At 37.2% G+C, this 70,772-nt stretch overlaps 3 protein-coding genes and 1 pseudogene across 4 annotated transcripts; 2 read left to right on the top strand and 2 right to left on the bottom strand.

Moving 5' to 3' along the window:
• Window positions 1–1,976: 1,976 nt before the first annotated feature.
• Window positions 1,977–4,164, bottom strand: LOC141846795 (transcription factor GTE3, chloroplastic-like; annotated as a pseudogene).
• Window positions 4,165–15,419: 11,255 nt separating this feature from the next.
• Window positions 15,420–17,047, bottom strand: LOC141845774 (uncharacterized). The gene is made up of 2 exons (XM_074733777.1): window positions 16,838–17,047; window positions 15,420–16,172 (listed from the first exon to the last, which is right to left on the bottom strand). Exons 1-2 carry the CDS (start codon window positions 16,865–16,867, stop codon window positions 15,420–15,422), a joined length of 783 nt encoding a protein of 260 aa, XP_074589878.1. The 5' UTR covers window positions 16,868–17,047.
• A 5,849-nt stretch (window positions 17,048–22,896) lies between these two features.
• Window positions 22,897–42,663, top strand: LOC141846742 (uncharacterized). The gene is made up of 6 exons (XM_074734782.1): window positions 22,897–23,050; window positions 23,170–23,220; window positions 23,314–23,365; window positions 23,960–24,018; window positions 24,949–24,994; window positions 42,416–42,663. Exons 1-6 carry the CDS (start codon window positions 22,985–22,987, stop codon window positions 42,541–42,543), a joined length of 402 nt encoding a protein of 133 aa, XP_074590883.1. The 5' UTR covers window positions 22,897–22,984; the 3' UTR covers window positions 42,544–42,663.
• Window positions 42,664–46,480: 3,817 nt separating this feature from the next.
• Window positions 46,481–66,232, top strand: LOC141846781 (uncharacterized). 2 transcript variants are annotated; one of them, XM_074734830.1, is made up of 3 exons: window positions 46,481–47,041; window positions 53,584–53,676; window positions 65,851–66,232. In XM_074734830.1, the coding sequence occupies exons 1-3, from the start codon at window positions 46,575–46,577 to the stop codon at window positions 66,008–66,010; spliced, it is 720 nt and encodes a 239-aa protein (XP_074590931.1). In that variant the 5' UTR covers window positions 46,481–46,574; the 3' UTR covers window positions 66,011–66,232. The 2 variants fall into 2 exon arrangements, with proteins under 2 accessions (XP_074590931.1, XP_074590932.1); XM_074734831.1 differs by lacking the exon at window positions 53,584–53,676.
• The last annotated feature ends 4,540 nt before the right edge of the window (window positions 66,233–70,772 follow it).

Raw genomic sequence — 70,772 nt, 5'->3', positions numbered from 1 at the left:
TGACCAACCTGGTAACATTGACCTGAGGTTGATTGCACCAACATGAAGGATCGATGCAATTAATAATTCAGGCATATCTTTTGCCTTCTGCTGAAATATTTTGATAAAGTTTGTCGATATCTGACTATGTGAACATCCAACATATATGTGTGAATCGCAAAGTCAAAACTATCATCCATCTAATACATTTATTCGAAATGTGACAATTCATACTAGAAAAAACTATCCGAGTCTTATGACTATATCAAAAGTTTCAGTAAGGCAAAGTGGAAGTGCAAGAATACCAACACAGCTTCTTCAAAAGTGATTTTCACCATGGTCGACTAGAAGCTGCAACAAAAAATGAAATGATTAAATAAAATATTTAAACTAAATAAAAAGAATTCAATAAAAGAACAAATATTAATCTTCATAATAATACCAAAGATAGAGGCCAAGCGACTGAAGCACCAGTAGCATCTCCCATGATCTTGAATGATCCATAAGACCTTATTAGTCGTTCTTCCCAGACTATAGGAACCTGAACATTTACTTCACACCAATTTGAACCTAATTCTTCGTCTCCAACTTCAGTTGATGGATCCACACTACATACTTTTCCCAACGCAACTTTTTGAGAAGGATTTGTTATACTCAGAATAGTACATTCATACCAACCTGAAATAAAAGCTTATTACAAAACAATAGGGCTTAATACATCACTTTGAATAGTGCATTTCCTAGTTCTAGTGCATAACCTGTGTGAAATTTGGATATCAGTTGGAATACCATCTGTGCAAAAATGTACCTAACTACAAATAACAACACTCTTTCAAGATAAATCATCTAACATCGAAGTTAGCATCAGAAGACCTTATAATCTATTTGGTGTTATATTATAGTTGTTCTACATAGTTTTCCTTCTATTCTATTCCACATTCTCAACTTTTCCATTTTGGTGCATGAAATTTGCATCAACTCTACAGAAACTACGCTCACTGTGGGAAATGATAATGATATGCACTTCAAAAGATGATTTAGTTAACACCTTAACGATGGGGGCATCTCTTTAATGACAACAAAAAAAATGGCTTCAAGTAATAGCTCCTTTATTTATTTTATTGTCCTTAAAATAAGAACCTTAGTATTATAAAATAACTCTGATCTAATACTGCCTAGTTTATTTATGACAATATTGATGTTTATACTAACCAATTATAAGAGACATAAGAATGTAAAGAAAATAACAATCAAAAGACAGCATTACATTTTAAAGAATATATGAAAAGATCTGTTCAAATTACTTGTCCAGAACATATTGTAATAACCACCAAAACCTATTACTAAATCCACCCAGAAAGCACAAAGCAAAGCAAAGCATCCTTATATGCAATGTCAATTTAAATTAATAACACAAAGGTAAAAAAAATTTATTTACAGGAAGTTTTCTTAGCAAGGCCTGAAGTGCTTATCCAATGAGATCAGGAGAAACTTCTCTTTAGGTCATTCAGTAACCCTTTTTTTTTTGAATTACAATTATTTTATTTTAATGACCTTAACATAAATAAGTGAATGAGTTAGTTTGAGAATGAAATTTTCATCAAATCTAAAAGTTTTCAGAAGCCAATGCCAACATGCCATAATAGAAAAGGGAAACAAATTAGCATTCCAACTAAAGAATTTAACTTCTGATTACTTGTTCTTCCATAACAGAATAGTGCATCAGCTAATCAAGAAGAGCATTGCTAGTGATCCCATAATTGCATCTAACAGGTTGACAACACAATGCATGTCCTAGAAAACTGCTAAATGTGAGCCAAAAATAAAGAATCTCTCCTTAGCAGGAAATGTTAATTGATATTTGTGGGTTCTTAGCTTGGAAACCATGAACCTACCAGCACTCAACAGGATTTGCACTATTCAACCTGAAATGTACTACTTCTCAAAAAGTAGTACACTTGTAATAGAGTTTCAAATGACTTACTTCAATAGGGCTTTGAGTTACTGATGTAGTAGCTTGAACGTGATTGTTCGGCGATAATGCAATTGAAGAATCTGATGGATTCCCTTGCATTCGATTCTCACTTACAATAGACCTTAATTCGTTCAATTCCTTCTGTAGTTGTTAATTTCTCGCTTGTAACTCTAAGGCAGCGCGATGACTTGCTTTGCGACTAGGAACTGTTCCATTAACGTCAGCAGCTTTAACACCTAAACCATATAAGTTAACACGTCCAGATTTTCCATTCCCCATGACTTTATAGTAAGCCGTTGCCATTATCACTTGAAGCCCCTGATTGTAACATTTTCATTTGCTCCTACACATTGTAATCGATTTAATATTCATAACAATTTGACATTTCAAAAGTATAAAATAAGTGAACTCACAATTTTCTCTCCCACCAATGCATTGGCAGGAGTACCGTCCTTCTTGGAATAACAAGTCATGAACATGTGCGAGAGCGAAGGTTCATGACCAAGTTTTTCATGCTACAACATTAAAGTAGTGTCTGTTATCTGTAATAGTATATCGATTAAAAACTTCAAGTCAGATATCTAAGTTGAGAAACATTACCTCCATCTCATGAATAATGGAAAACCCTCTTTGACTTGTGTGATGCGTATATAATTGATGACTTCGACTTTCTTTATTTTTCTCACTAGCCTCCTGCAACATATATAACCATGCGTAAGCTTCAAACTTTATCAGAATCATAACTGATAGGAGAAAACAACATACTATCCCTTCTTTAGATAGCCATTGCTTCACAAGGGCATTCCAATGTGATTCATTTACTCTATCTGGAAGAAGTAGGGAGGCTTGGCCGGTTGCTGGAGGTGGGATCAACACCTTTGCGATTGCTTCATGACGCCTCATCTTGTTGACCATCTTCTTGAAGTTGCACAAGTACCCATCGAGCTCCCAGAGCGTGTCCGCGTCCATCATATCAAAGTCAAGCTTGATCTCGTCGCCGTTCTGCGATGCGGCGTCATTTCGCTTGGTGACGATGTCGAGGACTTGGGGCGTCTTATCAGTGGCAGGCTCTGCAACCCTTCGCTCAGCTTCTTCTTCCTTTGCCTTGGGTTTCAGAAGCTTCACCGGCGCCCTCGCGAGCTGTTGAGGTGGCGCCGACACCGGCACCGGCGACGGGCTCAAAGGAGGAGGTGGGCTCAGTGCTTGCACTGGCGACGCTTGTGGCAATGCCGGAGGTGGTGGAGGATTATTTCTAACAACCATCTCCATGGCGGGGGCTTCCTGCTCCAGAGCAATCCGCTGATTCTCATACTTGTCGAAGACCGGTGCAAACAGCCCCTCAAATTGCAGGAGGTATTGTTGGGCGAACTTGTGCACCACATGGCCTGGCGGACTGTACAGCAAGGCATTGTTAAACGTCAATTGAATCTCTGCTGCAAACTCCGCCGGGGAAGGGTAGAGCCCCTTGTTGAGCTTCTTCTTCACTGTCCCCAAGTCCATCGGCGTCTTGATGATCTGGAAGTAGCCATGTAGGCCCATTCCGACGACGTCAACCGGCGAGTTGAACCATCCGCTCTGTTTGTTCTTCATCAGCTTTGACAAGATCTGGCCGCATTTCTTTCTTCATCGTGGAGGAGAGGAGCTTATCTACTTCCGCCGATCGCGCCTGAAGCCTCAGATCTGGGTGGGTATTGATGAAGAGATCCGAAAGTCTCGAAATCATGGGATCGCGGAATGGAGCGGAGGAGGTGACCTCCCGGCCACCGCAATAGATCCTGACGCGCTGAATCCAGCGGGTAGGACGGCGGACTGGATCTCCCTCGACTCAATCCGGCACATCAAGCTCCGCACTTGGTCGAGCTCCGACATCAGCCGGCGCTTCAGCTCCCTGTGCTCCCCCTTGGAGAACGTCGAGATGTGGAAAGACAGGTATCTGCTGCCTCCATCGGCGGCGAGATTCCTGCGTTTTAGATCCCCGCCAGCTTCCGATCGAAGGAAGAAGAGTCTTCCAACCCAGCAGCACTACAATTCGGAATCGCCTCGTCGCCCTCCGTGGCGTGGAATCGAGCCGCCGCAGCATGATCGCTGGCGTAGAGATTAGGCTCAGTCCTAGGGTTTTGGTTAGAATTGGGAATAGGATTCTTCCTCACAAAATCATTCGGTTCTCGCCAGTGCTGCTCATTACTGCTCGCCAGAATCGCCGACGCCATCAACCGGCAATTATGGGCCTCAGATCGGGTGGGATCCGACAAGCTCTCTTCCCTCCGTCGCCGAGAGAGGATATACGGTCATCAGGAATGGGAAAAGGGGGCAAAGCAGGACTCGTCGGCGATACGCCGACGCCGGCCGGAGAGAGACGTCGGAGGAAGAAGAGAAAGGGAGAAGCAAAACGGCAAGGTTTTCGGGACGCGAAACGAGGTGAAGACAGCTCGTCGAGGAAAGGGAGACTCGGCTAAGGGCAACCGACTAAAAGTTGAGTTTAATAAGAGAACCTGAAGGGGTGCAGGTGCGGAGCGAATAGGTGCAAGTGCGGAGCGAATAGGTGCGATGCACCACGATCAAACTCACAGCGATCGGTGTTGTGAGTTCTCAAGATTTTATTACAAAAATGTCACTCAAATTTTAAATGTCTTAAAAATTATATTTTGATGCATTTTAACTAAAATGCCTCATTAGATAGTGTCTTCTAAAATCATTTTTCTTGTAGTGGACTCAACGTGGAGATATAAAAGGGCATTAGAGATCTAGGTCAAAGGGGATCAATCCAACAAGAGTCCACCATCATCTCACCTCGGTTGGGAAGGATTAACTCATGAAGGAATCATCGTTTGAAGAGGAGAAGAGGGTATGGAACTCTTACCCTCTTAGCTTCCAAGAGTCCATCTGAAATTTGTTGTCTCCGGTAGCTCCGGGAGTACGCAAATTGATACGGATCGTCGAGGCTAGTGTTCAACACTATCTCCGTAAACGATATTGCTCCGCTACGGTGCTAACGGATAGCAGCAATTCGTTCCCAAGATACAACGACGAATGTCTCGGAATAGTAGCACTCCAAATTCCAAGACCAGCGAACTTTCTCGTAGGCTTTTTGGACTCCTAATGCACTAGATGAGATGAATGCACAAGGAAGAGAAGAATCGATGAATTGATCGATGAAATTTCCAATCTGGAGGGATCTATTTATACCAAATGAAGAGGTTGAATGCCCTTTGGGTGAGAGGATGTGTTCTTTGGGCTGGATCGATCTGGATCGTCCAATCTGAAGGGTTGTAACCCTTCACATAGCCCACTTTAATCTCATCCATCAGATCTGAAGGGTTGTGACCCTCAGATCTCTCCTCTTGTCATCAGCCATCGGATCTGGATCTAATGATCCATTCGATCTGACGCTTCAGATCAAGTCTCATCCCAAGCGGTCAGATCGTGACTCTTCGCGATCCAACGCTCCAGATCGCATCACAAGCGATCCATCACACCTCTTTGATCAACGGTTGTCATCCGTTCGCCCAATCAACAGTCCAGTCATCTCTTCTTGCCCACGTGGATGCCACATAGGCATTGCCACGTCAGATACGAGCCTGACACGTCACCCGAGTGCCACGTAGGCACTGCAATGTCATCTGGAGCATAAATTTAAGCTCCTCAATGCTCCTCGCGACGACGCGTACGTACAAAGTGCAAAGTGCGCCTACAAAGCGCCCATTGCGCATTGCGCACGTGGCGGGTGGCGGGCTCACAGGTGCGAGCACCTGCTCGCCCCTGAGAAGAGAACACCTGGTCTTTTTGTGTTAACTCCATTAACACAGCATCATTAATAAGGAAAGAAAACACATCAAAAATTTTCGATGTGGGACTATTCTCCCATGCATTTCCTTATATATAACATTAATGAATAATTAATGTTATTCGGGCCGACTTTAAACAATTAATTTCTCATTCACCCTTAATCGATTTTGAGCAAATTAATAGTCTAAATCTATCTACGCGAAACGTAGATTTCGATTTTGAAGTCAATTACGACTTTCATCAATTGATGACATTCCGATTTTTTCACAAAATCGTATTGGTCCATTAAGGCCCTAATATCCAACAAACATAATCATAGATAACAAACATAAATAAATTATATTTTTTTATGATATGAAGCGGAAATGACATCAACTAGCAACGTTGAAAAAGGTTGCTACTCGTATCCACTCCGAGATCCCCTTGAGATGACTTCCTTAAGTCACGTGTCGTGTCTCTATTTTGATATTAGTCGAAAGAAGAAGATAAATAATCTGAGAAAGGACCAATGGTCCGATTCGGTATCCAACGTCTCAAAACAATCTGGCGATACGAATGGGATTGAATAGAAATGATCACACCATCGTTCGAAGGTTGAATGGTTCCCTATCAACAAGGAGCAATGAAACTAATGGTGTGGGAGTTCCGGCAACAATAATTGCCTGCCGGAACAACAGCCAAAGAGGAAGGAAGAATGATACCTAGCTCACGGCGAAGAAACAATCATTACTTCTCTTCTTGTTCCTTGTTTCCACTGCCAGTTGCAGTTCCCCTTTGGCTCGAGGAAAGGCTAACCTAGGGTGATTATCACGTCCTAGGAGACGATTGTTCAAAAATTTCAACAGCATCTCCCTCGTAACAATCCAACTTTTCCTAATACATGATAATATAGAAAAGCCCACAATGTTGATCAACAACACAATACATGATCTTTAGCTACAACACAATAATAAATGTGACCCACACAGCCACTCACACATGTACAACATATACATCACATATAACAACCACCACAACCTCAAATCCATAATCAACAACGAAAATACCAAAACATCGCGATAGGCATCATAATCCAAAACAACCAACAAACCCACAAATAACGACACTAGAAATTCCGCAACAGAATATAACAAAATCCAAATCCACACAACTATGAACGTAAATCCAAACCACGGATACTCACAAAACTCTACGAGTCCACATACCAAATACAACAGAATCCCTATGAATAATCCACAATACAAATCTCCTGCTGTGAGATGGAAGTAGCCCGGTAGAATTTCAAGCGTTAATTGTCATCCTTACCTGTTACCTAGGGAGAAAACAAAGAGACCCCCAGGGTCTAGGTAGTAAGTATACAATACTTAGTGGGTATAATCAAGAAAGTGCACAACAAAGTAATATATATAATAGATCAGCATGATAGCATACTAGAACAATAAACTACGTATAACAACAATTATCATGTAATTCAATCACAATCATATATCAGCAAGTCTAATAGTCATGGTTATGTAACAACAAGTGCAATGATCATGAATGCAGCAGACAACACCAACAATGTATGCACATGTGAAATGCATGGTCACTGTCTGCACTCGTCACCCCTAGATACTCATCCAGTGTAGTGAACTGAGGCGCACGACAGAAAAACCGCACTCGCTCCAACAACAAACCACTTCTAATAAGTGGGGAGCGGGCGAGATCAGGAGGACTATATAGTCAGTCCTGGTTGCACCCAACTTAGCGCAACAATTGCTCTCACTCTTGTGCCACTATCATACATCGATAAGTGAGGCCAACTACAACAATAATGAATGACACATCTACTACTATCATGTATATGTCATGATGCTCAGTGCAACAATTAAGCCTATATCTAATCAGGCATAATCAACAGATCATACTATGGTATTGAGCAACAAATAAGGTACTAAACAGTATATAGATCAACATCTAGAATACATAATAAGGTATCATGTCAGGATCATACAACTGAGATAGCAAAATCATCAACAATGTAATTAACAACATAAATAATTAAGGGGGCGCTTGGTATACATTTGGTAATGGGAATGAGTATTATTTCCATTGAGGGGTTAATGGCAATGAGAATTATTACCGAATTTTTGGTGCTTGGTATAGATACTAGAATGAAGAATGAGAATCAGTCTAACGAGTTTGTCGTCGATGCTGTTGTACTTGAAGTCGTCGAGCACGGTGACGCGGCAATCGTGGGAGGAGAGGAGGCGGAGGTGGAGGGGATGGGCGAGGAGAAGCAGGTCGCCCCATCCCTTTTTCTCCCACCTATACTCCACAGAGAAGGGTCGGGTGAAGGAGGCTTCGCCGGAGATCGGATAGCAGGCACTGAACGGATCAAGGGCTGGCTCATAGGCAGGATCAGGGAGAGCTGTGAGGTGCACGACGCCGACGAAGCCCGGGGCGAAGAGCAGCGAGTTGCCCTGCTACGCGAGGAGTAGCAGAGGAAGGCCTGACGCTGTTGAAGCAGAGAGTGTGCTTGGTGAAGGAGGCGTTGCGGAGACGTCGATGAAGGCGTTGACGGAGGAGATGGAGATCGCGGTGGCGGCGGTAGTGGTGGAGTAGGTGACAAAAGGGCTTCCGCGGACGAGAAAAAAGCGAAGCGAAGGGGGAAAAAGCTGCGCAGATGGGAATGAGTTTGATAACCAGGGGAGGGGTAGGTTATGAAATCAGGGATATCAAATCCTTATTTTGATTTCCATTCCCGTCTACCAATCATTAAAAATGGGAATGAAATAGATTTCATTCCCATTCCCCTCTCCTAAACCCGCCTACCAAGCACCTCCTAAGTACTTACGAACAATCTTGTGTTAACCAAGCACAGGAGTACCCACCTGATGTACGGATGTCGATTGAAAGAAACTCAGCAAATATCCCCTCGAATATAACAGGATCACAAATCACGATCAATGCTGGCTAAATACAATTCAAGTCTCTGGAGATTTTTATGAATCACTTCTGTAGTATCCCTAATCTCAGTATTTGTCCATTAAATCTTTTATTCTTCCGTATAAGGTATCTTCTCAAATTGAAGTGAAAAAGAGCTATTTTACTAGAGGATGTTGATAAGTCATTGCCTTTAAAGAAAGGTTATTAATCGTCTACAATAATAAAAGCAATGACTTGTCAACATCCTCTAGTAAAATTCCTCCATACTTATTAACTTCCAAATAAATCAGTGTGAAGTCTACTTAACATTCCATAAGTGCCATCGATGAAGGTCAAAGCTCCTCTTTTAAAAATCATGAAATAAATCTTCTGAGCATTGGTTCCTCAGCTCTGGTTATCCTCTACTAGCTTGATAGTAGTTGGAGAAGACTGGGCAGCGTAGGAAAGCAGCGGGAGGGGAGACTTGGCCTGCGCCTGCGTTGGCGTCAAGTGGGCAACAATCGCTGGTAGAGGTCGGAGATCACAGCAAGGAGGGGCAGATCAAGAGAAGGGAGGCAGTCCTGCTATCAACCAATGAGGGAACCGGAGCCTCCAGCAGAGACAATGGAAGTAGATGGAGTAACGGAGGAAGGGCTCTCGGCTAGTGACGAGGAAGCCATCAAGAATTGATTCTCTCTCGTTGGCGGCTCGGTTCGGCTGCGACGACAGAGGATCGCGACAAGGAACACCCACCAACTGCGAGCTTGGGCAGAGGAGAAAGGTCGCGGCCGAACACCAACGGAGGGAGGTTGGACAGAGCGCACGAGGGTTGGAAGGGCGACGGCCTAGGGTTCCTTCTTCGCTTAAATCAGCCCCCTTCGTGTCACCAACGCGATGGAGTCGCGATCGACGCAGGCGTGGCAGAGAAGAAATCGTGAGCCCTATCCACGTCGGATTCCAAAGGATTTCGGATTTGAAATCCATACCCGTTAACCCTATCTTAATTGGGCTTCTAGAGCTTCTAGATTTGGGTTTTAAGGTTGGCCCGATTGCCTTAAATTGTCATATCTTACAGTGATAGCAGACCTATGGAGGGAACCTTGCCCGGATCTGAGCTTGGAGAAGCCTCTTTTGGTCGGTGGCAATAACTCCACCCAGAGTGGGCGACGATAATGGTGAGGAAGAGAGGTGGGTGGCAATGAGAGAAGAGGAGGTGGTTGATTTTAAACCTAGCTTTTATGTTTTTAATATGCTAAATAACTCTTCTTTAGAGATGTATTTATAGATCTCCAATAAATTTGGTCTGCGAACCAAAAACACACATTTGTCAATCCAAACTCTAAATCGATAGCCTTAAGTTTGGTTTGAAACTAAATTGCCTTTTAATTAATACCAAACCATTTTAATTTATAATTAAATAAAAGAGGGTCTACTTTATCTTCAAAAGACGTGGTCCATCTGCACTTCTATTTAAATGAAATATCTTTCATATTTATCTTTCGTCTAGTCCAACCAGACTCAATCTCTCTCGATCTAAGAATCCAATTCTCAAAGTCAATTTATGTCTTTTGGAGAATCTTGTAGTGTGTGTGATATTATAGATTCCTGATTTATGTTGGTCGTTCATAATTAATCTTTAATTATAAATCGATCATGAGTGACACATAGTAGTACATCATGATCCCTAATTCATTAAAAAATCACAGTTGATTCTAAACTCATTTCTGAACCCTTTAGCAGTTATAGTTGTTCGTGTGTCTGTTCCTTTCACGCATCTTATACTCGTTTAGTTCAAGACATGGTCTATGTGTCAACACCACTAGACTGACTATGTCACACCTTGCCCAAGTAGTTGTTCCTTGTCCTACATATTCAAATTACTCAAAACATCTATCCAAGAGGACCATCCTCTTGACATGTTTCTACTTTGGCAAAAGACTTATGAGTAACAATCATGACAAATGATTATAGGGTATATGTCTTCTAATAAAAGGACTAGTGAAATCTTTATTGGCTACTCAATCACCTTCGGGCACTTCGACTTATACCCAACCATCCCGGGTCCACACCTCTGTAGAGATGTTTGCTTAAGATGTCAAAGTATAAGTCTCCATGACCAAGATGACTTGAATACCTCAAGTCGAAGAAAACTTGCACTCAAGCTATAATGAGATCTTTATAAATATATATAGAATCACATGAAGTCTTATGGTATATCACTTCTGATGAATTAGTTATCCTTAATCAGTATTTATATGTTACCTCTTAATATCTTAATGGTTCCAACCAGTTAAATAGGCTGCTTAGTAAAACCAAACAGTCTAACATATGCTAGTCTTATAGAATCAATGATGTCTAGTCTCATTAATTCATCGACTAGGGAATATTTTAATACATACATAATTACATATGTAACGATACCCACTAATTGTGATCCAATCATAATTTCTCTCATGTTATGCATTGTATTATGGGCATCAATAATTGAGTTTAATATCAAATTAAATACATAGAAAATATACACTTAAATTATAATTTTATTTATCCAATAAATAATATATTATCTAAGAAGGAGAGGGGAAGTGGGTGGCAGCAAGAAGAGGAGAGGGAAGAATAAAACCTAACCTTTAGGTTTTCTAATTCTGTTAAATCTTTCTTCTATAGAAATCTATTTATAGATCTCTAATGGGTTTGATTCGCGAATTAAAAACCCGTATCCATTAGTCCAAAACCCAAAGTCTTAAGTTTGGTTTAAGACTAAATCATGTTGGTTCAAAATCAAACCATCTTTTAATTAAAACCAAACTAATTTGATTTATAATTAAACGAAAGAGGGTTCACTTTGTCTTTAAAAGACTTGGTCCATTCGCACTTCCGTTGCAATAAAATATCTTCTATTATATATATATATATATATATATATATATGATATCCTGCGCGAGTGATTTGCGCGACTCCGTGCGCGACATCTGACGTGGCGAGGAGTTTCACTGTGCATCGTCCACCGTGGCCGCCGAAACGAAGGAAAACCCTACAAAATCCCGCCTCTCCCAAATCGCGCGGCCAAACCTCAAAATCGCGCCGCTTCCCTCACCCTCGTCTGCTCTCCACGGCGATTCTGAGATCCCTAAATCGGCCTTTCTGCTCCGCGCCTTTCTGGGGTGCGGAATTTGTTTCCCGTCACCGTCGGGCCTCCTGCACGCCGCCCGTCCCTCAAACCCTAGCAGGCGTCTCGAGCGACGACGGCGACCGACGATCCTGTCTCCATCGCTGCCGGCGTCGACCCTCCTTTGGCAACTCCGCGGCCGCGCCCGGCGTCGCATCTCCATCGCGGGCGCAGCCGGCTCGGCCCTTCGGTGTCCCTCAAACCCTAGCAGCCGTCTCGAGCGACGACGCTGACCGACGAGGCCGACCGAGGATACTCTCTCCATCGCGGTCGGCGTCGACCCTCCTTTGCCAACTCCGCCTCCGCGGCCGGCGTCGCAGGTCCATCGCGGCCGCAGGCGACTAGGCCCTCCAGTGATCCTCTCTGCATTGCGCGAGGAAAGCGCGACTGAGGGTCGAGATCCTGCGTCGACTTGTGGATTAATGAAGGTCTTCTCCTCACTTACATCATTAGGGTTTAGGGTTTAGGGTTTACTTGTTGCTGGTTGGACTTTGAGGAAGATACAGTGGACTACTTGTTGAAGACAACAAATCGCCATGATATATTCTGAAGACGAAGATTTTCTATCATCTATATGGTCAACGAAGGTTCAATTGTTGGATATCTCATAGTACATTCTGGTTTTATGCATCTATATTTAGTCAGTTGCTAATTAATTAACATTTGGTAGTGAAATTTGTGTAAATATGAGACTAGTGTATACCAACAAAGCATTTACCTTCTTCATTTGCCTTATGAAATGATTTGTTCTTATAGGGTTCACATTCAAGTCGGACATATATCTCTAGACAAAAGATCTCCAAGGATCTAGATGAAGATATTCAGTTCTCTGGAATCAAAGTGTCCGAAGATGAGTTCATTGATGCTGAAGTATCAATCCATCCTAGGCATCTGAAGCTAATGGTTCAGCTTTATCCTTATTTGACTTCACCAGAAACAAGTGGTTCAATTATACTCTGCTATGAAGGATCACCAGGTAATCCTATGAATTTGATCAGCAAATAATCTACCTCCCAAAATGTTAATTTCTATTCAGAAATAACTGTTTTGTTTGTAGGAGTTCTACCATCGTCATTTAGAAAGCTAATGGTTCAGCTTTATCCTTATTTGACTTCACCAGAAACAAGTGGTTCAATTATACTCTGCTATGAAGGATCACCAGGTAATCCTATGAATTTGATCAGCAAATAATCCACCTCCCAAAATGTTAATTTCTATTCAGAATTAACTGTTTTGTTTGTAGGAGAGGAGTTCTACCATCGTCATTTAGAAAGTTCATCCTGTGAGCTTCCTAGAATATTTGCCATGGGCTCAGTCACTTGTGTATTCCAATGGTAGGCTATGCTGGTTGACCTGGAGCAGCTAGGATTCTAACATTAACATCTATTATTGACTGTTATGTTTTCTATAGGTTCAAATTCACATGATGTTTATAGACGTCAGACTTAGGAACTTGAGAATCTTATGAATTCCAAGGTAGGTAATAAGAATTCGTCTTACAAATACAATCAGAAAACTATATATAACAAGATTATACAATTTCAGATCAATATTCTTTTTTGACAATGTAGTTGTCCTTTGAAATAATATTTATTTATTTAAGAAAGCTGACCTTGTGCAATCATTGTATTGTAGGTGTAAACTGTTGATAGTGAATCAATATTTGAAAAAAAAACATGATGGTAGGCCCGTTTGGCTACAATGATGGAAAACTCAGAATGCATTGCGATGAAGATTCTTAAAAGAACAACGGTACATATCTCCAATCTTTTCAGATGGGTGTACCCTATCTTTGCATCATTTATAAATGTGGTTACTAATCAGTTATACTTTGTTGGATATCTCTAATGTTACGATATCTTCCCTTGATAGAGAATCTTCTAAACCAAACAGGTGTTAAAAGATGAACCAAGTAACAATTGTGATGTTGCAATGGATGTTTCAAATGAAATGATTTTCATGGCCTAAAATATCACTTATATAAAAGCACAGACCTGCAAATTTGTTTTGTGCCTGGGCCAAAAATGTCCAACGGTTAGCATATCAAACCTGGATTCGAAAATCTTGATGATGACCAAGGCAAGTTTGATATGCTAACCGTTTGGCATTTTTGGCCCAGGCACAAAACAAATTTGCAGGCTGTGCTTTTATATAAGTGATAATTGAGGCCATGAAAATCATTTCATTTGAAACATCCATTCCAGCAGCACAATTGTTACTTGGATCATCCTTTAACGGTGTAGAAGATTCTCTAATATATGAACAGCCTCTTCGGGAACTTGGTGTGGCTGCTGTTGGAAGGGTGTTGGCTGACTTCTATACCATCAAGTGGAAAATAAATTTCCTAGGCAACTTCAAGTTCAAGGCCAAGGAGAAACGTTTCAAAGTTTGGAAAAAAAATAAACTGCGTTGAAAGCTGAATTAGATGAGATAAAGCAACATATGTAATATCTAAAAGTGAGTGGTGATGAGTAGAAATGTTCTTTCAAGTTGGTATTTATATCTAAGATGTTGTAAGTATTTTATGTTGTTCAAACAAGAAGTTAATGTAAGATGTTATATGTAAGTAGTTTTGGCACCTTTGAGTGCTTGTACATGTATGAAAATATTTAAATTGAATGATAAGTGTTAAATTTGTCACATTTGAATTACATGTATGCAAAGTGTATAAAGTGAAAGCAAAGTGAATGTTTATTGCGATATAACACAATTTCTGATATATGTTTATTGTTTGATTGTGTGTATCTGTTTTCTTGCTTGGTATGGTTGTGCTAAGTGTGTCCGGGTGCATTGTTTGCTTGGTTTGTGTTTTCGTGCTGGGTTACGTACACATTATAGAATGCAAGAGGAGGAAAAAATGGTTTTGGATCATGCGCATTCTAGGTCTTTAAGTCCATCAGCCGGTTTTGTCCAAAACCGGCTGATGGCTAATATTATAATTAAAAATTAAAATTTTTATATCTACATGTGTAAGAGAGTCCAAGGAACTCAATGGTGTGTGTGGAGACGGGTTAGCATCTATGTAGATTTGAAAATATAAATCCCACGCCACTTCACATGCCGGACACGAGTGGATAAAATCGTTGCTTCCAACACGAGGCATCCAAATACATTCTGAGTTGATGTACACATTATAGAGTGCTAGAGGAGCAAAAATGATGTTTTGATCATGTTCATTAGAGGTCAATAAGTCCATCAGCCGGTTTTGATCAAAACCGGCTGATGGCTAATTTGATAGCAAAAAAATTAAAATATAATATATCCATGACTGAGGGAGTCCAAACAACTCATTGGTGTCTTTGTACAATGGTTATCATGTATGTAAATTTGAAAATAAAATTCCCACCCCACTTCACATGTCGTTTACGAACGGGAAAAATCGTTGCTTCCAACACGATGTATCGTAATACATTCTGAGTTGATGTACACACGGATAAAGTAATATTATCTATCTTATATTAGCTAGGATCTTTCAAATTTCTCAGTCATCAAAATTTGCACACTTCTTTTGGATGACATTAGCTCACAAGCATAATTATGAGAAAGAGAAAATGTTAGTTTTTAAACTTTGTATTATAAATTAAAAGCATGCGAAGAATTAGTAGCTCAAGGCGATAGCTCCTGAACTGGACTCAGGCTCGGCTGCCAGCCTCCCAACAGTCCTATCCTCGACCTTAACTTCTTTAACCGAGGAATGAAATTAGGCTTCTCCATCTCCTGCATCTCCTTTGCTTTTTCCAGCTTCTTCCTGAAGCATTCGACCCAATTCTCCTGGCTAACATAGAAATCTCTAGCAGAACATATGGAAAAATCATCATCATCCCGGCAATCATCCCCCTTGTGAAGATTAAGCCAATATTCCTCCTGTTTGTCTTCGTTTTGTCTTAGCTTGATGAGGGTGGATCTGGGAACGAGGTAATCATCATCGCCCTTGTGAAGATTAAGCCTGTATTCCTCCTGTTTGTCTTCCCTGGACACGTTTTGTCTGAGCTTAATGAGTGTGGATTTGGGAACGAGGTAGAACTTCTGTCCCGGGAGCAGCCACTCCCTGTGGCTCACCACCGATTCATGCGGTCTCTGGAACACCTCGGGCTTGGCGACGAGTAATCCCGGGTACTTCTCCATCAGCAACCGCGCTGACACAGCGCCGCCATACAGCTCCACCATGCCACCTGCGAGAACGATCCTTACCACTGAGTTTTTTTGCTGCTGATCCACCGCAGACAGCGACACGGTCTCCACAGACACCACCTCCTCCTCTCTGCACCCGCTTCCTGCCTTCCTCTCCGTCTCGCCTGATCCGCTGCAGTAGCGAGAGAAGTAGCCGGCCGGCGTTAGTGCCCTCATGTTGCAGAAATGCTGCCAATTACGAGGATGAGATCAGGTGGAGAATGAGGACATGGGGCAGATAAAATAGAGTTCTGGTCTGTGGGTGGGTCTCGTGAAAGATGGCATTAACGCCGGCAACTAGCGATGGTTTCTAGACTTGATTTCTTGCGACCTTCTCCGGATAAGCAGAAGGCCAAAACAGTGACCAGAAACGAACAAAACTTGATGAGTTTGTTTGGAAGAACTATATATGTTATCGAATACCTTGTGCTGTGCATGCAGATGATAGGGTTGAGATGACCTAATGATAACACAACTAATTAAGCTTTGAAAAATAACTTTGTTCCAAAGTAATTATTTTATACCAAAGTTTTTGTCGTGCTATATGTATATATATAATTCAACTCGAACTAGATTTGCTGAGGTTGAAATAGCTCCAGCTAGCTCGTGAGACCGTCTATGAAACATTTCATCAACAAGCTAGTTCAACATCTAATTCAAAGTTTCAATTGTTGAGATCGGACCAGTACGTTACGCATATTTATGCATTTCAAAAATATATACAACAGAAGAAAAATAAATAATAATCTAAATTATTACAACACTCGCAATTATGCATGCAAGATACAACACATAATTTATGGAATAGCTGAGAAAATAAAATTTTCAGAATAACAAATTTATTCTACGTATACCTGACGTATGACGCTCAGTGGAAATGACATGAACTGAATAGCTTCCTCGAAGTCTGCCTCTATCGGTGATCCACATCAAGTTTTGTCGGGACAGCTTTTCAAGCACGAGTCATGTTGTTGGTCACGGTACTAGCCGTCAATCAGCAATGGTCGATACAAAAGAATACCCTAATATCAAAAACGTGCAACAACACACGTTGCGTTCATTTTCGAGGTTTTCTAACGATCATCCGGTAATCTGATTTTCGGTGATCTTACAAAGGCACGATTACCGAAACCTTTCCGGTGATGATGGAGACTCCCAGAACTTCAGGCTCTAGCAGTAAGGAACAAGTTCTGGTCATCGACAACTCCAAGATCTGGTGAACTCCTTTGGCCGGCGGCAGCTAGCAACAAGAAGACCCAGTCAGCGAGGAACAAGGACCACAAGAGGAAGCTCCGGCTGAGGTGCTTTTCCGGTGGCCAGAAAAAAGAAGAAACTGGACAGATTCCTCTTCTCGCGTGAACGGGCAAAAGCAGGGCAAGGAGGTGACAAGCAAAGGAGAGGAGTTGCATTTAGAGTTTTTCATCACCATCAAGCTAGCCGGCAAGCTCCTCCTTTAAAGGACCTTAACCCAAAAATCACCGGATTCCTTTCCTTCTTTGCACGCCCGACGATAGAGGAAGAAGATCCAATCTCCTTCCCTAATTGCTTGCATGAGACAGCCGGATGGAAAGGACACGATGATTCCTTCCTATTTTGCTCCGACGCGTGGAGGAGAAGATTCCCTTCCTTCTTTGCGCGAGAAGGAAAATTTCCTTCCTTTTGTGTGTCGGCGACGGCTGGAGGAGAAGCGCGTGATCGCGCGAGGAAGAACAAGGGGCGGACTGGCCAGGAGCTTGAACCGGGTTTAGGGTTTTCCTTGAACCCGGTTCAATGCCCCGGTTTGGTTCAACTCGAACCGGGTCTAGTTTGGTTCAACTTGGTTCATAACCAAAACTGTTTAATTCAGAACCAAACGAACTCCGATTTGACCCAAACAAATTTCGTTTGTTTCGTCTTCTCAAGACGAAGCCCATCATAGCATTCATTTTGCCAAAATATCTTCCATCATGAACCAAACCAAGTTGTTTCAATCTTTGGTTCAAAATCGATTTATCTAGTTCGATAACTAGAACATTTTCGATTTTTATTTATTCCGTCTTCATAAGATGAAACCCATCATTTTGCCTTTGTCCGGTCTAACCGGATTTCTCTTGTTCTGAGAATCCAATTCTCACATTTATTTTAAGTCCTTCCAAGAAACTTGTATTGCGTGTGACCCAATAGGTTTTCGATTATGTTGGTCGTCCATAATTAACCCTTAATTTCTGATCGATCATGAGTGACACCTAGTAGTACATCATGATCCCTAATTGATTGGAAAATCAACAACTGATTTCAGAATAATTTCTAAACCCTTCAACAGTTATAATGAAACGTGCCTCGTTCCTTTCACCGTCTTATACCCGCTTGGTTCAGGACATGGTCTGTGTGTGTCAGTCCCCGCTAGGCTGACTACGTCACATCTAGCCCAAGCTTGCTTCCTTGTTCTGTGGATTTGAGTTACTCGTACACGTGTCCAAGAATACCACGTTCTTGACATGTGTTGCTTTGGCCAAAAACTTTCAGTAACAATCCAAACAAGCGGTCGTAGGGTATACGTCTCTTTTACAAAGAGCGGTGAATCCTCTGTGGGCTATTCAAACACCTTCGGACACTTCGACTTATACCCAATCATCTCGGGTCCATACCTCCTTAGAGATGCTTGCTTAAAATGTCAAAGTATAAGCTTTCACGACCAAGGTGACTTGAATACCGCAAGTCTAAGGAAACTCACACTTAAGCTGCACTGAGATCTTCATTGACATACAGAAAAAACCATATAAAGTCTCACGGCAGGTCACTCCAATGAACTAATTACCTTTAACTAGTATCCATATTTAACTCTTAACATCCAATGTCTCCAGCTAGTGAGAATGACTGCTTGGTAAACCAAGGAGTATAAACGTGTTAATCTCAACAGAATTGATGACGTCCGTGTTCATCAATTCATCGACTAGGGATAGTTTCAATACTTTCATAATTACACATGTAGAGAAACTCACAAGTTGTGATCCAATCACAAATTCTCTCATGTTATGAAATGTATTGTGGACATTCAGTGAACAAGTTTAAGATCCAATCAAACATATAAAATATGTACTTAAAAAGTGAATTTCTATTTATTCAATAAATAATACAATCATAAGGCGATTGCGTTAGGACACCTCCCAAATATAACATCAATAAGATGAAATCATTTGAGAAGAGCTTGCGTATGGTTACCAATAGGCTTAGTATGTATTAAATGTTGTAGATCTGCTACCTCAACAACTCCTCTAGAATCGATCCTATGGATATGGATAAAGATTGAATTCATGCAAGTTATACAGACGTTAGGCGCATGGCGGGAACTGTAACTTGGTCATCACCTCCTGAAATTGACCCCTAACCATTACAACAACAATACCATGCATCTATCTTCTGTGCTATATTATGGGAGCGACTTACTAATGTACTAAATATTGTACATATGTTGTAGCAAAGACTTTGATTGAATTATGCAAAAGATGACATTAGAAAATTATTATTGCTTGCACACTAAACCCCAAGTGATAAATAGAATTGTCATAAACCTAGCAATAGGGAGTTTGTATTTGAACCTCTTTTAATTACTTTTCTGATTTCGCAACAATTTATTTGTATAACCACTATTGTCTAGGGTTTGCTACTTTTGTGCCATCATGCAATATTTTTTTTGTCATTTTACTTGTCAAGATGACTATCTATGATGGTTTTATCTTCAATTGTCATTGTAAATATATATATTTTTAAAAAATTTTAAAAACTATTATAGCTAACAATTTTGTTAGTGCAATATATTATCTTAAGTAGAAGAATTTGACCAAGTGATTGATATTTAAGCGATTAAGTTATTGGGTAGACTATTGATACAAATCATACACAAGAGGTAAAGATTGACTAAGAGGTTTTGATATTTGATCAAAGGTTTATGTTTGGACTAAAGGTTTATGTTAGATTAATTTAATTTGACAAGTAGCTAGGATAAGGTTGATTAAGTACTTGACCATTAGAAATGTTTCAAGAAATAAAGGTTGACCAAATGCTTGAGAAGTGGATGTCTCTGCAAGTCAAGTTGGGATTGTGAGACGTGATTAGGAGGTGAATAAACATGCTTGTTCAAATCATGCTGGTGTCTACAAATGGTTAGTATGAAGTTGAAAAATAAAAAACAACAAACTCAAAAATTCAAACAAATACAATAAGACACATGATATACGTGGTTTGGCATCCTAGCTCCTACTCATAACTTATGATTCATTGGTGGATTATTTCAAGAATCCCTTTATCTTTCTTTTTCTCAAATATCTTTCAAAGGTGGAGAAAGCTCTTACAACACTTGTTGCTTACTACAATTACAAGATATTAGTACTGGAAGTATAACATTGAACCTATATTTTAATATATGTTTAAGTGTAAAATTATATTTATTTGTGATATAATAAGATTGACTAATTTATAGGTGCAAGTAACTTGAAAGGATGTGAAGACCTGGTTAGGAACTAGACAATGTGTAAGATATAGTGGGACAAGATAGTGTAAGTCCTAGTGGGGCTAGACAGTGGAAGTTTTAGTGGGACTAGGTAGCAGTGGAAGGACCTAATTAGAAACCAGACAGTGAAAGTCCAAGAAGGTTAGTTGAGAACTGAAGTCTTGGCAATGGAAGATTAGATGGGTCAATTGAGAGCTGAACATCTAACAAAGGTTAAAGTCCTAAAAATACAAGCAAATGTAAGCTTAGTTTCGAGCAACAAGTGTTGTTCAAAATTTAGTATTTGCATTACAACTCTTTTGCACTAACTCTATATCGCAAGAATTAATTTGGCAGTTCCAAGAGGTCGAATGGAATCTAGGTGACTAGCTGGGCATAAGTTCTGATTGATGGAGTCTAGAACTTCCAAGCAATTGGAATAAGGTGTGGGTGATCATGGTCTTTGGGCGACTGGAGCAACTTCCAAGCGACCCACATAGGCGTGATCTAGCGACCTAGATGAGATGGTCAAGAGAGGAGTTTTACTAGCTTTTAACACCCAGAGGGAGTCCAGGCGATCAGAGACTGCTAAATCATTATCGATGTGGATAAAGTTTGCAATTATGTCAGCACGCTCTAAGCAACCGAATGGGTTCCAATTAATCAGAAGAATGCTAAATCAACATTCGATTGGGCTCTATAAAAGGATGCTCAAGGAACTAGTTCATAACAATTCCATTATGTGAATACTCTTATAAGTGCTCCTGTTCTTCTTATGTTGACGCGTTGCACACATGCTCTACAACGATCAACAATAACCTAGGCTTCTAACTTCTTATTCTCTTTACGTTGTTGTACATTCTTTTATCATTATTGTGCTTAACTTCCTGATTCTTATTAAAAGGTTTCTCTACCTCTAGAAACTTTCTAGAACGGAGATGTTTAATAAGAATGCATTTCTATTTAACCTAAGTCTTGTTATTAGGTCAAGCATTGCATACTAGGTCTAAGTGTTACATTCATTTAATCTTGTCTTGCCATATTAGATCTAAGTGTTACATGTTGGTATAAGGAGCACCATAATCGAACCTAAATTTTGATGTTGGAAAAGATTTAAAGTTAAGTGATCTTGTGTGCTGATAAACTTTGTTGGTGTGTAGAACTTAACAGGAAAGCCCTAATAGGTTAGGTAGACTAGATACTAGACGAGGAAGTCTTAACAGATCAAGACATATCAAGCAAAGAAGTTATGATGGATCAAGAGGGCTAAACACTAAGCAGGAAGTCCAAATGGGACAGCTGGACCTAACATCTAGTAGAATGGACTCGATCGATCAACGAGGCAGACATCAAGTCAAAGGAAGACTTGATGGGTCGAGATTTGACATCAAGAAGATAAAGCTTAAATAGGTAAGCAGGGCATGATGTTTGCCACAAGGTAAGCTAAGATAAGCTTTTGGAGTCAAGAGGTTCTTCTAAAAAGAAAAACAAGGATGAGTCCTCATTACGGGGATAACCTTAGGCGATAATGACTATGTTGGTGCAGAGAGCACCAGATCATCAAATCTGTATTTTGATTATGACAAAGGGTTCAAGTTAAGAATATATTATTGACTGATAAGCTAATCTAAGTGTGTAGCTAGCACAGAAAAATTCTAGTTGGAATCTAGATAAGATAAAATTTTAACTGAAGACTAGGTAAGACAAGTCTAGTTGAAGTATAGACAAGACAAACCCTAATTAAATTTTTTATAAAGCTTGAGGGTTTTTACTTTTAAATTGTATCTCTCAAATGCTCTGCTCCTGCTTAGTCTATAACTCCTGCTTAGCCATGCTCCTAGTCTTGTGACCATTTAAATGCATCTTTCTTCTTCAATCTAATCTCATGGACCTTGAATCATTAAACCATCATCATCCTTGACCCATGTTAAGTGAACTTATAAGTACTTAGTACATATTGTATAACTCAATGCACATATTAGATAAATATAAATCTAACTTAAATGTTTTGTCAGAGAGGATGAGCATTTTATCATATAAAAAAAAGATAAATCCCGATTAATTCCATTGACTATATCTAGGATGATCGATTCGATCTCATTCAGAAGTTTCCTCATTGGCCATCAAGGTAAATCGGGAAGTGCACGTAGCGGCTAACCCAGACGCTCAACATCCTTTTGATTGCGCTTCCCTATTTGAAAGAAAATTTCTATAAATATACCGTAGCTGGAGATCGAATCGTAAATATCTGGATAACAATCTGGATGTCCTACCCGACATCATGGCCCCGGAGACAGCATTTTATCATTAAACACCATAATACGTGATGTCCTTTTGATGATATTTAAAAAGGGTGCCTTTAAAAATAACGATAAGAAGGGTCTCTTTTTGACTTTTTAAATCCAAACCATGGAGGCGGATTATTAAAAATCGTGGAAATTTCAGTGCGCGCAAGGGTTTTAGTGAGGTTGCTAGAAGCGTGCGGCTTTGAGAGCGTTTCTTGAAGCCGAAGAATTTGGAGGTCGATTTGGCGATGGGAGATCACGATCCTTCGAATCGGCGATGCCGTCTTTGCTCAGGGCCTCTCTCCAAGGATATGGTCAGTGTTAATCTCGTTCTTTTCAATATTTTTTTATTCTTTTAAATCTTTAGATCCATTTTGTGCGAGTCTTTGGAAAAAAATTCTCGATGATGATTCTTTGATGTATTTGATGGAAGGAAACGAGCCGTTGGACTGTGGCCCCGTTGATACGAGATAGCTTTTCGATGGTGATTCCTCAAAACTGCCGCTCCTTCCATAAATTGGTGTACTTTTTGTTGCAGAGAAATTAATCATTGTTTTCTTTTATTTGTTACGGTTAGATTGGTACTGCTGTTGGTGGAATTGCAAGTGCATTTTATGGCTTTAACCATGGTACCATTGCAAGCTCCTCAAGCCACTTATTTTCCCCTCTTCTTATTTTATTTTTAATATTTTTGTAAGTTTGTTTGATGAAGTTTCTTGTGCCTAAGCGTCCGTGTCGTTTCCTGTTTTATTTGTCTATTTCAGCATATTAGGGTTCTGCTCCTTTTCTTTTCAAAGCCTGCAGTAGTTAATACTTGACAAATATTGAACTTAGTGAACTTAAGATAGCATATAATATTACCTGTGGAAGTTCCCATGGTACGCATGTTTTACTACTGCATATTAACATCTGTTTCTTTTTAATGAAACACCCATGAGTATGCTGTTTTGTAACAAGCCCTTAATTTTCTTTTTGAAATTTTACAATCTCAATCAACCTCTGTATTCTATAAAACATCATGGTTTTAAGTTTGACCTTTATTACTACTAAATCATTATTCTTATATTACAGAGTTTAACCATATTTGAAAATTACTGTCACACAGTATCTTTTTTCTTATCATTATCTTTAAATTCTTTTGGTCTGCAAATAATAATTTTTTCTTCATAATTATTTAACATTATCTTTTCATTCTTATAATGCACTTTCCTTCAACTTTTCAGCCATGCCTATTGTTAGGAGGATGGTCACTGGGCCTATGTGGGTACACTTTTTTATTGGTGTAAGTAATTCTATGTGTCCTATTTTAATATATGTTTTTAATTCTTCCCTTTTGACTTGAGAACGATTGATTATACCTTTGTGTTTTCTGTTTTTTTTTTTTATGTTAGCGAAATCAGAATTGTGAATTGTTATTTTAGTCAGTCACTATTTGCAACAATTTAGCTACTGTCTTGCCTTGTGTGTTTTAACCAACAACTGAATCTTCCTGCTGAAAGTCAAATAAACACCTTGAGCCCAAATGAATCACCTGATTGTGAATGCATAAGAAGCAAATGAGACAATTCTTACAGCCTCAAGGATTGAGACTCAAACCAATAGCATCAATACCATGCCTAAACAAGAATGCAAAGTACAACATGATAAAGGAGGGGCCCAGAACAAATATGTAGGCAGAACTAAATCAGATCTGTCCAGTTGAAGTTAATAAGGGTCCTGAAAGATTGTGTTATGCTTACGGAAAGTCTTTCAAAATCTTGTATGGTATTCAGTTGCCCCTTAGGCTAAAAGAATAAGTTCATGAGAGTGTTGTACGCATGCTATACTTTATGGATTTGAGTCTTTGATAGTTAGCAATCTGTAAAAGAAGTTAATATAATAGAGATTACTTCTAAGATGGACACATGGGGTGACGAGAAAGATCAAAAGAATTGCTACTATTCTTGAGCGATTAAGTGTAGCTCCAATAAGTATAGACTGGACATGTTGAAAATAATTATAGATTTTACAATTACATAAGCTGAATTGAATGAACTTGAGGTGCAAGGCATCCTTTTTAATGTTAAATGTTAAAACATCCCGACATTGTAGCTGTTTTAGAGAGTTAATTTGGTTACTAAATGCGCTGAAATAACTTAAAAGTCATGGTTTTTGTTGATCATCCATTTATTTAATGTCTCATTTGCTGTTGATGTCATCTTTTCCCTTTCAGGCTCCACCTGTCATTGTTTTTTCATCGGCTTGTGCTGGATTGGCAGGTTAGATTATCTTTCTTTAAAACTTCTACTCTTCCATCCTTCTTTCAAGTTGTGTGATTGTTTCTCTCAGTCACCATGGCATGTATATGGACTATATGTCACGGTAGATACAGACATACTGTTATACCAATTCTTTGCTTACTAGATTGTGTGGTGAACTTATATTCTCCTAATTTTAAGCGCAACAACCACTAATAGCCACAACAGTTAGGATGCATATAGTAAGTCCAAAGTATGATATATATGTGTTTATGAATTTTGTATAGATGAGCTTTTGTCTTGCATAATCTATTCCAAATAGATTGTCATTGACCTTGCAACCTATGTATCCAACATGGATCTTTTGGAGTGTTGATTTAAATTGTCCATGGCCATCTATGAGGAATTTTTCTGATTAGGCTACACTTGAAACTATGTGTCCTTTTAGAGTTTATATGCACATCAGTACATGTATCTGTATTTTCTTGGTTCTTTGAAACTTAACCTGTACATGATTTTAGAATTGACTCTGTATTCCCTACCATTTATATAAAAGGGTGGTCGCTTTGAAGAAACCTCATGTTCATTAGTTGCCTGCTTCACTTTGCTTCAATGCATTTTCAATCATCAATCAAACTACTATTTGTTTGTTCGTACTCTGTACATCCATATAACTAACTGAAACCAACTGTGGTTCGACCTAGGCATTCAGATTGTTTTGATCATTCGAGATAAATACAAAGTTTGAGGAAGAAAAATTTGCGACATAAGTTACTATGACATGTGGCAATGTGAACTTTTGGATTTCCTTGTACAACAAGAGTTTGATGCTGTATTGAACTAAAAACTTGAATTGATGTCTGAGAAAGACTCCTATTCATTGACAAGCTTATGGAATTATTGAGCTTTGTCTCGTACAGGACCAGAAATATTCTGTTATGATGGAGAGTTGATCATGGAGTTGTTAAAGCAATTGTTGGGGGGTTTTGGGGGGGGGGGGGGGGGGGGGGGACAAGTTCATGATCAAGAGCATTACAAATCAATTTTGTTGTAGAGACTCTTTAGCTTTTCATACAAGTCCAACTAATTCTGTGATAACATATTTGAATGTTCATAAGATTCTTATTCATCCACAAAATATAGACCTAAAAGTTAATGAAAATTTTTATGGTGAGTTTTTTTTTTCCTGAAGTGTATTATTATCTCACTATTGCCTCATTGTATGGAAAGATGATTAAGTTTGACAATGATCATTAGATTTTGGGTTGAAGAGGTTCTTTAGCTTTTCATACTAGTCCAACTATTTGTGTGATAACATATTTGAATGTTCATAAGATTCTTATTCATCCACAAAGTATAGACCCAAAATTTAATGAAGATAATCGTCACCGTGAGTTTTTTTTACGGTGAGTTTTTTTTCCTGAAGTGTATTATTATCTCACTATTGCCTCTTTGTATGGAAAGATGATTAAATTTGACAATGATCATCAGATTTGGGTTAATAGTTAGTTTTAATAGAAAGGCAAGCAAGTTCATTGGGACTTGAATGTGGAACCTGTATTGAAAGAAGAAGACAGCAATAAAACTTCTGCAAGAGAGACAAGTCTTATTACAAGAAGAGGGATATGTCTACAAATTGAAAGGCTTTTGCAAAGGATCAATGCGCCTATTGTTCCAATAATGGCATCGGAAGATTGTCCAAAGCCAATGAATAATAAAAAGAATAATGCAAATGTTGAAGATGGTAAAAGAAAATCATATTTCTTGCTAACTTTAGTGGCAAGTAACCTTGATGAATTTGGTGGTTTCTTTTACACATGTTCCCACTAAAGATGGGTTGACGTGGACAAAGACAAGTAGTAATATTTCATGAGACACAAGAGTAATCAGAGAAACTTGCATGAAGATGCATGAATCGTTTAAGCATGAAGGACCATGAGACGCTTCATGCTTAATAGATGCGCATAACTCATGCTTTATCGAACATGATTGTTGTATAATGTCTACTTTGGATTTGAGTAAATATTATTGTGCAATGGTGCTCAACTAGGCAAGCCATCTTATTAGTATAATACCCTTGGTTGTACGTGGAGGCATACCAATGGAGGTATGGTTGTTGAACTTGTAGGATTGTAGATGGTTCGGCTAGAGGGGAGGGGTGAACAACCTTGTAGTTGTTACAACAACCCTGTCTTGCCTTGTATTCTCATGTTTTTGATCTACAAGACAAGTTAATCATAGTGAAACCTAAAGATAACACAAAGAGATAAGAAAGCAAACCACAACACTATGATTTAATGTGGTTCACATTTCCCTATAAGCTGCTACATCCACGACCTAGGTCCTCGAATGACCATTAAACTTTTCTCCTTCTTGTTAAGGTTTTGGAGGTGGAGAAACCTCTTACAAGCACACTTCTTATAACGGATGAAAGTTGAGTACACAAGAAGGTGAGAGCACATGAAGAAAACTCTCAAGCAAAGCTCTAACTCAAGTACCCAAATATTCATGGTAGTTAGTTTCATGTCTTCTCTAAATTGCCATTGCCTATATTTATAGCCTTTAGTTTCCATCTTTGATTCTACCCTCAAAAACCATCTCTTTTTCCACACTTGTCGACAGATGCTGACTATCAGTTGAGTACTTGATTTGACATCAGTCATGTCAAATCAATCTTTTAACACTAAACTTAATATTGCCATTGGGATTATTAGTTGTCTGTTTGATTGCTTGTGGGCTAGTTGACTGATACTTTGACTGCAACCGAGGTTCGTCTTACATTTGAGCTTATCCTTGCTCATGTGTACATGTTCTCTCACACTGGTCTCACATGGAGTATTTCCAAGTTTCCTTGGTATATCATTGCTCTGATGCTCCTCGTTCGCAGTGCCTTATTGAGTTGATTAAACTGGTCTTGATTAGAGATATGAAGTATGACACTATACTATTGAAGACAAACAAGGTGGAACTATCTTAGTAGGAGAACAATCTAGAGAAGGTCACTAATCAAATCTAATAACGTTTGAGGGATCAAACTCATCATGTTAGACAATTTATAAATTAAAGAAGACGAATCAAACAATGAAAAAGCTGCTGTAACTGTAAGAGTGTTTTTTGTGAAGTGACTAAGGAGTGTCATTTGAATGTTTGCAGGGTATTTTGATATCTTTTCTTATGTTCCTATTGTTAATAAGAAGCTTTAGAAATTTAGTGCATAATTGTCCATCTTGGCCATCTTTATACAAATCTATCAAGTTCGTTCAAGATTGGCAGGAGCTGATCTGTTCTTGGTTGATGCCTTAGTCATATCCTCAAGAGTTGTCTGAATATAACCAAAAACCATTGAGACTCAAAAACTGGATAAATCATGCCAAAAAATTAAAGGAGTTGACAATTTGTTCCTTTGGAAGGAAGTAGAAGTGAAAAACATGGTTTGCTTCCATCGTTAGGAGGGACTGGTGCTTGAAGCTCATGGTGCTAGTTTGCATTATCGAAAATAAGAAGCAAAAACAAGAAGAGGAGAGAGTGTTGGAAACTTATGTTAGGGAGTCGTGAGGAGATTGGATGCTATCAAATGGGGTACGTGTTGCCGAAGAGGATAAATATAGTCATGGTTTTATTGAGCTGATGATTAGTCACCGAAGAGAAGAGGGTATTGATGAAGGTACTAGGGAAGGGTTAGGGGAGCTGGAAATTGAAGAGTTAATGGTTTCAATTAATTAAAATTTTATTTTAATATGTTAAATTATTGATTACTTTTATCATTCTAATAATACTAATATGGATTTGGTTGGATAGATGGGTAGGGAACTACAGGTGCAACTTCTAATAATTAAGTTTTATACTATAATTATAAGTTAAAAGTATGTTGGTAGGAATTCAATAAATTAGAGTTGTTTATAATTAAGTCTATTATCAGTTAAAATTTTTTAGACAACTAATTGAAAAATATTAGAAAAAGAAGCAACATTTACACATGATATTCATCTACCTAGAAAAACTTATGATAGAGTCCTAAGGGAAATTTTATGGAGCATTTTAGAAAAGAAAGGTGTTAACATAATGTATATTGAAATAATTAAGGATATATATCAGGATGTAATGAAAAGAGTGAAGTCTCTAGGTGTATTAACAGAAACATTTTGTATAAAGATAGGGTTATAATAAACATTATCTCTGAGCCCCTATCTTTTTATATTTATCATGGATGAATTCACTAGGCACATCCAAGACAAGTTATCATAGTGCATGTTGTTTGTAGATGATATTATTTTGATAGGTGCAACATGTGAAGGAGCAAATGCTAAGTTCAAATCTTGGTCGGAAACATTAGAAGTAAAATGTTTTAGGCTTAGCCAAGACTGAATATATGAAATTTATGTTTAATAATATTAGACGTAGTAGGACAATTGTTAAGATAAGAGATGACGAGTTATTTGTAATTGAGAGTTTTAAAGATTTAGGATCTTTTTTACGAATAAATGGAGGGTTTAAGAGATGTCTGATGTAGAATATAATGGATGGTTGAAATGGAGTAGAACGTTAGGTGCTATTTGTGATCGTAAAGTGCCTTTAAAAGTTAAAGAAAAGTTTTATAAAATGATGGTTAGATTTGCTATCTTACATGAAGTTAAATATTGGGCTATGACTTGAGCATACGGGTAAAAGATGAGAGTTGTAGAGATGAGGATGTTAAGGTGGATGTACAATCATACGAGAATGGACCAATAAGAAATGAAAAAAATAGAAAGTCGAGGTTACACACATTAAACGAGGAAGAAGAAGACTAAAAAAGACTTGGTTAGCAACGATAAAATAGGATAAAATTTATTTAAATATACACGATGATATAGTGGGGGATAAAGCTCAATAGCATAAGAAGATCTATATAACCAACCCCACCTAAAAGTTTATTTAAATATAAATTTGGTTGTTGTTGTTGTTGTATTAGTTAAATTTTTTCTTAATTTTAAACTAATAAGATGGTACCTGAGAGGGATTTATACGTTCAAACAGTAATAACTTCTATAATTGCTATTTTTAACATAATGGGATTTTAGTTTTTCTATTAATAACTATGATATATAATTTAATTTTAAATTAGCAATACAAATTGCCTTATTCTTTTTTAAAACTTTTTACTTTTTGATTTCATTTTTCTTAATGATTCTTATCCCAATTCTATAGATCCAAATTAGTACCCAAGCTTTTAGAATAGATGTTATCGACATCGAAAGCAATTTTGACAACAGTCTAGAAAAGTGTAATATCGTTATTGATGAGGAGATTCAATCTCTATAGAAGGAATGTCTTAGGTCAACTTCTAAAATTATAGAAAAAATTGTGTAAATGGATATATGCTAAAAGAAAAGTAGATTCAAGACTAGACTTATTGACATAGGGATTTATATAGAAAGAAGGTGTTGACAGTCATGTACCAATTGGTCGAGCCAGATCATATTATTTTGATGAGGTTGACAAAATCTTAAAGTTAGATTTATATTGGATTAACATTTTAGATCTAGAGAGACACCAAAAGGGGTGAATAATATAATCAAAACTATTTTGAAAATTTATGAGTTATCTAAATGCAGTGGAAATGAAATATTACAAGTTCTTTGAAAAATACAGTGGAGATAAAGAAAAATACAACCAAAATAACATGTTTTGTAATATTCTTTAAAAAAATACAAATATATGTTTGAGGAAAATATAATGGAAATATTGAAATAAATATATTTTTGTAAATAATGAAAATTTAATAAGAAAAGAAAGATAAATATAGCTATTTATATTATTCAGAACTCTAGTTCCTACTCCACGACCTATGGACTTGTAAGGTAAGTTGCCCCGCGAAAATTGACTATTTTTTTCTTTTTTGAAAATCTTCTGAAAGTGGAGAAATTTTTTACAAAAATTGCATATACGAAAAATAGAAGATGAAAACTTTATGCTCAAAACCAAAATAAGAAAATCAACTATAATTAGTAAAAATAGATAACTGTGAAAGTTGAAAGAAGTTAAATGAAGAGCATCACCTTGCTGTAGATGGAGCATTTGTTGCTATTTCTTGAATGTATATAATTGTGGATGTTTTGGTCAAGTTGCCTTTGTTGCTCGTTATTTATAGAATGAGATTGATCACCATCATAACTTTATCTACAACGGTTAATCCATTGATGTCAAAACTTTATCCATGGTGATTGCTGCCTGATTGATTTTGCCTATAACCAACTGTTCTCTCTTTCACCGAATGATTGTTATAATTTTAGTCGACTTAATTAGATTAGACTACGACAAGTCTAGTTCACTTTGGTTTGGGCTGATTCTTCTACTAACTCTCGACTCTTCTGTTGTAGTAGTTAATTGAACTAGATAGATTCATGATTGACTCCTTATCGCGATTGTGTCATTTTCTAATTATGCCATCTACTAAATGTGTCTTTTAATGAACTCTTCATTTATCATCAGTCGACTGAACTAGATTTAAATAAGGTTAATTTCTTGAATGACAATTGTGTCATCTACTAACTTTGGCTTATGTAGTCAATTAGTCTTTATCTTTAGTCGATTGAACCAAACCATTTCCTTGTATTTAATCACCAGTTTCTAGTTAACTATTTGATTGAATTTTAGTTTCAGTTGATTGGTCTTAGAATAAAAATCAATGTGTCAAAAAACTCTTGGTTAGCCATATGAATTAGTTGACCATAAATTATCATTAGTCGACCCTAAATTATCATCAGTTAATTCGCCTATGGCTTTGACTCTGAAATGCTTATTTCTTGGTCAAATCTTTGCTTAAATAAGAAAACTACTCATGCCTAAAATATTCTAAGAAAGTTACCCACGGCTAAAATATTCAAAGAAATCTACCCACGCCCAAAATATTCTCACATCTCTTAATGCCAAAAGATTACCTTGTAGACATTTTCATTATAGGTATTTGGTTTAGGGTTTAGGGTTTAGGATAGATTTCATTTGCTAACACTTGTTGAACTTCCAACTCTATTGCCTGCAAACTTCTTTCACCTACTTGGACTTTTGGCAATACATGTTGAACTTTTTTATTTGCATTTGCAACGTTGATATCAAGAAAACTTATACTGGCTTACTTGATACACACGTTAGTCCAATGTAAATCTAACTTTAAACCTTTGCCAACCACATAAAATAATATGATCGGGCTCGACCATTTGGTGTCACCAATGATCTTTCCTCTGTGATATTTGGTAGCCCATTTAACATTACGAAAAATTGATTAGAAAAAAAGTAGGAAGAATTCAAACTTAGATTCTTCTCCCTAGAAATCTCCTATTTCTCCTTTGAAAGAAACTTAATCTCATCCCCCTTTTGTTACCATTTTTAGTGTATCTTAATGTTGGATCTTAATTTTCTTCCCTTTTCTTTTCTTTTTAGAAAATAAAAATGTTATAACTTTAAGACTTCTTATCTCTCCCCCTTTGTTGCACATAAAAAAATAAATAAGAATAATATCAAAAACCTCTTAGCTCCCCCTCAATAATATCTACTGGGTGCTATTCCCCTATAGGTTACCCCTGCAAAAATTAATAGGAACAATTTAATTATAAAGGAATTTATGTAGGTAAGCAACTAGTTAAATTTAGTTGTTGACTTTCTCCATTAACAATCAATTGAGGTTTCTACTAAGGTTTCTAATTTAGTGAAAAATATGAAACTTTAGTAGATGTATGGCATCGATATCTCAACATCATTCATTCTTCTACTAATACATAGCAAAAACATAAGTCTAGTAGACATTTGGATTTGTCAATCATGCATGATATCTTGTTAGATCAATAATTTATAAAATTCATCAGGTGATATCACGTAAAGTACGAGCGAATGATCATGATATATATATATATAAATTTGATCACCTGCGCTCCGTTATCCTGCGCTCCCCGTGCGCGACGCAATCAACACCGTCCGTTTCTCCGATCGACGCACAGTGTTTCTCCTCGGACGTTTGCTCCTTCACCGCAGCTGTTCACCGGCGTCCGGCCATCTCCGGCCACCGGACCGGCACCGATGGATGCGCAACTCACCGGCGCCGGGTCCGGTGGTCGGATTCCGGCCAAATTCGGCCTGAATCCGGCCGAATTTCGGCCGGAATCGGCCAACAGCTACTGTTGACCGATTCCGGCCGAAATCGGCCGGATTCCGACCGAATCACGGCCAGAGACCGGCCGTGATTCGGCCGGAATCCGGCCGATTTCCGTTGAAATCGGCCAACAGCCGTTCTGTCGCGTTTCTGGCCGGATTCCGGCCGGATTCCGGCCACAATCCGGCCGGAATCCGGCCCCGGCCGGAGCGCCAGCGAGATGGCTTTCCAACGCATCCGGTCCGGCGGCCGTCGGTGACCGGACGGCGGCGCGATGGCGGTGGAAACGGCGGTGGGTCGGAGCGGTGCGCAGGTGTCGCGTACGGTGGTTCGCGCAGTCAAATCAATATATCTGGAATCAAGTCATAACATGAGTCAAATTTTAACATGTACAGTTGCTACATTAGGATCCCTCTAATCTAATTTTGTGATGGGGGTTGTTGTTCTAGGTTCCACCCTCTCAACGTTTCATACATAAAAATTGCGCATTTTGGAGAAGATCTATCCTTTTGGAAATCTAGCCTTTCCTAGCTAATCTGGATAAGATACCGAGTGGTCATGGTGGTGGCATTTGTGTTGCCTCCTCAACCTCCTTGTCATCGTCATTGGTTGATTGTTTTTCAGGCTTCTTCCTGGCTTCCATACAACGACCCCATCTTTGCAGTCATCCTAACAAAGGAAAGCTTCTGAGCTCCAATTTGGTCATAATTTGGGGACAAGGGCTCTGGATCCCTTGGGGTGACATCTATATCTCGGTGTAATGAATGTAGTGATGATAATTGCTATAAGGCAGGTAGGCTTTTCTTGTGTTGTGGCATGCATAGTGGATGATGAATCTAAAAATATGTAATGCAACATTGATTAAAGCATACATCATAAGGAGATGTGGAAGCCTAAACTTGGCTTGTCTCCTTGTAGTGATGGGTAGAAGATATCCAACAACGCTTTTATATAATACCTTGCTCCACTGGAGCAGGAAAATATGTAGGTGGATGGGGGCATATACTATGTAAGTACTGAGTGTATAATGAGTCTATAGTAATGCTATCAAATGACTCAAGTAATGACTTGTCAAAAGTGGGGAAATATACAAATGGACTATCTAACTATCAATACTCTTAAACTCTCTAAAAATGAAAGGAAAAAAAACTGATCCTACTATGACTCTCACTGAATAGGTCTCATTAGTGTCAGTCAACTACAAGTTGTTGCAAAATTCTTTACACAACTCAACACTATGGTTTGGGTTGGTGCCGATTTTGTGCAATCTATAATGTTATATGATTTCAATCACATTAGTACAAAACTTGTTTAAAAATTGGATGTTTAGGTTATTACATGCACTAATTAACTTGTACACTCGATCATTGTATTTCTTTCAATGGTCCTTAGAAGGAAAATTAGGGTCTTCACATGCTTGTGTACTAGTCTAACTCAATGTTTTTGACACTATAATTTGATGATGATGATGATGATGTATAAATGTAATGAAAGCACATGACTATAAACTAAAAAATAATTTATGCTAGACAAAATTACACAAATGTGACTAACAAATCAAGCTTTTGAGGTGAGAAGGCCATTACCTACCTTCCATAGGGCTTATATTTGAGTCTTGGCTGGAGCTCCAGTGAAAACAATGGTTGAGGAAGGCTTGATTTGGATTTTTAGCATAGGAAGATGAAGGAATCTAAGTCAGTTGTGAAACCTAGGGTTTCTATTCAACCTGTTGCTATTAGTCGACTTTGAATTGCTTAAAAGTTAAGTGCCAAGTTGACTAATCTTTGTGAACATTTGTTTGAACAAGGGAAAACATTGTGTTTGTCATCAATCGTCTTTTGAGTCAACTCAATAATTAGTTGATTGAAAAGATATAATATAAATTAAGGTTTAAAATTTCAAACCATGTCGGAGTTTCAATCTTGGACTGATGTGGTTTTGGTACTTTTTAAAAATTTTAAATATAAGTGTATATTAATTAAAAATTAATTTTATTTATATTTGATTATTATATATGCTTATCATTGATGTTCTATTCCTGGTATTGAGTTCATATTTCAATATTTTCTCATAAGATAATGTCTATTAAATTTTTGCAGCAGCTATCAAAAAGGTATAAATTTAAAAATTATTTTAAAAAATAAGTAATTTTCAAAATTTAAACTAAATCTAAAATTCTAAATTATTTGAAATGCTCAAAGATAATTATAAAATTATTTGAAGGTGTTAAATTATTTTTTGAATGTATTTGTAAATTTTTTACTTTTTAAAAGTTTATTTAAAATATTTAAGAATTATATTTTGGAAAATTTTTAGATTTTTTAAATTCACATTTAATTTTCAACATATATTAAAAATTTAAACTTTTTTATAAAATATTTATATTTGGTAATTTTTAATGTTTTTAATTTGTTAGTAAAAATTTGATAACTATTATATATAATTAACAACTATATAATAGTTTTAATGGGATAACATGTTCTTGACTTGAATATCTCCTTGGATTGAAAAAACCAAGCTCTATTAAAAACTAAAAAATTTAACCTTAAAAAAAGAATCGTGTAACATCCGCGAGTGTTGTGACCTTGCAGAGGCTACCGTAAGGTTGCGGCACCCTCCACGCCCCCACGGGGTTGTGGCACCCTTCACACCCCTGCGAAGGGCTGTTGTGGGGTCGTGACACCCTTCGTGACCTCGCAAGGTTGTTGTGACCTTGCAGCTATAGTGTCGATATAGTGTCATCGTCAGTGAGCAGGTGGAATGATAAATTCATCCCGTGTTGACATACAGGACATGAAATTTAAATCCATGATGTAAACTGATTCAGATCAATCGACTCATTAGGATGATATCCTAGAATTTTATTCTATTCTAGATCTTGTACTACACAATCAAGGCAAACCTCGTTGTTCAATGGGAAACATTTAATATGATTTCTATGTTCCTAGGTTCCTTGGAGATCATGTAAGGCTAGAATACCTATTTAGTTCTTAAACACATACCAAGCTCTCTTTGAAAAAGTACTAAAGTTGGTTTAGGGAGAGGTTTAGTAAATAAGTCCACAAGGTTTGACTTTGATTCTACATAATCAAGAACTTCATCCCTTGTTATTATATGGTCTCTAATAAGATGATACTTTGCTTCGATGTGTTTTTGCCCAAAAATAATACACTAGATTTATCGCGCTCATGTTATCAGATAGGATTTTAACATTTTTATTATTTAGTTGTGCTCCTTTAAGGTATGTATCATCTAGAGTAGTTGAGCTATACACACACTCATGGTTATGTACTCTACTTCAAGTGTTGATAGAGTAATAAAATGTTGCTTCCGATTACTCCAAACTAATGAAGACCCAAGATAATTGATGCGATTGGAATTGGAATAGCTAAGTCAAATGTTCTGGTTAAGAGTACCCTTGAGATAGGATCCTTTTGACTACAATCAAATGTGATTGGCACAAAATTATTATCATGCACACATACCTACTGCAAACAAAATATTCGGTCTACTAGCAGATACATAAAGAAACATGTGCTCTCTGTTAGGGTCATTATTGATTTGTTACTTGCTATTTTTTTAACATTTTTCTTGCCAAAAATTTTAGGGGGTGCTTGGTATAAATTCGGTAATAGGAATGGTAATGGGTTTCATTGAGGGGTTAATGGTAATGGGAATGATTACTGGATTGATGGTGCTTGGTATAGAGAAATGGGTATAAGATTTTACGCCCTGGGAAACAGAGGAAGCGGCGCGTCGTTGATGGCGAAGGCAGCGATTCGATCGCATCCGTGGTCGCTGTACTCTCTGGCGATCATTCAGTTCGACGGAAGCGGCGGCTCCAAAAACGCCAAGGATCTCCGCGTCGGCGTCGCGCTGAGCGCCCGCGCGGCCTTCTTTGGCCAGCGTGGAAGAATGGGCCGCATCGCTGGGCGACAACGGAGGGAATCGCCGAGGCGGCTGCTGCCGTCGTCACCGGAGGAAGCCCCCTCCTCAGCGACTTTGGCTGGAACTTGCCCTCTCCGGAGCCACACCCAGCCAACCGATTAATAAGTTAGTATATTTAGTTTGATGAACAAGTATTTCCTCCTTTGTTTATCTGATTTGGAGTCCTAAAATGAAAAAGAAAGACCTCCTACTAAACACATCTTCATATATTTAGAAGTTTCTTATTCGTTGACTAAAAATAGTCATCTACATAATACTTGGACAATAAAAATATCATTTCCACTTAACTTTATGAATAAAGTCCATGAAAATTTAAAATTTTAAAAGTCTTTTATGCCATACTCGAGATGCTTGTTTCAGACTGTGATTTGAGTTTGAATACATGATTGGGAAAATTTAGGTTCTCAAAATTGGGTTGCCAACATATACTTATTTTTTAATAAAGTCATTTAGGAATATTGACCTCACATCTAGTTGGAATTGTTTAATCCTTCATGGGCAACATATGTTAGAAGCATCCTGATGGATTCTAGGTGAGTTATAGGGCATCGTTCTTATTGTAATCCAATCCCTTTAACCTTGGATTACTAATCATGCTTTATTTCTAACTACAGTTCCGTTCTCATCCAACATATTCCTAAAATCCCATTTTGTATTGATAATCGTAGTCTCTAGAGATCTTGAAACTAAGTTCCACACTTGACTTCTATCAAACTGCTCTAACTTGTCTTGCATAACAAATACCCAATTAGAGTCAAACAATGCTTCATCTATACTCTTGGGCTTAATTTGGTTTCAAAGTAGTGTAACTTGGTTTTTTAAATTTCTTACTCATGAAATGTCTCGTAGGATTTATTTAATGGAGTGACTAGAGGTAATTCTATGTGTTTGTGTAGATTGAGTTGAGTTGGTTACATGTTTAGTCATGTTTAGGAATTCTTAGATCATCATCCTCACTTTTTACTTTATTTGAATCCTTCTTGATCATTGCCTAAAGTTTTAATTTCCTACATGTTTCATTGTAGGAATTTTTCCATACTGTTCTGTAGGCTGTTTTCCCTAAGATCTTATGTAGATAAACTCGATTTTGAATATAACATGTGACATTAACCACTTTGACTCAAAAGTAATTAAGTAGACAGTGTTAGATGCTTCTTATAGGGCTTGGTTTTTGTTTTCCACCATCCTGTTTTGTTGGGATGCTCTAGGATAGTTTGAAATCTTGTACTGTATTAAGTATTAAGTGAAATGGTCTATAAACGTATCGTTCTAATAAATTACTGAAACTCGAAACTCGATACTGTTCGACACTGAGATAATGTCTCCTGTGTCATTGTTTCAATCATGTCAATGAATATCATTTTATGTCAACACTCGACACCCCTTGGCATGCTAAAATTGAGATAATATTGCTATTTTTTTTATTTTATAGTTTGTTGCAAACAAAATCGTAGCATTCCCAATAGAAAGCAAACATTGAACTTAATTATATATAGTTGTTTATCGTTTTTCTTTTTCTTCATCTCTTACCTCTTCCACCTCCAATTTACCATCGACATCATACATCAAAATGTTGGTGTGATATCAAAACGTAATCATTCCAATCAAAGGCTTGGCTTAAACACTAGCATGACTCGAGATTTTCATCCTTGTGTTCTAAGACAAAAATACTCATGCACATATTCATTTTCTTCACTTATCGTCTTATGTTTCTCAAAGTATTCCCATGCAAATTTAGTATACTTGTCAATTATTAGCAAGCAATATTTACAATAAAAGGTCTTGACCGACCTTGCCTTCTTGACACGACCACATATTTTATCTTTGTTTGATCCTATTTTTGGCAAACCTTTCACCAAATTTTTCTTGACCACCATTGAGATCTGTCTTAGGTTTGTTTGCCAATTTCCTACACCATAGCAAACTTTTTCTTCTTGAGCCATAAGACAGTTTTTGGAAATGTTAGTAACACAAGGGAGATAAATAAAACATATATTATCTTTTTGTTATCCTAGCATGACCTAGCAAGATATGTTTACTTGACACTTGGTTGATATGTGTTTCATCATGAACACATAAGAAAATTCCTTTTGTTTTGATTTGTATCAAAGGCTGACTTTGCTATGGATGGTCCGTTGGTCCTCGAGTATTATGTCTAGATTCTTAGAGTTCAACGTGAACCTTGCTAAACTTTTCCTTAAATCTTCTATTTGCAATCTCAATGAAGAATTCTCTTCCTCAAATTTTTGAACTTAAGATGAGGTGGTTTCCCCCTTTGGGCCCTTAATTCCTTAAAAAGTGATTTACATTTTCTTTCAATCTAGTCAAAGCATAATGGTTTCATTATATATTTTTCTAACTCAAGAACTAGATGATTCCATTTCAGATGATGAATCTTCCTCCTCGCTAGATGGATCTTCATCTTCGTTGGTGATCCCTCCTCACTAGACGGATCTTCCTCTTTGTTGGTCATCAAGACTTCTATCTTGCTTGTGATCAATTGTTTGCTTTGTGATTGACTATTCAACTCCATCGTTAATGGTCATGAAGGTCATACGCTTAGTTACCTTGCAAAGTTCTTCATCCGATGATTCTAAGGATGAGCTGTCCTGGTTAATTTTAAGAGTGCTCTTCTTCTTGAACTCTTCTTCTTGTTTATTGAGCCTCGTGCACTTAGATTTGTAATGCTTTTTCCTATTCTATTCAAAACAAATGTTATATTTGATTTTGATTTAGATATACTTTTGATTTGCATGACCTCTTTGGTTTTCAAAAAATTTCTGCACATCTTTAGTTGTTGAAGATTTTGTTTGTTCTCATCAGCTTTTTGATGAAGTTAGCCATCTCACTATTTTCCCTACTTGTTTTTGGTCTTATACTGTGACTTGAATGGGACTTCTTCTCCTTTATTTTTGGCTTCTTTACAATTAAGACAATACCCTTCTCTTTAGGCTCAAGATTCACCTACTCATGTAATTTAAACTCACAAAGTAACAACAACAATAACAACCAATCCTTTATCCCATTAAGTAGGGTTGACTATATGAATCCTCTTGTGCCATTGGACTCGATCCCCTACTGGCTTAGGAGGATCTATATAGTCAATCCCATTTAATGAGATAAAGACTTGATGTTATTATTATTATTTTGTGAGTTTAAAACTCACAAAGTGGTCATCTAATTTAACTAAGGACAAGTCCTTAGATCTCTTGTAAGCGTCAATCATAAACATCTATCATAGATGACTACAAACTAGTTAGCGGAAAAGCCTTGAGTTTGTATCTTATTAGATCTTAGTGGTTCTCCCACTTGTTCTTCAATTGCTTGGTGCCTATTAAGGATCTCATCGAACCTTCTATAGTCACCGTTTCACCTTCTTTCATTGTGCAATTTCTGCATTTGACTTAGTAATAAATCACATTTAGCAATGCGTGAGTCATGCGTACCTTTATGAAGCTTGACGAGCTTGCCCCATAGTTTTTTTGAGCTCGAGAGAGTCTCACTTTGTTGAGTTCATCTAGTGTCAACCCGCATAACAAAGTCAAGTGTTTATCCAAATTCATTCTTAGGCACTTGAAAACCTTCCTTTACTATACAACACTTATCAATGCTATTTATAAGATAATATTCTATTCTATCTTTCTAGTAAGTGGAGTTGACATCGAAGAAGGGAGGTCATGTTGTGTTGTAACTCTCTCACAATGTTATCTCTTGAGATACTCCTTTTGTCAATTAGTCCTTTGGGAGTAAGCTCTAAAACAACTTGTTAAATCAAGAAAGATGATAGAGGAGGAGGGTTAAGTAACATAATCAAACTGTTATCAGGGTTATCTAAATGCAGTGGAAATGAAATGTATTTAAGTTCTTTGAAAATTGTAGGGAAAAAGATGTTTTGAAGTTCTTTGAAAAATGCAGTGAAAATAAGAAACTTTCAAGTTCTTTAAAAAAATACAGATATATGTTTGAGAAGAGTATAATGGCAATATTGAAATAAAAAATATTTCTATGAATAATGAAAATCTAGTATAATAAGAAAAGAAAGACAAATACAGGAATTTATGTAGGTTCGGAATCACTAGTTCTTACTCTACGGCTTATGAACTTGTATACTTGTTATAAATCTACTATTTTTATGCTCTTTGAAAATTTTTCAAGGCAGAGAAACCTTTTTACAAAGGCCGACTAGAGCATAATCAATATATGAAAGATAGAAGATGGAAACTTTAAGTTAAAATCTGAAATAAGAAAAGCAACTGGAGTAGCAAAAACAGAATACTACGCACAAAAGGTGAAAGAACTTCAATGTGAAGAGCAGGATCTTGCAGTAGTTGGAGTACTTGTCGTTATTTCTTGAATGTGCATGAATTGTGGATGTTCTAGTCAAGTTGCCTTTGCTTGGTATTTATTGAATGAGATCGTTCAACATCAGTTGGCTGATCTGCTGTTGCTGCAGCGACTGTTGCCTTATCATTACTGTCTGTAGTTGATTATTTCTCTATCACCAATTGATTGTTTCAATTTTAGTCTACTCAGATTACCTATTAATCTACTCAACCACATTAGCCAACGACACATCGTCTGGTTCACGGTTCACTTGGATCTAGATAAATTCTTCTACTAACTGTATCATTAGTCGACTATTTTTATTCCCTTGGAATACAATTGCATCATTTTGTGTTTAAATTCTATTGAATTTGTATTTCCGCTGCGAACCAATCTTGTAAAGAAAGAGCCAACTGAGGTGATAAAGGAAATGAGACTATTCAATTGCTCTCTAGTCTCTCTTGATGATCCAATATAACAATGTAGATGTAATGGCAAAGTCTAATAGGTGTTGGCATCTAAGTTCTGTAAATGAAGTTCCTGTACATCAAGGTGGACCAGATACTAATTTAGGCAAAGATTTAACCAAGAAACATGTGTTTGAGGGTCAAAGCCAATGTCCAGTTGACTAGAAACAATTTTGAACATTGTTTAGAGTTATTGCAAATTTCTCGATTTGAGTAGTGTATTTGGCAAATTTTTAACAATATTCATGAAATTCACTATGATATTTATGGAGACCTCTTGTTATGGGCTTATATTTGAAAACTTTACATGCAGTTAGAATTTCTAGGTTCTTTGGAATTCATTTGGTACATTGACCAAAAAGTGGCTGGGTGATAATTTTGACGTTGAATTGAAAATATAACATGTCTTCTCAAATTTATAATGAATGAAGTCGTGTTGTTATGTGTTGAATATGTGTCGAACATGTTCTCCCAAGTTTTTCAATTTTGTTTTCTGATTAGTTGTTATTTATCACATTTGCTCTTTTGCTCAACGATTCTACCTATTCAGGTGGTTCTAATACTTGTTATGGTTGTCAGGTGGGGCATTGCCAGCTCTTGCCCAACTGGCCTCCTCCTCGTACCATGCAGCCATGTCATCGTCAGCGCTGTCACATGCCTCCTCTCAGAAAGATAGTATGGAAAGGAAAACCTCGTCTCCTCTATAGCTTTATTTACCTTCATTTCTTTGTATCTCAAAGTAACATGCACAACCATTTTGTTGCTCCCTGCAATCTTTTTGTAGTGAAATAGCTCAAAATATTGAATCTGACCACTGCAAAGTTTGTTTTGTCACTTGTCATAAGTTTGTTTTGCATCTCTGACATGCTTATTTATCAGCTGCCTGACAATTTCATGTACAAGCTTGTGGATAGAAGATTAAGAAATAAGTAATATTTTTGTTGCACTTGTATGTGTGACTTGTTTATGATAGTGAAGTTTTTTTTTTTTTCCAAATAAAATGATGATTTGGTTAAAACTATATTAGATAATCGATTGTATGAGAATGTGAATTATTATGATAGTGAAGTTTAGGGGCTGCTATCCGTAGGGTCTAGCTTAGACTTTTGAAAAATAGATATAGGTTAGCTTAGAAGGAGTTTGGTTAGGTTAGAAGGAGTTTGAAAAGATGACTTAGCATCTCCGGGCGCTTGGATCCCTTCCGGGAGCTTGGAATACTGACGTGGAGATTGTTGGATCAGTGTTAACTTCGTCGCGCTTGATGCCCAAGCGTCTGGAATCCTTTCGGGCGCCAGGAAGTTGATGTATCCTTGGCCAATGAGGATGTGCCACCTCGTCCACCATGTTGGTCCGAAGAGTTGATTTTCGGGCGCTTGGATTCCATCTGGGTGTCTGGACCGTTTGTGCATTAGGATCTAATAAAGGTGTTCGGAATTCAAAATTTTGATTTCTTAACTTCCTACCTCACAAAAAATTAGCACTATATATATATATATATATATATATATATATATATATATATATATATATATATATATATATATTTATAATAGAAAATTAGTTTTAGATAATTTTATAATTGTATGATTTTAACTTTTAGATTTCTAATAAAATCTTAGGTCATCCCTACTATTCCTTTCAAGGGAATGCATCATCACCTACTTCTTTAAGGAGAAATTATCTTTTGTCAATCAGCTGGTTCTCCAGGTCTGGTTGGACTTTTGTTTAATATCCGATCCTCGACCCTTAGAAATTTTTTTTCGATGTTCGATCTTTGCTAACCTATCGATCTGCTAGACGTTCGATCCACTGACCCGCTTAAACTTTTTGCTTGATGTATACCTTTGATTTATCAAGACTTCTATCTGATCCATTTGATTAGAACTTTTTTGTCCGATCCACTTGATTAGGATTTCTTTGTCTAGTTTTCAATTATAATTTTTCTATGTTACCTGTATATTCAGATTAACTTGTTAGTATATAATATACTCTTAATTTAAATTTTTTACCATGATCAAAATATAAATTTGATTATATGATACTTTTTACACTAACATTTCTTTTCAAATTCTTAGTTACCACTTTGTACTTGAGTCGGGCATAAAGGTGATGAATAGGTTGTTTTGTCATGGGTGTCAGCTTTATTTTTTGCTTGAGGGTGTTATGAAGATTCTTTCCTATTTTTAATACACAACAATTGAGTTTTGACAAGGGCAATTTAGGTATTAGATTCCTCACAAAAAAAAAAAACTAAACGCATTAATTTTTTAAAAGTAATGAAGACTAATTATTCTAAATATCTTTAACTGTAGTAAAAATGAAATTCGTCAACTAACGGTCATACGCAATTGATCTCATAACTATTTATAAAGAAGTAAATTGAAAAATTACATACGACTACCTGTGATGAGATATATCGAAAAATTTGATTTTTATCCATTATAGTAAACCTATTTTGCAACAATTAACTCAATTATATCTCGAAGATATCTTAAATATCTTTAACAATTAAATACATACTAACTACAAATGTTAGCAATTTTTAATTATTGTAGTGTGCGATAGATTGGAAAAAAAAAATAACGATAACATAAAGTTTCGAAGAGGAAAAAAAAACTCTGCACAGGACACGAGGAGATGGCGTTAGGTGGCTTGTGCAGGTCTTGGACGATGATGACTTGCTTGTGCAGGCCTTGGACGGTGAAGATCTGCTGCATTGGGAAGCTGCTGCTGATAGTACGAAGCTGGTTTGGCGTGCTGCAGACGGCAAACAGTAGGCTGCAGCTGGCTGAATTGGCTTTCGGCGCGGTGCAGGTGCAGCAGTGATAGAGTCCATGCAATGCTCTAGGTGAGGGCAGCATGAGAAGATGAGGTGGCGCTGCAGATTGCTGAGGTGGCGCTGCAGATTGCTGATGTGGCACTGTGGACTTTGGCGTGCAGTAGCAGACAGCAGGCTGAGGACTTTTGGCGTGCGGCTGCAGCATGGAGAAGGCAGCAGGGTCACGGCGTGCGGTAATCTCCCTCCTACGCAAGATATGATGAGGTGGCGTTAGGTGGCATGAAAGCGTGGATGTGGCGCTGAGTTGGCAAGCAGTTGGTGAGGTAGGCGCAACGTGAAGAAGGCAGCTGCATTTGCCGGCGGGAAATGCTGAGGGACACCTCTTGGTCGGACCCGGGGGATCCTAGGTGCAGTCGGTTTGAGCAGGGTCCTGACGGGGGTGAGCCCGGCCCCCGCGGAGCTGTCGAGCTTAGCTGATTTGTGGGTGAACTCGTGTGCGAAGGATGATTATTTGGTGTCTCCGCAGCACAGTAGCGGATGCAGATGCGGTTGATCTTTCACTTTGTGAGCGAGGATGGAGCTACCATGCAGCTGGAGCAGCATTGCCAGACGCTTTTCGGCCGGACCCGGGTGATTCCAGGTGCAGTCGTGCCGGGCAGGGTCCTGGTAGGGGGGGTGCCCGACCCCCTGCGGGGTTACCGAGCACGGGCGATCTGTAGGAGAGCTTGTGCGCGCAGGATGGCTGACTAGTGCTCTGGCGTAGCAGTGATGGATGCAGATGTAGCCTTTGAGACATGCAGCCGTAGCAGCACTTATAGACGTCTTCCAGCCGGACCCGAGTGATTCCAGGTGCAGTCGTGTTGAGCAGGATCCTGGTGGGGTGGAGGCGGCCTTGAGGGATTGCAGAGCTTAGGCGATCTGTGGGAGAGCTTGTGCGCGGAGGATGGCGGTTTGGTGCTCTTACAGTGCAGTAGGGGATGCAGAGGTTCTGTGATATGCAGCCAGAGCGGGTATTGATAGGTGCCTCTTGGTCGGACCCGGGTGATCCAGGAGCAGTCGATCTGAGCAGGGTCTTGGTGGGGGGGTGCCCGACCCCTGCGGGGCAGTCATGCTTGGGCGATTTGTGGGTGATCTCGTGCGCGGAGGATGACTGTTTGGCTCCTTGATAGCACAGCACTGGGTGCAGATGCGGTGCGGCAGTTCATGATGCAGATGGAGTGGCAGGGACGAGTGTTTCATTAGCTAGCCGGGCGATACCAGATGCGGCTGGATCAAGCGGCGTCCTGGCAGGATAGAGGCCCACCTGTGGGGCAGCCGAGCTTGGGCAGTTTGCGGGTGAGCTCTTGCGGCATTTAGGCTGATTGACATCTCGGCAGTGTAGCGACAGATGCACACGATACTGGCGACCGCAGCAGGGATTACTGTATGGTTGTAGGCTCGTATCAGAGCCGTATTGACGATCATGAGTCTAGTATTGAGGGTGGGGAGGTGAAGGACGATGGGGCCCAATGAGCACCCGCTTCATCCTCCACCGGTAACCCCTCAAATACCAACTCATGTTTACCGCTTTGTAGGAGCTATGCTCCTGTATTTTTCTTTTTCTATTCCATCTATACACATATTTACCTTTCCCCAAAAAAAAAAAAAAAAACTCTGCACAAATCAAATGGAAAAAAGAATAATTTTATTTATTTTTTAAATATATTTTTCTGGACATTATCATGTAAACTATTGTCACGGTGGACCCCACCGAAATTAGAAATCTCCTCTCCTCTCGTGTGCGACACGCTGGCAATGAATTGGTTTCGACGAGTTCGTTGCTCCGCCATCCTCCTCCTTCTCCTCCATTTTAACTTAATGCCGTTCCTCCTGCGAATCGATCTCTCCCTATTCTCCGATACCGCCTCGACGTCGTGAGTGGCGAGAAAGTAGGCGGCGGAGGCGGTCCCGGCCGGGCATATGGACAGTGGCTGGCGCACCCCGGCAGGGAGCAGGAGGAGGGTCATGGTGGTTGCCGATCCGAGCCGCGAGGCCAGCGGCGCACTTGAGTGGGCCCTGCACCACGCCGTGGCGGAGCACGACGAGTTGCTGCTGCTCCACCTTGAGCCCCCTGGCGAGAGCGCGCCGCCGCGACGGTCGGCATCGGCGCCGTCGACGTTCACATTGTTCCTCCGGCGGCCTCCCTCTCTCGTGTCGCTCGGTGTGCCTGCGCATGGCTCTGGCGGAGGGGGTGCGAAGGTGGAGCCGGTGTTCCTGGAGGCGATGAGGGCAAAGTGCGAGGTTGCGCAACCGAAGGTGAAGGTGCAGATCGAGAGGGTGGAGATGGAAGGGATGGGGAAGGCCACCGCAATTCTGGCACGCGCCCAGTTGCTCTGTGTTGACCTTCTCGTCATCGGCCAGCGCCGGAGCTCCGTCGCCTTCTTAGGGTAACTCTTTTACTTTTTATTTAAATATACCACTCTAAATCTTTTCTTTTTAAACTATTTTTTTGTTCATTCAATTGCAAATTTGGTAACACAAACTTCATCTTTAAACTTCTAAATCTAAATTTTCTAATAGGCACACTTTGTGACATCATGCATATCCCTACTAAAAGTTAAAAGCTTAATTTACATTTGACAAAAAAAAGGAATACTTTATGCTAGATTTTAAAAAATAAAAAATTATGTTTGATATATCAATTAATTTTAAGTTTAATTTATTGAATAGATCCAAGCATAAACGCTTAATTCTAAATATTATTAAGATTCTACAATTGTTACTTTGCCTTCACTCTCTCTTCTGTCAATCAATTGTGTTATTTAAGTTTTAGTCTATTGTTTTTTCCCATCATAGGTTAGCAACAATTTTTGATGGTTTGTGATTTTCAATCTCCTTTCAATGATTTTCTGTTTTCAATCTTCTTTAAATGATTTGCTCAAAAATAGGTATTTCTCCTCATGATGGGGTTTCTTCTTTATCCCAAATTCCATATAAAATCCTCAAGTTTTGGAATGATATTGAGAGTCATATAATACTAGTGAGGTTTTTTTGATGAATTCTTCTATTGCATTCAATACCTTTTGTTGGATCGTTGGAGAGGCATTGTGGCATCTTTACATTTCTACAAACAAGTTAACCAAAAAAAAGAGAAGATATACACAAGTCAAGGATGCAAATTCATGATGTTTAATGTGTCTACTAGTCCTCCCTTAGACTTCTACTTCATAGCTATGATCTTTAAGATGAATCACTTCTAAAGCAGCTCTAATCTTCTTCTCAATTAACAATTGGAGGTGGAGAAATCTTTTACAATATCTGTTACAAAAATTAGAATTTAAGCATAAAGAGAGTACAAGGAATGTGAAGTTCATAGAGAAGAAATGTTCAAGCACTTAGAAGACACTTTGAAAGCTTTTCAACTTGCCCCTTATGCAATCCTAAGCTGTCAAAAACCCATACATATAGTCTTTACTCCAAAATTTGAGTTCAGGCCTCAAAATTAACTTTCTTTGTTGATCAGTCGACTACCTATTGCCATCAGTAGATTGCTGATTTGGATCAGTCAACCAAACGAGCATCCAATGGTCGCTTCAATTGAGTGGTATTGACCATCATTTGGTTGATCTTGATAGCTGTTGATCAATCTGTTTGTTAGTTGTAATGGTAATTTTTTATATTACCATTGAGCATTAATCGACTACCACGTCAACAGTCGATTGACCATTCGACTATTCTTTTGAACATCCCAAACACAAATATTTTGTTCGTTGGGTGAATTGGTCTAAGTTGACTGACCAATTTACTAAACCATTAGTTTACTTATCATCACTTTAGATTGACTAGTGCAAACCATAAACCATGAATTTGAGATTTAAGGTTTTGCTAATTGACTAGAATATCAATGTTAGTCAACTAAGCTACTAGTCAACTAAAGTTTCCCTTTTAGTTGACTCTGACTTTTGATTTCATCCACTTCTAAGGCTAAGTTTACACCTCAATCTAATCCCTTGACCCAATATTGCATTTTCACTAAAACTCTTCCTCAAAGAGTTTTACTTTTGTGCTAAATGGCTCTTCAAGCCTCTAGACTTAACCATGCCTAGAAGCTCTCTGCTTCTGGGACTTCATATGTGCAACTTATGTCAAATTTTCTGCCTACATACTTGACATACATATATGAGATCAACAAATATCCTCCTACTTAAACTTTGTCTAAACATCAAAACCACATGTTAATAACATGGTTAGGACATGATTGCACCAACATTTTTTTCTTCCCTTTTGATGTTTGATATCTGGTTTAGGTTTAAGTTAGGTATGATCAAAAGCAATCATAAAGCAATAATATCATCGATAAGACAATTATAAAATCAAATAGTGAGAGTTTCCAACTAAACCTTCACATGCCCTCCTATTACAATATTGGTTCCCAATCATCTCATCATGCTCATCATAGTTTCTAACTTACCTTTTGAATTTCCCCCTTTAACATACATAAAAAGAATCTTGCCTATACAAGGTTCTTTAAGCATCATGATCAAGGTCTCTCCCTTTGAGGATTAAATCCCCTCTCCCTTAAAGGCATAGTCCAATGCTTAAACTTGAGCTTTCCTCCCACTTCAATTACGGAGTTTGCACTAACAATTCCCTTTTTGAAGGTCTCCTTAATCTAAGTTCCTTTTTTTATAAAAAGTGTTGGATCGAGAAAACAATAGAAGGGGGGGGGGGGGGGGGGGGGGTTGAATATCGTATTAAAATCTTCTTTTCAAAATTTTTCTTTTATTTTCATAAATCAGATTTATAGCAGCGGAAATAAGAAATAAATAAAGCAAGAACACAAGTTTATTTTTTTACTTGGTTTACAATCCTTCGAACTACTACTCCAAGGCCCATAATTCAATCTTGAATTACTTCGAGTGAGCAATCAACTAGAACTCTCTTTTCCAAAAGACTTTTGGAGGTGAAGAAGATCTCTTACAAATGTAGGGATCAGGTAACGCTTTACTGTCCCCTTTTTGAAATGAATGCACAAAGAATAAAATTTACCGACAACTTAAGATTCGAGGTAGGTCAAAGGTTGTCGAAGAGCATAGAATAGCTAGATAGATTTCTTAATCACACGATGAAGATGATTGTCGAAGAAGTATTGTTGTTGTTTTTTTTTCTGAATTCTATCAGAGCCCTTTTTATCAATTCGATGAAGTTTGTTTGGTCAATACTTCATTCTTTGCTTGTCTTTCCTTATGAACTTGCTTCTCAGTGAATTCTCTAGTTGACTTTCCATATGAACTTGAATTTGATCTTATCTTTGAGTCAGCGTTATCCTCACCCAGCTTTTCTTATGCTTGGTGTTGATTTTGCAATATCAGCACTAGCTGAAATCAACAGCACCAGCGTCACCAAGTCTAACACCGGATTCAACCAGCTACAGAACAACACCCACCAACTTGTTAAGATTAGCACCAGCAACAGCCACATCCTGAACCAGCATCAGCTTCGTCAAGATCAGCACCAGCACTTGCTCATGGTGTTGATGTTTGCAATATCAGCACCAGCTGAAGACCAACACCAGTGCCCTAAGACTAGAACCAGCTGAGTCAAATCCAACACCATCATTGCCTCATTTGTTGACTGAGTCTGTTCAGCCTGATCCTTTGCCACATCAGCTGCTGAGGCTTAGATCTGCTACATTAGTTTCTTGTTGACGGACTCTGCAACACTGAGTTAGCATAATATACAGTACAACAGATGCAGATTCTATTTTAGACAGTTAATCAACTATCCGATCTTGACTTTGAAATTCGAGTAGAACTCTTAGTCGGATTGTCACCTAAGTTCATCCCCATAGTGAGGATGCATCCTTACTGGATTTCTCCACTCTAGGAACTTACATTTACTTACCCTTTGTCAAACATCTGGTATATCTGACCTATTTAAACTTCCTTTGCTTGACGTTCAATCACTCGACCCACTAGGACTTTCCTTGACTCAATGTCGATCCTTGCTGATCCATTGAGTCATCCCGTTAGATGTTTGGTCCTGTCGACCCATCTGGGCTTTCTGTTTGGTGTCCTGGTTCTCTTGATCCGTCAAGTTTTCCGTTGCTTAATATTCGGTCCAACTAATCTACTAGAACTTTCATTGCCTAGTATTCGGTTCACCTAACCTACCATGTCTTTTCTTATTAAGTCCTACACACATAACACAAGCATCAACTCACAAGCTCTTAACTTTAAACCTTTGCAACCATCAAAATACAGATTCGATTATCTTGTGCTTTCTGCACTAATAATCTTTCCATTTTTGATGTCTGACAATCCTGTTTGAAGTTAAGGAGTATTCAAGCAAAAATATTTTTCAAAACTCCCCCTGAGAAACTCCCCCTTTTAAAACTCCCCTTGAAGTTTTTAAGTTTTTGAAAAAGAAAACATTTCTCTCCTTTTCCAAAGGATATTTCTCAAGAAGAAATTCCCTTGGGTTTTTGAAAAACTTTTATTTCTTTTCAAACTCATAGTTTTCTTCTTAATCTTAAACTTATCTTGAACTTTAAACTCCTATTCTTCCTCTTTGATATACATCAAAATGGAAAAAAAATATGTTTTAAAGATCTTAAAAAAATGTTTGCTAAGTTAATTGCTCAACAAAAATATGCAATTATAGATAAGCAATAGAATACACTTGAATTAAAGATAAACAATGTGATTATTATGATTTTCTAATAAATATTTGATTCTAAGACTCCAAGCAATGTATCCCAAGCATTATATCCCCGTGGTTTTTGTTTTTTTTAAAGATCAATACCATCGTGGTGTTGTTCTTGTAAGAACAGAACCACAGTGTTCTGTTTTCATTTAACGTTGGTGTTGGTTTTGAAAGATCAATACCACTATGGTGCTGGTTTTGCAAAATGTTCTGTGGACTTCACAGAATTATGGTGTTGGACTTTAAGAATTAGCACCACTGTGGAGTTGGTTTCGCAAATCAGAATCATAGTGTTCTGTGAACTTTACAGAACTGTGGGGTTGGTCTTGATAGATCAATACCACTATGGTGCTGGTTTTGTAAAATAGAACCACAGTGTTAGTGCTGGTTTTGAAACTTAGAACCACAATGTTATGTGGATAACACAGAATTGTGGTGTTGGTTTAGACAAACCAGGACTACTTTGGTGTTTTGTCGAATTTGACCACATCAAACGGTTTAACAAGTATAGTAATCCATTATATAATATTGAAAATAATAATTCATCTAAAAATTATCCTTAAGCAAATGTCTAACTCTTTTTCTTTAACTTTAAATTATATCAATAAATCATTAAGTCTAGTTAGGAATTAGTCACTATAGTGATCAATTTTGATTTATACCTCTTCGGTTCATGTCGATGCACTAGTCTACATCTAGAACCTAGGATCAAGTCATAACATCTCACACTCGCCTTCATGGATCAATACACAAATAGTTAAACTTAGGTGTTTGTGAGATGCAAAGACTACCTAAATCTATAGATTCATGAAATCTATGGTATAGCCTAGACTAGTTCCATTTTGAATATGAGTAATTAAATAGAATATTACATATGATAGCAAGAAAAATAAGTCTCATTCTACTAAACACATTCTTAATTATCGTCTAAGAGTACTAAATTCTGCTTCTGGTAATGGTTTAGTGAATATGTCCAAATTTGATTTGGATTTAACATAGTTGAGTACAATATTTTCTTTAGCTACATAATCCTTGACAAAATGATGTTTAACTTCTATATATTTTGTTAGTATCTATTATGGATTTATTCTTTGGTGGAGATACTAGGTCTCAAACTTCGTTTCTTTCAAATTGGGCTAACTCTTCTTGCATTACTATCACTCAATCAGGATCAGACAGTTCTTCATCTATAGTTTTGGGTTCAAGTTTAGATATAATTTGACTTATGTTTCCATAAGCTAATCGGGTTTGAACTCCTAGAGTTGGGTCACCCAAAACTTGTTCAATTGGATGATCTAAACTTATTCTTAATGTTCTTAGACTATTTTCTTCTTGTTGTTGTTCACTTTGTTCATTTTTTTCTTCTTGTTGAATTTGTTCACTAACTACATTTTCTGTAACTCCTCCTTGATCATTGCTTAATCGATTAAAATTTATTTGTTCATCTGTTTCTTGATCTAAGTTAGATTTTTTAGGGTTATAATTTTCATCAAATATTATATTGGTTATTTCTTCAACTTTTAATGTCTTTTTGTTATATACCTTATAAGACCTACTAGTTGAAGAATATCCAAGAAAGATACCACTTTTAGTTTTTGATATAAATTTTTTTAGATAGTCCTTGATATTTAGGATATATACCTTACATTTAAATACTCATAAGTATTTTATAGTGGGTAATTTGTTATAATAAATTTCATAAGGAGTTTTATCATACAGTTTGTTTATTATAATTCTATTTTTAATATAACAAGCTGTATTTATAACTTTGGCCCAAAAATGATTGAGTATGCTATATTCATTTAACATTGTTCTAGCCGCCTCTTGTAATGTTCTATTTTTTCTTTCTGCTATGCCATTTTATCGAGGGGTTCTAGGACACAAAAATTCATGATGGTACCCATTATCTAGCTAGAATTTTGTGAACCTATGATTTTTAAACTCTCTTTCATGGTCACTTCTAATTCTCTTAATTTTTATTTCCTTTTCATTTTTTATTTGTTTACAAAAATTATTAAATAATTTATCTTTATTTTTTAATAATTTACCCAAGTAAATCTTGAGTAATAATCGATTATGACTAAGTAGTATTGATTTCTGCTTAGTGACTTAACCCTATGTGAATCAAATAGATTTAAGTATAGGAGTTTAAGTATGAGATTTGTTCGACTTTGGTTAGTTTATGTGATGATTTAGTTTGTTTCCCTTATTGATAAACATTACAAATTTTATCTTCTATGTTTCTTAATTTTGGTAACCCTCTAACTAAATCAATTTTACTTAGTTTTGATAGGTGTCTGAAGTGGGTGTGGGCCAGTCTCCTGTGCCACAATCAGATTTTCTCTTGCTGTGTCAAAAACACTGAGGGAGGAGCTAGGTAGATTTATTGAATAAATATTATTTTATCTAATTTTCTTAAGTATTTTTTAAGGACATTCAATGTGTTGGATCAAACATTCAGTTGATAGAAATTTCACTCCATATCTAGCATCACATAGTTGACTACTACTAATTAAATTGAAGTCAAATTTATCTACAAGTAGTATTTTATAGATAATGAAATTTAATTTTAATTCAATGTTACCTATCCGGATTATCTTAAGCGTTTTGTTGTTTTTGAAAGCAACAAATCCTAGGTTCTTGAGTTTTAATGTTGTAAATTTTTATTGATTTCTTATCATGTCTGGAACACCCATTATCTAACATCCATTGGTTCAAACCTTTACGTTCTTATACATAAAATACGAGTTTTTGGAGTCCTATATGATTGACTAATGTGTTAGTTCAGTGGTGTTGGTTTAGACAAACTAGGACCATCGTGTTCTGTGAATAACATAGAATTGTGGTGTTGGTCTTGATAAATCAACACCATTGTGGTGCTGATTTTGCAAACTAGAACCACAGTGTTCAATGAACGGTGGCGTTGGTCTTGAAAGATCAACATTACTGTGGTGCTGATTTTGTAAAACAGAACCATAGAGTTCTGTGAGTAACGCATAATGGTGGTGTTGGTCTGGAAAGAACAACACTACTGTGGTGTTGGTTTTGCAAACCAGAATCATAGTGTTCTGTGAGCAACGCAGAATGATAGTGCTGGTCTTGAAAGATCAACACTACTATGGTGCTAGTTTTGCAGACTAGAACCACAGTGTTCTGTTGTGTTTAATTGGTTTAATTGACTTTATTCATACAACTTATTTAATATAAGTTATGTATAATTCATTAATTCTATTTTTACATCTCAGCTATTCTAAATTTCAATACACGGTAGCCTTATGGATTGTGTGATGGTCTTTAATTTAATACTGATTTGGGAAAGATGTATGATCTTTGATTAGATTAAAGTTTAGCTTTGGGTTAGTTAAGTGCTTATTTTCTTAGATTGTGGTGAGGCACAGGGGTCTTCTTAATCATATCAATGATCATTTCCTTAGACAAAACTAATATGAGAAATTGTACACTTGACCAACTTAATACAAAACTTTGGTTTAACTAGTTTAGAATTAGGTGAGTTAGCTTCAACTAGTTTCATTTAACTCGGTGCACCAGGTAAGTTACTCCTTATCCAATCTAGAATGCACTTCATTGAGCTTCTCCAACGTACTATCAACTCACCTAGTTATGATACTTTGTTGTCGAGATCATACTATCCTTTATCCTATCTAGTTATTCTAGTTTAAGCATTAAAAAGAAAACAAGCATGCAAATCAATGAATTAATGAAACAATCATTTTATTGGCTTCCACTAGATCACAATTTTGATAAGTTTTATCTAAGTAATGGACTTGGCCCTTGGAGATCCAATATTGGTTAGGTCTTATTTTGTTGATTATGTAAAATTTTGGGACCCATGCTTGGATTCATTTTCTAACATGTTGATTAACTAAGAACATGTATGGTCTATTTGTAGTTTTAGTTTTGTATTCAAGTCCAGATTTGTTGTACATGGTTCGTTGAGACTCAAGTATTATATCTAAATACTTGAAGCCCAAGATGAACCTTTCCAATGTACCCTTGAGTCCTCTACTTTACTTTTAAAGAGGGAATTCTCTTCCTCAAGTTTTTCAACTCGAGTTGAGTTTCCTTCTTGAACTTGGTTAGTCAAGGGAGGTTTTTGACTTCCTTAAGAAGTGACTTAACTCGATCCTTGGACTTAGCTAATTTCCTAGTTAAGTAAGTTATGATAGCATATAGTTTTTCTACTAAGGGAGATATTACCTCTTCTTCATGGTCATTTGACCCAAATACAGATTCATGACTTGTCTCGGACTCAGATTCGGACTTAAATCCTTGGCTTGACTTGGATTCGGACTCAGATTCGGCTATCTCCTCCTTTGCCATTAGAGCCACGAAGCTTGTTTGCTTTAGTTCGTCCATGTCTGACTCCTCCGAGGATGATTCTCCCAAGTGGCTTTGAGTGCCTTTTTTCTCTTGCTTTCTTGAGTTTGTCCTCCTCTAGATTAGGGCATTCGGACTTATAATGCCCCTTTGCATTGCAATCGTAGCATGTTACCTCAGATTTTGAGTTGCTTGGTTTGTTTTGACTAGATCGTTTGTCTTTTGTTTGAATCATTCTTTTTATATCTCTCTTGGGGAATTTTTTTTTCTTGTTAAATATTTTTTGGACCATGTTTACTATTTTTGAAGTTAACTCCTCGTCATTTGGATTCAAGTCTGACTCATCTTCGGATTCTAGGCTTGGTTGGGATTTGAACTTGGCTTCCTTGTTCTTGGTTTGCCCTACAAGCAAAGTAATACCTTTCTCGGTTTGACTTGAGTTGGCCTGCTCATGCAACTCAAACTCGTAAAACATTTCATCTAACTTTACAATGGAAAGATTCCTAGAAATTTTATATGCATCTACCATAGATACCCACAAAGAATTTCGGGGGAATGATTTCAATGCATACCTGATTATATCCTAGTTTTTCATTTGATGACTTATTAAATGAAGCCCATTAAGTATGTCCTTTATCAGTGTATGTAGTTGGCTTGCAGGTTCATCTTCCTGTATTTTACAATTAAACAGTTGATTTAATAAGAGATCTCTTTTTGTTACTTTTGAATCGTTGGTTTCCTCGTGAAGTTCGACCAACTTGCCCTAAAGTTCTTTGGCATTTTCAAATGATCTGACTTGAGTTTCTCCTCCTTGGTTAGTCCACATTGCAACCTGTTCATAGCCTTGAAATTAACTTGTGCTTTTTTCTTGATGTCTGATGTCCACTTCTCTAGATCCAATGGTTCTCCAAAATCATCAACCGGTATTGTGTATCCCTATTTGATGCTAAACTATATGTTAATTTTTAGGTAGCATTCCATCTGTCTTTTCCAATAATTGAAGTCTTCTCTATTGAATAGGGGTGGACCAATGGTGTTATAGCCTTTTTGATGAGCCATCAGATATCTTACAAAAAATAGAACTAAAAATAAATGATTCCAAGATTTGGTCTTGGTAAGCAGTGTGATTGGAAATAAAAATTATATAAAGAAAAAAAGAAGAAAATGCTCGAATGGTGGTTGCATACCCCCGCTTTGATACTAATTGTTGGACCGAGAAAACAATAGAAGGGGGGGTTGAATATTGTTTTAAAATCTTCTTTTCAAAACTTTTCTTTTCTGTTCGTAAATCAGATTTATAGCAGCGGAAATAAAAAATAAATAAAGCAAAAACACAAGTTTGTTTTGGTTCACAATGCTTCGGACTGCTACTCCAAGGCTCGTAATCCAATCTTGGATTACTTTGAGTGGGCAATCAACTAGAACTTTCCTTTCCGAACGATTTTTCAAAGGTGGAGAAGATCTCTTACAAATGTAGGGATTGGGTAATACGTTACCATCCCCTTTTTGAAATGTATGCACGAAGAATAAAGTTCACCAACAACTTAAGATTCAAGGTAGGTCAAAGGTTGTCGGAGAGCACAGAATAACTGGATAGATTTCTTGATCATACAATGATGATAATTATCAAGGAAGTATTGTTGTTCTTTTTATGAATTCCTTCCGAGCCCTTTTATCAATCCTATGAAGTTTGTTTGGTCATCACTTAATTCTTTGGTTGCTTTTTCCTTATGAACTTGCTTCTCATTGAATTCTGTGGTTCCATATGATCTAGTTGACTTTCTATATGGACTTGAATTTGATCTTATTTTTGAGTCAGCATTATCCTCGTACAACTTTTCTTACGCATGGTGCTGATCTTGCAATATCAGCACCAATTGAAATCAACAACACTAGCGCCGCCAAGTCCAACACCGGATTCAGCCAACTCCAGAACAGCACCAGCTTGTTAAGATTAACACCAGTAACAGCCAAATCCTGAGCCAGCATCAGCTTCGTCAAGATCAACACCGACACTTGCTCATGGTGCTAATGTTTGCAATATCAGCACCAGCTAAAGACCAACACCAATGCCCTAAGACTAGCACCAACTGAGTCTAATCCACCACCATCATTGCCTCATTTATTGACTGAGTCTGTTCAGCCTGATCCTCTGCCACATCAGCTGCTGAGGCTTACCTGGACATCTGCTACATTAGTTTCCTGTTGACCAGACTTACCTACCGGTCACCCTGACCCTGCAACACTGAGTTAGGATAATATACAGTATAACAGATGTAGATTCTATTTTAGACAGTTAATCAATTGTCCGATTTCGACTTTGAAATTTGAATAGAACCCTTAGGTGGATTATCGCTTAAGTTCGTCCCCATAGTGAGAATACGTCCTCATTGGATCTCTCAACTCCAAGAACTTACCTTTACTTACCATTTGCCAAACATTTGGTCTACCTGACCTATTTGGGTTTCCTTTGTTTGACGTTCAATCACTTGACACCCACTAGGACTTTTCTTGACTTAATGTATGGTCCTTACTGACCCATCGAGTCGTCCCGCCATATGTCTTGTCCAATCGACCCATCTGGGCTTTCTGCTTGGTATCTGATCCTCTTGATCCATCAAGTCTCCCGTTACTTTATATCCAATAAAACTGACCTACTAGGACTTTTATTACTTAGTATCCGGTCCACCTGACCTACTAAGTCTTTTCTTGTTACATCCTACACACTTAACATAAAGATCAGCTCACAAACTCTTAACTTTAAATCTTTGCCACGATCAAAACATATTCGATTATTTAGTACTTCCTGCACCAACAAAAAGTCTCTCTCCCCCTCGTGGAAATATCTTCCCTCAATCAGGGGTAATTTATGTACTTTCAAGGTGAACCTCCTTTTAAAAGCTACTTCTCCTTCAAAAACTAAGAATTTTCCCTCTTTACATAGTACAAAGGTGATAAAGTATCACAAGGTACGTTCCTCCTCCCCCTCTCAACTTATGTTTTCTCTTTGAAACAAATTTCTACACCTTAGGAAGAAGGTACCCCCTTCCCCTTAAATAATCATTCTCATGAACACAACGTGAGAAAACTTATCATCCCCTCTTTAATGACTTTTCTCCCCTCAAACCATTATCCTTATACCAACAATGGTTATTTTATCCCATAAAACACTTGCTTAAGTGTTTTTGAAGGTTAAACAACTCATTGATTAATTTTCATAAAATTGCAAAAGTTCAACCTAAAGTGGAATTCTTTATTATGTTTGTAGTGCGTCAGTTGACCAAACTTAGTGCCAATCGACTGGATTTCCATTCCTATTGAGTGCTCAGTAGTCCATTTAATTAGTTTTTGAACATTGTTTTGGGTGAAATTCAAAAATACATAAAATTCTACAAGTTTCTATAAATTATGAAGCTTCATAAATACACTTGTTATTATGTTATCTATCACAGAAAATAGGTTTATATGAAAATAACTCTTGATTTTCAAGTTTAGCACAAAGTTGGAAACTATATAAACTTCAATATTTTACCTCAACTTTATATCATCCAAACACTTAAATTAAAGATTGTTTTCCTACCATTTTCAAAAATATTTTGAAATTCATTTTATTTTAGAATTTTCGACAATGATCTTTAGGCTATATACACATGACTTGTGTATAGGTTTTTCCCATGATTGGTCATTTTCATTATTTATATATAAGATGCCATTTTGGCTTAAAGTAATATATCATAATGAATATTTTAAACCAAAAGCATCTCCCTAACATCTTACCTGATGACTGTGTCTCGATACATAAATCATGTTCCCTTTCCCTAGGTTCTTTGTGAGATGTAATTAAGGCATAAACTTATGCTAGGTGATCATGCAACTCTAGCATGACTAGCCTAGTCCACAAAGCACATACCAAGCTCTATCTGAAGAGTGCTAAACTCAGCTTCGGGAAGGGACTTAGTAATGATGTCTGCAAGATTAGACTTTGATTGTACATGGTTAAGTATTATATTTCCTCTTGCTACATGATCCCTAATGAAGCGATGTTTCACTTCAATGTATTTTGTTCTTAAGTGATGCATTGAGTTCTTAGTTAAATTAATGATGTTCATATTCTCACACAACAATTGAACATTTCTATACTTAAGTCTATAGTCTTCAAATGTGTGCATCATCTAAAGCAATTGTGTTACACATTTGTCCATGACCAGATACTCGACCTTGATCAAGAATAGTACAACATAATGTTGCTTTCAATTACTTATACTTACTAGGGAAGATCTTAGAATTGACATCCTCCACTAGTATTCTTCCTATTCAATTTGCATCACACATAATCAAAGTTAAGAGTATCCAACCAAATTAAATGCACTGATCCTTGGATACCAAAGACCTACATTAAATGTGCTCTTAATGATAATCAAATGTGATTCCTTGACATATGATTGATATCTAGTACACGCAACAACCGTAAAAAAGATATTGGATATACTAGTTGTAAGGTATAATAAACTACCTTTGACACCCATATAATGTTTAAGGTCCACTAGTTTAGCTTCTGGATCATGATCTATCTTAATATTAGTTGTGATAGGAGTTGACAACTTCTTAACACTTTCTATACCAAACTTTTTAATAAGTTCTTTGACATACTTACCGATGCGTGCTAACCACAAGTGCACAGGCGTCGTTAAGCAATAAAATATCATCCACTAGCACCATGCTATTGAATATAAATTTACTTGCAAAGCAGATTATCTAGAGGAATCTATACGAAGAGTAGTTGTAAAAAAGGATTAAGGGAACAAAGAGTGCTCGAATGAAAACAAGGAGAAAATTAATTCTTAAGGTAATTCTAGGATTTTGCTTTCACCTTAAGGATTGTTGATGATCTTTCTTTTATCTCAGTGCTAGATTATACTTGAAAATGTTTGTCCTAAGGTAATCGATGTGTCTGTAGAAGAAGAAAAGAAAGAAAACTACCGATGTGTCTATCTTAACACAATTCCTATTTTCATGGCATCGAAATAGGATGGATCCTTTATGCTCTGTGACAACCAATGATATCCTTGGGAGAGTTCGATTTGCTTTCGTAATGAACTCTCTAGCTTAGTTCTATAGATCGGAGATTAGAGTTCATGGTTAGGTTTGCCCCCTAATATCTATGAACTCAATGTATGTTTATATATTTTGATTATAGGTTAGGGTTCACCTCGCGATCTATCCCGAAGAGATTCATCACTAATCTTAAATCCCATAACATAAGTGAATAATTGAACACGCTATAACTAAATCAAGAATCACACAAATCATCGATAAAAAAAGAAACAATATATTAAAGTCGTTAACCAATCCTTAGGTTATTTGCTAATCCTAGAATTAGGGAGATTATTCTATCATGATGGAGATACAAGCCAAAGACATTGAGGAAGACATTCTACAATTTTAAATGAAAGTAAGGTGTAGGAAGAACTCGGTTTATAGATAATTTCAATCTGTCTAAAAGATCTCCACGTGCTCCTTGACGGATGAAATCTCTAGGCTCTTCGAAGGCCGTTCTCCCTCCTAGGGTTTCTTCCATAAACCCTTGATCCCTTCAGTCGATGCCTCTTGGTTCTATTTATAGGCCTAAGCCCATAACAAAATTTCTTAAAAATTCGAAAGGGCATCGTCAAAGAACCCTCACATGCCACGGTTGTTGTGAGCACCACGGCCTAGCCATGGTGGGTGCTAGATTCTTTGAGTCGAAGGCACAGTCTGGAACACGACTGTGGTGATTACCACAACTTGGCCATGGTGGGGAACACGCCGTGGCAGGTGCCATGGCCTGGCTGTGTTTCTTTCCGGAAGTTTTTTTTGCTACTCCTATCCTCGTTCTGCTTCCAAGGATGATGCACAATCGTGGAATGTACCACGATTTGGTCATGGATCATGCTGCAAAGTGTGTTTCTTTGTCTTTTCATCTCCAAATTGTGCTCCAAACGCCAAGATCTTCATGTCCTGTTAACATAAAACACAAAAGAGTAGTTTTCCAAACTAAAGTGATAAAATAGATGAAAATGCTAGAGGTTAATGTAAATATGCTAATGTAATGTAGTATATACATGCAAAAATAAAATCGAAAATAATGTATGATTCACACATATCACTTAATTTGATGGACATCGATTCCCTCCATAGTTTGATTTGAAGTCCTAAGAAGAAATTTAAATCTCCTACTAGACCCATTTTAAACTCACTCCATGAGCTACAAGTTCATTAAGGAAATCTATATTTGTTGATAAAAAATAATATCATCCCCATATAGTTATGCAACAAATATATCATTTCCATTAGACTTAATGAATAAGTTGGGTTCTACTTGTCCTTTCTTAAAGTCCTTAGAAATAAGGAACATTGAGAATCTTTTATATCAAGGTTGAGGTGCTTGTTTTATCCCATACAAGACTTGCTTAATCTTGTATATTTCAAAAAAAAATCCAAATTCTCAAAACCAAGTGGTTGTTTTATGTATACTTTTTCCTTAATAAAACCATTTAGGTTGTCAATTTTCTATACATTTGATATAATTTGAATCTTTTATGAGTGACATATGTTAAAAGTATTTGAATGGATTCTACATGAGCTATTAGTGTATAGGTCTCATCATAATCTAACCCTTAACTTGTGTGAAATCTTGGACTATTAATCTGGCCTTATTTCTCACAACTCCCATATCATCCAATTTGTTCCTAAAATCTCATCTACCATCAACATTGGTCTATTGGGGTTGTGGAACTAAATCTCAAATATTACTTCTCTCGAATTGAGCCAATTCATCTTGCATGGCTATCCCCCAATGGCTCAATTTGGTATATCAAAGAAAATTGATTCCCTAAATTCTTAAAGTAAAATCTAGTCCTTATCACTTGAGAAATATCTCCAACAACTTGCTCAATGGAATGATTAGAATATATCCTAGGTATCCTAGATGGTTTAGATATGCCCCTCACATCCTTAATAGGGTTCTCTTCTTCCTTTTTTCCCATTATCCTAATCTCCTCTTGCTTCCCCTTGAACATTTTCTTTAAATTTAGTTTTTCAAGTTCAAAGGTTATTTCCTTGTTCAAGTTATCATTGATATCCTTATCAATTGGAGATTGCTTAGGGTATGAAATGTAGGATCGGGGGGATTGATAGGGGTGGATATCGATCATTGCTTTTCTGTTTGATTCGTTGTTCGTTCTTTCTATAGAGTTAGTTGCAGTGAAAATATAATATAATAAAGACAAGAAGAAAGATACAAGGTTTTTACTTGGTTCCCAACCTCCCAGGTTAGTTCTCCAAGGCTTATATATAAGAGACCTTTGTCCACTAGTTTATCTCCTTTCCAGAACTTTTTTGGAGGTGGAGAAACCCCTTACAGTTTGTATTACAATCACAACGAATAAGAAAGCAATTGCATATAAAAAGTAATACAATCAGATTGTTGATCTGGTTCGAAAGTCCTAAGTGACATGCATTCTCTCGGCGCTTCCCTAGTCGCACAAGCAAAGCTTCGAGATCTTTTCCGAACGCAGAGATCAAGAGTAGAATGTAGAGATTGATGTCCTGAGCTTTGATCTTGAGTTTCTTTTATATGCATTGTTTGATCTACCGATAAACCTTATCTAGTTGACCGCACCTGGTCAAACATGATTCCTACGATTGAGTTCTCCGTGATCTGGACCGAGCCACATGAACTCGTCGTTATCAAGTTTATCGATCGACGGAACCTTTGTGGTCGATTGAACTAGGTCACGTCACCGATCGAGGTTCGGACCCACACTCGATCAACCGAACCCATTCGGTTGACTAGACTAGTTTTTCGGTCAATCGGACCAGTTGTCTGGTTAACTAGACCGGTTCGGGTCCATTTTGACCCGGGTCAAGTCTGGTTCACTCCGAATTTTGTCTAGCTTTGTCCAATTGCGTTTGTATGCTCTCCGTTTGACTTACAACTCCAAGCTCTTGTAAAGCAGTCATACAAAACACAAACAAACAAACAAGCATAATCCTGTATGTCTATCCAACCTACTAGGTTTACATTTTGCTCAAAGTTCACTCCTCCAAGACTTCTACTTAAAGTTCACTCTTCTAGATTTTTTTAGTTGTCAAACATCCGACCACGTTGACCTGCTTAGACTTTGTCACTTGTTAGATATTCGGTCATCCTTGATCTGCTTGAACTTTCTCTTACTAAGCATCCAGTCATTTTGACCTGCTTGGACTTGCAGACATTAGATCACCTTAACTTGCTTTGACTTTTCCTTGCCAAGCATCTGGTCACCCTTGACCTGTTTAAACTTTTGCCAGTCATCCGATCAATCTTGACCTGACTAGACTTTACCTTTGTTAGTCATCCGGTTAACCTTTCTTAAGATTACCTTGTATTCAAGAATCATTTGTATTTGGTCTTTATCTTCCCCTTCATCCATTTGTCTACAAGGTACTAGGTTATAATAACTTTTGCTAAATGAATTTTCCCCAATTCGTGATGATATTTGGTAGCTTTCTATACAAAGAGTGCCTTTATAAGCATTGCAACTTGCTGCTTATTTTGCCCATGTCTTTTACATACATTGTCACCAAGGGTAAGCAGCTTAGGATATTCCTCATTGCTTTCTTCAATTTTCTTGTTAACTTTTGATTGTTCATTGTCGTATTTATGAATGTCGATTTTATGACTATGTTTAAGATTCAGTGCTACGTCAACGATGACCCCTCCCATATGAGGTGGACTCTGCTCCATATGAAGTGGAATCCCCTATATTCCTAGACAAGCCTCTATAAAGCCTAATATGAGCTTTGCCTCTTTCAATTGTTCCACTAGTGGGGCTAGCCAAAGATTTATTATTGTTGTAGTTGAAAAGGAAGTTTAGGTGAACATTAAAATCTTAGAAGTTCTATCGAAGTTCTTGACTACCAATCTATTTCCTCTTAGTACCCTATCAAATTTGAGTCGCCCATGTCATTCAAGGTAAATAAGACAATCGAATCCTCCTTTGACAAGAGACCCAAATTGTGGCTATTGTATTGCTAGGATGACAATTCTACCTTCAAGGGGGATTATCAACATTAATGAACATTGGAAGAATCCTTGGATGGTTTGACATTTTCTTAGACTAACTTCCATCATGGTCAATAACTTGGCTAATGATGTGATCAAGTTCTTCTTTGAATTAATACTACACTCTCCATAATAATGTGAGGGCCATGGGAGTCTATATAAACCTACTACGCAAAGATAATAAAAGAAGTACAATGCCCTTTGTAAGAGAGAAATACAAGTTGCATGGAGATTCTTGAGACAATCATTGAGAGAAATGAATTAATCTCAAAACCTAATGGCTTCTTGAACAACAATCCATGAACATAAAATTATAGGCTAAAAGGCCAAGTATAGAAACATGCTATGATTTATCAGAACATATTCTTAATTAATATGCTCTGATGGTCAATGACAAGTTGAAGTTCATTTACAATGAACCTAAAGAGGTCATTAATGAGATCAAAGCTCAGTCCTTATTTTACTTTTAATTGATTTTGAATTTTTAATTAACAGACTACTTCTTCTATTTAATTTATTTAATATTAAAATAAAAAACAAGTCATAGTCACTGAACTTTAACAAAAAAAAAAAAAAAATTCTAAATGCACTTTGGAAATGCAAATATGATGGAAAATTAAACTAGCCCCAATACTGTATGTATGCAAGAGCCTCATTAGCCGTCTCATGTGTATTAACTGATCTACTTGGCAAGCCAACTAACTATTCTTCACAAAAGTATCAAATACATCATCAAAGTTTATGATTAGAGTGATCCTTCATTTCTCATCCACCTTTACCAACTCATCCATAAGAAAAACATTTGCATGCTCAACTAGGTGTTCATCATCTGTAAGTTCAGTTTTCTTACTAGCCATTATATTTACGAAATGCAAGAAACAACCCTAGTATACTACCCACAAGATTATTGAATTTATTATCTTTGAATCATTCTCACTCTAATATTATTAGTATTGTATATTTTCCAATTAGTAAATTTAGCAGACCCTAGTGTTAAGTTACTAGCTAGGTCTGATATATATTTTGGCTTCCAACCAGCTAATTGAATCAAGAACCAATGGAATGAGAAAGTATGATGCAGTGCATAATATGTTTTGAAACATGTGGATAATGTTTGTGTTTGATCAGATGCAAGATAAGTGGAAGCCTGTCGAGCAAAGGGATTAACACTGCAGAATATCTAATCCAGAACAGTCATTGCCTTTGCGTCGGCGTTCAAAAGAAGGGCCAAAACACTGGCTATCTCCTCAACACCAAAACTCACAGAAACTTTTGGCTTCTTGCTTAGTTAATATATAATTAGAGGCTGCATGTAACTTGCTCGCTTCCGTCTGTGGGAGATGATCGATCCATGTTGCATTTCCCTACGCTAACGAACGTAGATAACGCTTTCGATCGACATTCATATATAAAGCAACAAAGTTGGAGCATAGGAAATTAATTACTAGAGCTGTGAACTAATTGTATACCATGCGGTGTTGATCTCTCTCTCTATATTTATTTATTTATTTGTGGATTGAGAAACGATTTATACTTTGTGCTGCAATACTTTGTGGAAAATGGCAATGTGAGTGATGTAGACTGCTTGCTCGAAGTTATACTTATAGTGATGTTTTGATTGATCGGAGGTCCTTCCGGTTGATCGGAACTCGCCATTATCTAATGATGTAGTTTTCATTTTCTATCAACTTTCAGTCGACCAGAAGCCCTTTCTGGTTGCTCGGACTCTTCCATTGTTGGATTTGTTCACATACACATTGTATTCCCTATTGATTGAATATCGATCTAGGCCTTTCAGTCACCTAAATCCAATGTCATGTCAGTGCTTATTCTAACTAAGGCTTATCTTCGACTTAGGGTTGCTCGGACCTCTTTACCGTCGCCTAGAATGTTCAATTGATCGGACACTCTTTTTTGGTGGCTTGGAAACTTATTTTTCTTGCAACAATATGCAAGCATGCTTAATATGTGGTCTACCTAACTTACTAGGCATTCTTAGTATTTAGTCAACCTGGCTTATCGATATTTATTATCTACTTGGAGTTCATTCTTCAAGAGTTTCTCTTTTACCTAGAGTTCACTTCTCTAGGATTTTCACTTCTTCAAAACTTTTCTTTACTTAGAGCTCACTCCTCTAAGACTTTCCCTTTATCTAGAGTTCACTTTTCTAGGATTTTCATTCCTTCAAAACTTTCTTTACTTAGAGTTTACTCCTCTAGGATTTTTCCCTTACTAAGCATCCAGTTCCTCTTGAATTTGATTAGATTTTACACCTACCTAGAGTTCACTCCTTTAAAATTTTTAATCTTGCCTAATATTCAATTACCTATAATTTGATAGGACTTTCCACTTGCCAAAAATTAGATCCCTTTTTGAGGACTTTCACCAATTGCTAAGCATCTAGTCACTATTGGCTTGCTTGAACTTTTATCAACTTTTTAACTCTCGGTCAACCTTGATTATGCTTACACACTTAGACATATTGTCAATCATCAAAACCTTAACATTTGGAGGTTGATTGCACCAACATTTTAATCAACCATTTGTAAAGCACTCTTTAGTGTTTTCATAGTTTTAAATATATACATCCACTGCTTTATGTGTTGCCATATTTGACTTGTGTACCAACATTAAAAAAAATTGATTCTGAGTGTATTAGTCCACAAGTCACATTTTCCATCTAACTCTATATAAGTAATTCTGTCTTTAGTTGTCAATCTTTCATTTAGTCCTATTCACATTATGAAAGAATAGTAAATGCTAAAGTTTGTGTTGAATGTGTTAAGTATATATTACAAATGTGCTAAACAAGCATGCTATCTAAGGGGAGAGGCTTCCGTGAGTCGACTCTAAAATATTTAGGTAAATCATTGAGATTAAGGCGAAAGTGTGGATCATAGAGTTTTTAGGCGAATTAGTGGACTAAGAAGGTGTTTGATCCCCCAACTTTTAGATTAGGGTCAGGGAGAGGCTTCTGCGATGTAGGATTGGGCGAGTGCGCTAGATGGGGATGAATAGTACTTGATCAGATGTGCTTACCTGAATGGTTAGTATGTAGTAGAATATATATAAAGCAAAACAAATAAACACGGAAGCAAACATACCAAGTTTTTACTTGGTTCGAAACTTCTAAGGCTGACAATGAAATTCTCTTACTCAACAACATTCATGTCCTACTACAACAGATAGAAAAAAATAACTCACTAAAGATATGAGTATACTTTCACAAAGATATTAAATTTTAACATGCCAATGTCATTCTATAAAAAATAAATAAATAGTATGCATGATGAACATAGTAAACATGATAATGCAAGAAATAAAAGCAAATAAAAAGATATGATGATTAAAGAAATACTAAAACTAAAACTAACTAAATTAACTAAACCTCATAGACTTGAAATAGGCATTGTCCTCATTGTAAAGAAAATCTATTGAGGGGGAGGAGAAGGATGAGGGAAATGACCTTGAAAAAGTAATGTCAAAAGTTAATATGCATTAATTGAGTACATGTTTTTGGTCTTGTTTAACATGTATTTATCGCATTACAAAAGCATATTTTACATGTGCATACATTTTACCATTTTAGTTCGGATGACTATGATTTGTGATTTATATTGATAAGAAGTGGAAGAATTTAGCATTGAAGCAAATTTGGAGATGGAAAGCCAAAAGAACTCACATTTCAATATGATCTATGGCCAAACCGTGCTACATTCCAACGCCATGGATCATCCAAGTGACATAATTGACAAAGGAGCACCAATAAGGAACATGGCCAGCCCGTGGTGCTTACCATGGTCGTGTTCCCTATTGATTTTTGACGATGGGCACTTTAGCAAGGAACATGGCCTGGCCGTGTCCCCTGACACAAGTGTGTCTCCTAATACGACGACCGTGCACTTGTGGTAATTGCACATGAAGTTTTTAGCATCGTTGCCAAGTACTGTGTTTAGTCGATATTCATTTTATTTGCAATTAGATTAATCTGGATTATTTTATTTTATTTTATTTCTTTTCCTTTGTTGACATTTTTCCTTTTCCTTTTTCTTTTTTCCTTTTGATCTTTTACTACTATTTTTGATTTTTCTCTTTTTATTGTATGCAAAGATGAACACTCTAACTCGAAGGTTCGATCAATTTAATACTGTGAACTTTGCTAATATTTATTATGAGATTTGTGGTGCAATCGGTCATGCATTTGATAATTGTCCGATAATATTTGCACCTTCGCATGGAGTACAAGAGGTACAATGGGATGTCGTCTAAAACTGCAACTAATGGGCATAGGATGATCTATATTCACATACCAATAACCCTAATTGGAGGAACCCTAAAAACTTTTCATACAGGAACTATCAAGATCTAGATGGGGAAGGAAACTGTGGACTACCACTAGAATTCATCAGACATCAAAATCCAATTTGAAAACTCTTCTAAAAAATTTATTAAGTAAAATGAGGAGTCTAAATAGCATGAGGAGTTTATGCAACAAATGGCAGAATCTATAGATATAATCGAATAGTTTGAAGGTATGCTCGATAGCTTAATTAGCTATCTTGAGATGTTGGAAACTCAAATTGTGTAGATCGATAGTTCTTTTTCATGGGTTCTAGATAGATTGCCATGTCATCTCGAGACCAAGCCTATTGAAAACTATAATGATATCACTTTGAGGAGTGGTGAAGCTTTGGAGGAGCCTATGGTGAGCTAGGAGAATGAAGACAATGCAAGAAACGAAGAGGATGAAGTCATTCAGACATCACATTAAGGGAAGCTTGATTTCATTGTTCATGCTAACTCTGTCTTTGGATCCCTAGTATTTTAGAAAAGCCTTTCTTTGCTACCGTTGGAGACATAATCAACAGGGGCGGAGCCAGGATTTTTGCCGAGGGGGGGGGGGGGCCATTTTTTAATATCGCATTTTCACACTAATAAAACAAATTTTAAGTTAACTAAGAAATAAATTATATTCAACGCAATCTAAGTTGCACTCTTCGCTTTGGGTTGAGTTGAAGATTTTTTAACCCGCCAAATTGATAGGTTGATTCGCTCCGTCCCACTCTGTTGTATGATGAATTTCTGATGGATTGATCCGTCTCATCATCAGTTGATTCGTCTTATCATGATTGATCCATTTAACCGCGCTCTAAGTGTAACCTTACGTTTATATATATATATATATATATATATATATATATATATATATATATATATATATATATATATATATATATATATATGGATTGAGATATTAAAATTATAATATTAAATTTACAACAGTCGTCAAGCGGTGCGATCAACTATATCAATAAATCAACACAATAAATTAAATTCGGAAATCGATAATAGTCATGATGGTGAATGAATGGTAAGCAAAGGACAGAACGAGAAATAACTGTATGTTTTGATATATAAAAATTAGGTTAAATTGCCGTAAGTTTAAATAAAAGAAATGCGTGATCTTTTCTTTTAGAAACGATGAAATTTGTCATTTTAATAATTTATACTATCAATTTCATGATGATACGTGAGATAAATCAAAAAGTTACAATTGATCATGATACAAAAATATATTATGTTGGTTTCATCGAGATTTGAACCCTTATCCTCTTCTATAACTTTACTCTATCGTAATCAACTCAATTATGCCCAAGGTGAAACACATGATTTTTTTTTGTAAAAGATGGAATCCGTCATCCCAGCAACTCCACACGTCTCACGAAAAATGTGTGATCTTTATTATTATATATAGATGCTCATTGATTTTGTTGATCACTGGCAATAAGCATGAGAATGTAGTTGATTCATGAAATTAAATATTTTATTAATTCCAAAATACACGTAGCGATTGGACTACGTATGCATGAAAATATATAGAGCAAATTATTCAAATGCTAAAATTGATTAAGGCCCCAACTAATTAAAGGAACCATCACTGTGGATGCGTCAACAGACCTGTTCCTATTGGTGACCCATACTACTTTGTTTTCTCTCGATGGGTGATTGTAGTACCAAATTCCTACGTATGCAGTGCCCACGTCAGGGGG

This window comes from Curcuma longa, chromosome 15, assembly GCF_044706935.1.
Source record: "Curcuma longa cultivar G26 ecotype Majalengka, Jawa Barat chromosome 15, ITB_CL_G26_1.1, whole genome shotgun sequence".
Taxonomy (NCBI): Eukaryota; Viridiplantae; Streptophyta; class Magnoliopsida; order Zingiberales; family Zingiberaceae; genus Curcuma; species Curcuma longa.
The sequence above is the reverse complement of the archived record's forward strand: the minus strand, read 5'-3'. Positions and strand labels throughout refer to the sequence as shown.

Coding starts and splice junctions, on each gene's coding strand:
- LOC141845774 (XM_074733777.1), bottom strand. CDS start 16,867: ATGTCATTTCCACTGAGCGTCATACGTCAG. Junction 16,173..16,837: donor CACTGAGCGTCATACGTCAG/GTATACGTAGAA, acceptor CGTAATTGGCAG/CATTTCTGCAACATGAGGGC.
- LOC141846742 (XM_074734782.1), top strand. CDS start 22,985: ATGGGAGATCACGATCCTTCGAATCGGCGATGCCGTCTTTGCTCAGGG. Junction 23,051..23,169: donor GGCCTCTCTCCAAGGATATG/GTCAGTGTTAAT, acceptor ATTTGATGGAAG/GAAACGAGCCGTTGGACTGT. Junction 23,366..23,959: donor ATTTTATGGCTTTAACCATG/GTACCATTGCAA, acceptor TCAACTTTTCAG/CCATGCCTATTGTTAGGAGG.
- LOC141846781 (XM_074734830.1), top strand. CDS start 46,575: ATGGACAGTGGCTGGCGCACCCCGGCAGGGAGCAGGAGGAGGGTCATG. Junction 47,042..53,583: donor AGCTCCGTCGCCTTCTTAGG/GTAACTCTTTTA, acceptor AATTTTACTTAG/TTTTGATAGGTGTCTGAAGT. Junction 53,677..65,850: donor AACACTGAGGGAGGAGCTAG/GTAGATTTATTG, acceptor GTGTTTGATCAG/ATGCAAGATAAGTGGAAGCC.